General features: G+C 41.1%; 2 protein-coding genes across 2 annotated transcripts; both read left to right on the plus strand.

The window, feature by feature from the left end:
* Window positions 1-4,663: 4,663 nt before the first annotated feature.
* LOC308045453 (protein shisa-1-like) lies at window positions 4,664-40,657 on the plus strand (the record flags this gene model as incomplete). The annotated part of the gene is made up of 4 exons (XM_080352739.1): window positions 4,664-4,934; window positions 5,714-5,952; window positions 38,248-38,303; window positions 40,564-40,657. The coding sequence occupies 4 exons, from the start codon at window positions 4,664-4,666 to the stop codon at window positions 40,655-40,657; spliced, it is 660 nt and encodes a 219-aa protein (XP_080208865.1).
* A 2,385-nt stretch (window positions 40,658-43,042) lies between these two features.
* LOC308045549 (uncharacterized protein C8orf48) lies at window positions 43,043-53,804 on the plus strand. The gene is made up of 4 exons (XM_080352876.1): window positions 43,043-43,151; window positions 49,711-49,943; window positions 52,283-52,435; window positions 53,528-53,804. Exons 1-4 carry the CDS (start codon window positions 43,076-43,078, stop codon window positions 53,624-53,626), a joined length of 561 nt encoding a protein of 186 aa, XP_080209002.1. The 5' UTR covers window positions 43,043-43,075; the 3' UTR covers window positions 53,627-53,804.
* The last annotated feature ends 18,285 nt before the right edge of the window (window positions 53,805-72,089 follow it).

Here is a 72,089-nt window from a genome sequence, read left to right on the forward strand (position 1 = left end):
AACTGTCATGATACTTCTCAGTGACTTCAGATCTGAACACAAAGCCTCTGATAGCAGTCTTTTATGCTTAGCTAGAAAATGCCTACTGCAGAAAAATCCAGCAGAAAATAATAAGAGCCCAAGGGGTCAGATATTCATGCAGTTCAGAGCTGGGTATTTTAAAAGCAGTTTTTCCTGTGAGATTTCCAGCATTTCAGGCTTCTAATCCTTCAAACTCTGAAGCAGACGCATCTCAAAGAAGAAAGAAAAACTTACAACTAACTATATTAAAAAAAAAATCCAGACTTGTTTGAACTCCAAACACGTTGTGATTTGAGCTGGCACGGAAAGTTTGGCTCAGCTCTTGCCATGTTTGATTTTTAGGTTCCATTGTTCAGCACCCTGGGCCTTATCTTGACACAGACGGAGCTCCAGCCGCTCCTGCTCACTCCCAGTGAAGCTACAAGGACTCGTCCCCTCTTGAAAATCAGGCCTATTGTGTATGAACAATCAAGAGCATTCAGGACATTCACAAAGCACACCTCAGTAAATCAGCATCTCAACAGGTTCTGCCATTCTCATATCTGGAACCGCTTCTCAAGAGGTGGTTTGTCTTTTTAGGTTAGGAGGGCTATGGGCTGTCCAGCTTTTTGCTGACATTAAGAGGGTCTCATTCCAGAGGGGACAGCCCAGCAGGGAGCACATGAACACTTCATTTTCTTGCTCAAAAGAGTTGTGGTAGGGAAGTGCAGAAATGAGGCTGGCTCTTCAGGAAGGAGAAAACAGACATGCAGTTGGGAGAAGGAAAATAACCGGGAGTGAAGGGGCTATCAAAGTCTAACTCAAGGAACATTGAGGACCTGAATTTTTACTGAAGTCTGTTGAAAATTGCTGGTTCAGTCAAAAAATAATGCCCCCCAAAAAGGAGTAATGATGTTAAATCCACTGATGGGAGCCACCTCTGTCTCATTCTGTTTGCTGAGGGGGGTGAACTGGTTTTAATATTTCTTGCTTTTGTTCTTAAAGAAATATCAATCTAGAAAATGAGAATGTAAAATACGTTTACATATATTTATCCATTTAGATTTTTGGGACTAGGCAAGTCATTAGGTCACATGGGGTTATATTAGGTATACACAACAACTATTTTAACTGTATGTATAGATCAGGGTGTTATATTTGTACAATCCTAAAATTCCATTCAGCTCTGAAGGGAACAGTGAGGCTGATGTGGCCCCCGGTGAAAACGAGTAGGACACCCCTGATATGGATCAAAACCAGAGGTGTTTTCTTTTCCATGCACCTCTCAAAGCAGAGTGCTAACATGTTTGTTGTATATTTTTGCTCTTTTTTGACACAACTCACATGAGCACACAGCACTATAGCCAACCAACAGGCTTCTCATAGGCACTAATTGTTTCTATATAAAACCTGCAGAGACTGTGTCCCTTTTTAAACTAAGCTTACAGGTCTGCTAGTTTTCCTCTGCCGAGGCAGGGTGTATTTTTAGAGGTATTAATGTTCCTGATTCTCTACTCTGTTTTCACCTAAAGCCTGGACAAAGCATTTACGGAACAGATAAAGTCATGCACGCCTACATTACAGAGCTTTTTCCTCAATAACATGAGGAAACCTTGGTACCATATCACAAATGAAAACTGGACACCAGGCTTAAATCTGTACCTTCAGGAAACAGTTGATACTGCAGCTTTCTCTTCTTCATTGTATTAAACACTCATTATTATTAGCTCATTCTTAAACACTTCTTATTAGTTCATTGTGCTGAACACTCATTATTATAAGCTCATTGTATTAAACACTCATTATTAGCTTCTCCTGTAGTTTCCTCATTCCAGTGGCAGCACGTGGGCTTCGCTAAGTACATATCCCCTGCATGTCCCCTGGTTCAGGGGTGACATCCCTCCACTGATCATCCTCCAGTAAGGACACGCAGAGATAATGTCCATCATCTTGGCACATGGGCCTCCTGGCTCTGTCCTGAATTACTGCCTTCTATTTTCCTGCATTCTCCACTTCCTTTAATTATACCATAATAAAGCAATACTGCCATAATTACTAATAAAGGGACTTTTGCTAAAGGCCAGATCTTCAGTTAGCAAGCAGTCGCTGTAGGGAGCTAACTGTGTGCATTATACAGAGCCAGAATGAGGAGACTGCTCTTTGGGATTCACCGTGCCCAGCACCAGCCTATGTGCCAGGAGCTGCTCCTTGCGGCTGCGTCATCCTGGTGTGAGCAGAGAATCAGGCCTCAACAGCTTCATGAGACCAGACCTGCTCAGCGGTATGACCCAGCATCGCTTCTCCGGTCCATGAGGCTCATGGTTTGGGCTCAGAAATCCCCCAGCAACACTCTCCTGGCACGACTTTGCCTCCAGTCAGCAGGCTCCTTCACCTCATCCCTCTAAATCACAATCATCAATCTTGAGCCTTGGTCCTACAGCGATTCTTCTGCCCTGTCAGCCCCAGCCTCCTCATTCCCTTAAACTCCTCAGCCTTTGTGGGACTAGACCTGCATGGAGAATGCCAGGCAGAAGCACAGAAACCCCTGTTAGCAAGGAGGGGTTAGTTCTTCCCTTGTTTCTTGTCCTGTATTTAATATTCACTTGGTGTTAAGAAATGACAAGAGTGTATGTGAAATCTGGTGGCAGAGTCCAATCATTAATATTATAGAAGACTGTAAAATACCGATATTGAACAACGGTACTGCAGGGAAGGCAAAACACCTGCAAATCGCGAAGGTTCCAGTTCGTGCTTTCTGCTGAGAACAACAGGAATTTTTAATCATCTCACTGTCCACATAAAATTCAGAAGGGGGAATGTGCATTTCCCTAAATAAAAGAAACAACCCTCACCTAGAAAAAAATACTTCTCTCCAAGGGCTATTTCCATAGTAACTTGTAAATTCAAAGCTCAAGCTGTCTTGGCTGCAGGGATACTCAGAAAAGGTAAGAAGACTGTTGTTAATAATGGGAAACCATCATCGCTGTCCTCTCATGCAAAATAGGCTGGATTGTTTTTGTTTAAAACTCCTCCAAAGCTGGCAAAGAACAATCATGAAAAGTTTCACCCTGGCAGGCGAAAGACTAAGAAAGCTGAGAGTGAACCTAGGCAATTAGAAGCCTACTCATGATTTAGCATCATAGTTCACAACAAGCATCCTGATACATCCAGGTATCCCTTTTATCCCGACCAAATTTCAAGTGGGTCACAAGTTATGCAAGCATATACAATTTTAATCCACGATTACATTCAGTGGTTAAGTGGGTATCAGGACAAAGAGCAGCCTGTAACCACATGAAGATGAGATACTTTGAATGGGGAAACAAATGCCTGGAAAACACAAACACACATGCAGATCCTGAGCAGGAACTCGGTATTTAGTTTGCAGGAGTTTATCCCTGCTAAGGAAGGCAGTGTAATCCTATGCAGGACAAAAATAATACATGACCGTGTTGTAAAAGACAGTGGATGTGCAGACAGAGGAAATCATGGAACAGCAGCCATCATTCAAAATGTTAATGCAACCATCAACTTCAGGCACTTTTAGCATTTGAATGCCTGGCTTAGCAGTTATCTTTACCCATTTAAAGTGGAAGATGGGAGGAAATAATTGCATCCCCTTATCTTTACTGAGGTACATTTTATTCTCGTGGAATCTGCAAAGCACTAAGTACATGCTTGAAGCCTGTCTGAGGCTGCTGTCTTCCATAACAACAAATAATAAGTTAGTATTTAGTCTGCCCTAATGGTGCTAGAGGTTAAACGTGTGAATAAACTAGAATTTGCCTTAAGGCAAATACAGCTTTGGGTTTCAAGTATCACATCAGTGCTTTGAGAGCCCAAGCCAAGCCATCTGACTGTCTTTTCAAGGGTGTTGGGGCTGCTCAGTATTTTCTAGATCGTGCCCATGGATTTATAGGATTAGGTGCTACACAGTCAGCCAACCATACACTTGGAGAGCCAAAACAGAGCAGGGCAAATGCCTACTTCAATGCGCTGCGCAGCATTTGGAAAGGCCTCTGAACAGAGATTTCATTTACCATTTCTGAATGCAGGGATCTCCTTAACCATGTTTGCCAAAAAGCCCATTAAAAAATTATTTTTCCCTATGTTTGCAGATTTAAATCTTCTTCTTTGTATTTATGTAATGCATTATCCATGCTAAACAAGGCAAAAATTACCTCGATACTAGTTTCTACAAGTTACACTTTAGAGCCCACTAGAAGCTGGTTATCCTTGTGTTTTCCTTCTGCTCTGGAAATTTCATTTCTCACGTGTTGTCCCCAGCTCAGTCCCCAGGTCCAGTCCAAAAGCCCAAGCACCAGTATGAGATATGTCACCTCCAGCAGGAACCAGCCACTGCTCCCTGGGGGAAGGAAGGAGAGAAATGAGGAAGGTGGAGCTGGAGTAGCTGCAAATGGTTTTCAATTAGTGGGTGTTTCTTTGTTGCTGTAAAGAGAGGGGATTAGGGGCAGGTCAAGAGATAAAAGTTCCTGAAAGAGGAGCTCAGGGAGTGCCTTGGTGGGCAGCTGGTGGGTTGGGAGCATCACCTCTGCAACTGCTGTGATGCTGTGTGCCGTGCCTCTGAAATAAGAAGCAGGGGTGACAAAAAAGGGGCAGTGTGGGCCAAGTTGGTAAGAGGTGAGAGTCTGTGTGACCCACCATGGCACGGGGGGCTCTGTGTGCCCTGGTGCTGCTGCTGGCCGTGCCGGGCAGCGCGGGGCAGGCGGGGGAGTTCTGCCACGGCTGGGCGGGCAGCCCGCAGCGCTGGCATCGCGGCTTCCAGTGCCCTGAGCGCTACGATGGCCCGGAGGCCACCCTGTGCTGTGGGACCTGCAGCTTGCGCTACTGCTGCTCGTCCAGAGAGGCCCGGCTGGACCAGGGCCGGTGCCCTGGTGACCATGAGCAGCCCAGCCCCGGGCCTGCAGCGCCAGGTAAGCGTCCCATGCTTCTAGCAGATGGGGGGCGGGGGGTGTGCATATCAGATGTGCTTTCTTCTTTGCAACCCCTGGAGCAGCCTTCCCTTGGTAGCACCGGCCGGATCCTTCCTCTGTTTCTCTGCCCTTTGGAGCTCCAAGCTGTCACCTTTGCAGCAGGAAGGACACAGTGCTCGGTTTGGTGGTCACATGGGCCAGAGCCACCCAGTTCCCTGAACTGGGAAGAGGGAATTACTTGGGGCCTCACTCAAAAGTCAGTCCTACTCTTAGAAAAACCTCTTGAGTTACTAACAAAGTGATCTGATAACACCTCTGATGTCTATATCCCCGGTGAAACATGTGTTGCTAACATTCCATTAACGCACGTGGATGACTCTTAAGTAATGCATTTAACCTAAGTTCTGCCTTGTAAAAATGCTTGTGGCCCTCAAACCCATAGGCAACCTGACAACAGTTTAGGTACTAACTGTAAAACTTATAAATCTAAATTTCTAGTTAATGCACAAGCTGTGACATTCGAGTACTGATCAGCTCTTGCATGGATATTCATGGCAGATGCTACAGGACTGACTGACCCGACCCTCTGTACTTTTAAAATTGTGCCTGCCATAGCAGTTGCCAGTTTCTAATATTCTTGCTGCAAAAAGAGAGGGTTGAGAATAAAAGGACTCTGGCCTGCTCCCAGGTGCGTGCGTGCCTTAAGGAATGAAGCCCACAATAGAAATTAGAATAACCCATGAATGAACAGTTGGCTAATGTCACTCTTACATTTTCAGTGCCCGTGTACCTGCCGTTTCTTCTTGTTGGGTCTGTATTTGTGACATTTGTTGTCGGTGGTGCCTGCGTTGGAATTTGCTGCTGCAAGTGCTTAAAATCCCAGGATGAGGGGCAGCAAAGTGGACTTGCGCCTGGCCAGACTTGGCTACTAGAACCTGATCTTCCTTCTCGCCTCTCCAGTTCCAGTTCTGCCACAAGAAACTCCCTGAGCAGTGGTCCTCAGACCAGCAACATCTGCGTGACTCTAGCTCCATCTCTTCCTATTATTGGGTTGGCCGATGATGCTCGGTTTTTAGGTCCTCCACCTACCAGCAGGCAACTCTTGCACCCTTCACACACTAACCACAGAATACCAACTGATCATACTGTGATAATGGCTCCAGCATCATTCCTTAAAAGAACAATTTATGAACACAGTGCCAATGCATCTCCTCTTGGGGTAACACAGGGTGACCAAATGCTGTACTCAGGAGCTCATGTTTGAGGAGGTGACACCACATCAGCATACAGCCTGACACTATCAGAAGTTCTGCAGGACTGAAACGGCGACTTTCAAGTGTTTGATGCTATTAGGAACTGCATCAATTTTGGCTTTTACAGCTCTGAAGGTGATGTTTTAGAACTTTTATTTTTTTAACTTGTACTATTTTAATGCTATTGAAAAGACAAGAGATTCTGAGGCCTGTATACCCGTTCAAGGAACAACTGCAACTGTAGAAATGAGTCTCTTTAAGCTGCCAGACCACGTTCATAGGGGACATGTTGGAGGACTTGATTTTTGGCTTCTGTAACTGTGTCACTTCTCAGCAACTTAGGACACGGAGGTACCTTAATGGAGTTATTAGTTGTGGACACTTGACAGCCTGTAAAACACAGGGAGACTGTGCTTAATCTACACACTTCTACCAGCTGACTGATGCATGGTGGTAAAACACTGACCCACCTACCCCTGCTGAACTGTTGGTTTAGTGGTGCTGCTAAAGGAGCAACTTCTAGCCCAAATTTCATTAAAATGTACGTTTAGTACAGATACTAGGGGAAGATAATAAAACAATGTGTTGCTTCCTTTCTTCCAGTGCCTTAGTGGTCTTTTTTCTTTCTTCACGTAACTGGACACTTCCAATAGATGAAGAATTACAGGGTAAGGTTAAGAACAAAATCAGACTCCAATCAGTTTTCTGAGAATATGTTGGAAAAGCTTTCCTAATGTGACTCCTTGTTAAGATGCCTGACTGCAGCCACCCCCCTCCCAGCAGGACACTGATAGGAAGAAGTTGTCTAAATATACTACTCTCTGCTGGAGTGTTTTAACACCTCCTCACAGCACAGAAACCTGAGTTGATTATGCTGTGAAAGCCCGTTAAAAGGACTCCACAGGTGTTAGCAGCAGGGACCAAGGCTTAAAAATCTTATGTGTACAAGAAGTAAATGCTAAAGCATTTTGTATATTAGCACTGCCTATCAAACAGAAAACTGGGACAATAAAGATGCTTGGAGACTTCTCTTGTAAGTTAATGGGACTGATATACTTTGTAAACACACGCATGACCTTCTGCTACTTTGTATATATATTTTACTTCAGAATGTTACACCTTAATTCTGGTGAGCAGTGTGTCCTACACTAATGCTTATACTAAGCACGTAAGTGCCCTAGTTTGTAGGGGCAAGGTAATATATTTGGGTAACTTCTTATACCTTCATGGGCGTGAATCACAAGCTTCACAGAACTTAGCTGATCCAGGGCTGTGACTTCAGTTTGCTTGGCCACTTCCTCTTAAAATTGGAATAAGAATATAAGCATGAAAATAGAATATCCTAAAAGGAAAAGCTTCCTCAAAATACTGAGGCTTGTGTTGTATACTTTTTTTAGTACTGAAAAAAAAGTAAGTTAAGGCTTCCAGAAACATACTGGCTTGAACTGAAAATCATTGTCCTTGTTACAGTCAGTGAAAGGTCACTGGGATTTATTGATAATTATGCCAATACTCTGTATGGCCGCTGGAATACTGGTTTTTAAAGTTAGGTTGCAAACTCGTATTGCTGAAGGCACTTAGAAAATTGCTTCCTTTTTATAAAGTAACTGTTGTTTGCAGTTGGCTTAGGAGAAAACATAGAAAATGGAGTATTTTATCTCCTTAAATGTCCCATTTGATAGTACATCATGACAAAAACTCGAGTCAGCTCAGAGATAAATGAACAAAACCTTCCTGGTGCACTTTGTTCTGGGAAATAGAGAGCAACTCATGTCACATTTATGCTTTTAGGAAGATACATTTTACGCTTAGTAGATTCCAGCATTAGAAATAAAGAAGAGGTGGTTTTATCGGCCAGTCTCTCCTTTATTAAAACATCGTTATTAGCTGCTGTAGCTTTTCTGAACTAGAGAGGTAAAGGAATATGTGACCTGACCGTCAGGTAGTGTATATAGACCTCCTGTCAACCTCAACAGGAATTGAAAGCGCTCCAGGAGGCAGCTTCAAGATAAGGTTTTAAATTAAATGAGAAACTAGAGAAATAGCCTTCTTGATACCATAAAACAGAAGAAGGTCAAGGGGCTCACGTGTAACCCGAAAGAATGACAAGGAAATAAAAGCTGATCAGAAGCAAGGAACAGAAAAGCTAAATGGTTTTGTTAATTGCACTCTGGAGAGGATTAGCAGGCTGCTTGCAGTCAGTGTGCCTTCCTTTCCCCACCTTCCTATGGATGTCCCACAACTGAAAACCACGCAAAACAAAACAGGCAAAGGGGCTTAACTGAGTGGACATTCACCAGCAAAGCTAGGATGGGATCAACAGGATTTTCTGGATCCCTATCACGGTATTTTCTATGCAGTTAAAGGTAACGTTCGCGGCAACAAAGCCAGGCCAAATATTGCAAAGGTTCGATATTTCTTTTCAAAACTGCACGAGAACACCAGAACTAACCCATTTGTTGCGCTCTGAGAGACGTTTTTCAAAGAACCATTTGCTTAATATCTTCCATCAGGCACCATTGTCAGCCCGGATTACCTTGCTCTCCATTAGCATCTGCATTAAAAGCAGATCAACTCATGTGGCGACTAAGGAAAAAGCACAGAGTATTTTCTATGTAAATTCTATCCCTTTACTGATTTGAGGAGCCTTGCTACTGAGTTTAGCACATCTTTAGATAGATGGGATATGTTCATGCTAAATCCTGCTTTTTTTCTCTCCTAAACTGCTTTTTCTGGTTCAAGCTAAAGCAAAAGTACTTAGCAAAGACTAATAGTCTACTTACCACCTATTGTACTGGGTGCTTTGCTTTGTTTGCCTAATGATGCCCCCATCCCATTCCCCTCAACTTCTCATTAAGAAATTATTTACACTCTTCACTCCTTAATCCTCAGTAATGACACAGGTGATCTGAATTGTTCTGGGTGTATTCTTTCTGGATTTAGGAAGAAAGAAGAGCTCAGAACTGAAAAGGTGAAGATGTCAGCTTTAGCCCTCAAAAGCTGCTTACAAGGCTTGCAGAATAATGTCCTTGTGGTATCTTGCAGGCTTGTCTGCACATGGTTTGAACAGGAGGGTTAATATTCTTTAGCTTAAATTTGTTCCTGTTTGGTCTGGGATAAAACAAAACGTGTTTTGTCCAGATTTAACCAAACTAGTTTAAAGCATGCTAGGTGTCTATGTTGCATATAACTGTGTCTCCACAACATTCCTGTTTTATTTTTTTTCACTGAATCAATATATAGCACTGATCAATCCACTCTGTACTAACTAGAAAACAAAACCAAAGCAACTTAAAAGAGCTTTTACTTCTCAGGATATAAAGCCCTGGTTTTTAAAGTACTGAATTAAAAGCAATGCCCCTTTCTGAACAGGGAAGTATCACCAGTCTCCCGTTGGGGTAAACTGAGGTACAGAAAAGTTGCTCAAGATCTTTTGCCTCTTTAGCTCTTCCAAGGCCACAGAGTGTCATCAGTACTGTGAAGAGACTCCAGCGATCCGCCCCCTATAACTTGGAAAAGTCCAGTATTCGTGTTAACAGCATAATGAATTTCTTTAGCTAAGAATAATGATCGATATTTGCTTTGCATTAAGTGACAGAGTTGCCTTTATTCAGCATAGCTGCAGTTTTTCAAATATAAAATCACAGTTGACTGTTATGGGTGATGTATGTTTTTTTCATGTTTACACCAAGAGTTTCACAAAGATCTGCAACAGTTCATTTCAATCAAGGCAATTCAACCCTGAACTGAAACAAGAACCCCTTCTGTTCTTCAAGCAGAGCTACACTGATTTGCTATTCTTCAGTGCCAGGTATTCCAGCAAATGGATCAAAAATTATCAGAATGCAGAAGCCCATCAAACCTACAGATTTCTGTGGAATCTCAAAGCAAGGAGAAGTTTCCTTACACGGAAGTTACACTGTTTCCTTAGGTCTTTCCTACAAGAAAGTGAAGGTAGATACAAAGTAATATCAAAGTTGTCATGGAAAATTTTATATACTTCTAATGCTTTGAAACTGGTTTGATTGTCTTTACAACATCACTTTATGTTGTATTAGATCTTAATATAGTAGAAAGGACAGTGCCTAAACAAAGCCCTACATGCTGGGAAGTGCCTGTTGGAATCCCAGAGTCTCGACAGGGATGGATGAGGGTGAGGGAGGCTCACAGGGCAGAATGAAACGGGATGTTTTTAACACAGCAATTCGGGTTCTGACTGGATGGATGTGCCTGCACAGCCACTGCCACAGTGTGACATGAGAGGGAATGTGCTGCTGCACCAAACCTCACTGCAGAAAAGCCCTTGAGGTGCTGAGTGAGTTGAGAGACGGGAACAGAGCTGGTGAGGGGCTGGAGCACAAGCGTGATGGGAGCAGCTGAGGGACCTGGGGGGTTCAGCTGGAGAACAGGAGCTGAGGGGAGACCTTCTGATCTCTGAACTGCCTGAAAGGAGCTTGGAGCCAGGGGGGGTCGGGCTCTGCTCCCCAGGAACAAGCGCCAGGAGCAGAGGAAATGGCCTCAAGTTGTGCCAGGGGAGGTTAAGGTTGGATGTGGGGAACAATTTCTTCCCCAAAGGGCTGTGGAGCATTGGAACAGGCTGCCCAGGGCAGTGCGGGAGTCACCATCCCTGGAGGGGTTTAAAAGGCACATAGATCAGGGTTTTAGGGAGTTAGGTCATGGTTGGACTCAATGATCTTAAGGGTCTTTTCCAACCAAAATGAGTTTATGATTCTAAGCATGGAAGAGGGGAGAAGGCTGCAATCTTTTGTTGCCAGTGAATCTGTGTATGCCTAGGAAAAAAAAAACAGATCCTTATGTGCTACCCCTTCCCTCTAGGGCCCCTGAGAGACGCAGTACATGAGCACTCTTATCAGCACACTTTCTGCTGGTTTTTTGAACTTAAATAAACTCTCTTGCGCAGGAGCACTGTGGAGGTTTCAGCTGGCACAAAATGCGGCCAGCTTGCTTCATTCCCTTCGGTGCGCAAGGGCAAGCCAGCCCCGCTGCTGACTTCAGATTTCAACCCTGTTGCTGAGAAATCAGGCAGCCGCTGCTTCAGTAGGAATAGAAGAGGATCGCAGCTTGGCAGTCCTGGGTGCAGGTGCAGAATGAAACTGGAAATGTTTTTCCTTTCCTAGGAAATACAGCATGAACAGCATATAGTGCCTGCTTGCTTATATATACGCCTGCACGCTTTCAGGTTGCTTGGCACACGGATTTTGCTGTTTTTTTTTTTTCTTCTCTTAAGCCCTTTACAGCCACTGTTTTACTGACAGAAGATTTTCATGTAGTTCTTGTATAATGGGACTGCCATCTCCTGTTTCCCAGAAACAGGAATGGATTGATGGGGCCCAGGAGAGGTCGATCATGCTAGAGACTTGTTCCCTGATACCGGTTTACGACAAGGATCAAACCCCAGCTCACTGGTGTCTGTGATTATCTTCTCTTTCAACTGCTGGTTATTTCAGTCTCTTCTTGTTCTAAGCATCAAGACTATTGCTTTTACAAATGAATGAGTGAATGACATGACTCAGTATGAGACTTGTGAACGCATATATTAAAATATGGTATGTTTAGCTAGTCCTTTTTTAATTTGCAAGGCAAAATTTGGGGGGAATGAGATGTCAATGAGTTTGTTGGGCACTTGGGATGCTGACATTCGAAATCCGGTCAGTTTTTACAGTTTATTCACATTTACTCTGTCAGAGCCTGAGAAAGTTGGTTGTGGATCCAGGACCTCCCTATAGCTGGCACTGTACAGGACCAGGCCCTGGCCCATATGTGCTCAGGCAATGTCTGTTCCAGCAATGTTTTGCAAATACGAGCACACTGCTACTATGAACTGACAATGTGCTTCTAGTATAGATGCAGTTCTATCAACAAACATACAGTTTGTACCAGTAAGTTACTTCTATGAACAAATCAAGCTCTAGAACAGCTGCACAGGATGTTTTCTTACTCAGACTTCTTAAGGGAATAGAATTGCTTGATAGGACACTCAGCATCATGATTTTGGATAACATAGAAATGCCAGAAAAAGTCTGGCATAAAGCAGAGAGGAAAAGAGATGTATGTCCCTTTATTACTTTCATGGATTGCAGCTGAATTTCTTAATTTCTCTGGGCTCTTTAGTCAAAAGGATAACTGATCCAAATGCATTGTGAGGCTTGGAGAAATTTGGATTCAGTTCTGCGCTTAGCAGAATATATGATGCAGACAACTCGCAGTGTAACCTGCACACTTGAGCTTTTTCTGCATCACGTATTTAAATTCAGAGGATCCCCTTTGCAAAAGCCTGTCTGAGTTCTGCTCATTTAAAAATGGCCACAATGGCCACAAATGTTATTCCCCTTCCAATACGGATATTATTTTAAATTCTTTTGTTTGTTTTGCTTCTTCATGCAAGCCATTAAGGATGCAAGTCATTAAGGATGCAACTCTATGGTATGTGTGAAAAATGTAACAGTTCTTCTCTCAGGATAACAAACCCACCGATAAGCAGTTCTGTCAGCAGCAGAAACTAATGAAGCTTGGCTTGCTCTGGAGTTGTCCCATGTCTATGTGCTCTGATGTCTAATAAGGTGAAAAATGAGTGAAGCTTTCCTTGACTATCCATTGCAGCTCAGTGTCCCGTGGCAGGTCATGCTGGGCGAGTCCTATAAACCACCTCTCTGTGGGAGTATTAACATTTGTCCCTTCCACCTGGCTACCTGTTTTCACAGAGCTTGTTAGGAACTTCACATCTTGGAGGTTTCAGGTCCTGTATCACATATGTTTGATTTGAGCAAAGGATTCAAAAGGTACCTGGGAAGATTAGGAAAGGGCACTTGACCAGCAAACAAGACATGAGGCTTGTTTCCTTGGGATGCCGAACTATAAACTGTGCTGTGCTGGGTAGCAGAGCCCTTCTTCACTCCGTCAGGTCTGCCCAGCAATCAGGCTCACAACTGGAAGGTTGTTTGCTTGCTTGTTTGTTTTCTTCCTGTTCTCTCATCTCCTGCGTTTGAATATCACATTTCAGTAAGGATCTTGAGCTCGCTATTATGTAAAAACTACAGACACATTTCCACTGGGAGAAGGTGAGGCTCTTTGCATAAGCTCTTGACCTAATCATTAGGAAAACTATCCCAAAATCTTTCCATCTCCTGCTGCTGTGATCCTGTCATATCAGAGGCTTAGAGATTAATGAAGATAAATACTGATTTAGAAACTAACTCATGTTATTTCCAGTGAAATCTTCTTGCCTCATAGATATAAAAATTAACTAGCTATATTCATTTCCATGTCTTTAAAAAATAATCTGTAGATAAAAGCAAAACCATGTCTGCTTTGGGGATGGTTTTAGGAATAACTTTCAATGAACTGTGTTATACAATGTTTTTTCAATTTCATTGTGTATTTCATTCACATTCTCTCGCTACGAAGTTAATATTTTACCTGAAGATACATCTTTCATGTCTGCCATGCAATTGCAGTGATGAAGAGGAAGGTGAGAGAGCAAGGAGTGATGTAGGGAAGAATATGCATCACTTCTCCAATAAATACCACAGGCTGCCAAGATTTTCTGTACAGCAAGGTGAGCAGAATTCTTCGTGAGTACCAATAAAGGCAGCCGCCAATATTTAAGATAAGGAAATGTTATAAAAGGAACCCGATGTTCTTGGATGACCAGTTTTCTCTTATGCCAGACCATGAATAAGGGAGTGGAGCATCTCCTGTGTGAGGAAAGGCTGAGGGAGCTGGGGCTCTGGAGCTGGACAAGAGGACACTGAGGGGTGACTCATTCATGGGGATCAATATGGAAAGGGGAAGTGTCAGGAGGATGGAGCCAGGCTCTTCTCGGTGACAACCAATGATAGGACAAGGGGTAACGGGTACAAACTGGAACACAGGAGGTTCCACTTAAATTTGAGAAGAAGCTTCTTCCCGGTGAGGGTGGCAGAGCCTGGCCCAGGCTGCCCAGGGAGGTTGTGGAGTCTCCTTCTGTGCAGATATTCCAACCCGCCTGGACACCTTCCTGTGTAACCTCATCTGGGTGTTCCTGCTCCATGGGGGGATTGCACTGGATGAGCTTTCCAGGTCCCTTCCAACCCCTGACATTCTGGGATTCTGTGAATCACAGCTGCACCTGCTCACCAGCTCCCTTTAATGAGTCCGGGAAAGACCTTAAAGGCTCCTCTTCAATTAAAAGATCTCTGTCCTCTTCCTCGCTCTATGCTCATCTTCTATATACGTAGCCAGGTGGAAGAGACAAATCCTGTATGCGGGGGAAATGGCAGCAACTGCAGTTACAACTGTTCATAGTATTTATATTACTAGTTTAACAGACCGGGAGATCAAAGCAGAAAGATTAAGGCTGAATTCTTCTAGGGTAGTCCATTAATATTTGAGGCTTCTGATTTTGGGGGGATCTGACTTGAAAAACCCACAGTTAGAGCAGGAGCAACTGGGAGCTTCCCAAATCAGATATTGCTTATGGAACTTGGCCCTTACTGGTCGTTCCTGGCAACATTTCCTTTATTCAGGCAAAATTACCCAGTCACAGAGGCTGTGCTTTGACTTTAAAGTCAGACACATGAAGTACTAGGTAATCTGGCAGTATAAATTTGATTGAATTAGGCAGGACAATATGATCACGATTTTTATTAAACTAGCCAGAGCGTACGCTATGGTATTTATACAGCCTTTGTGGTTTCTGTTGCCTTTCTGCTGGCTCTGTAAGATAAATGATACCTGATATGTCATAAAATCTGCTGAGACAAAGTTCTTACACGACATTTTTGTAACAGATTTGAACCAGAGAGTTTGCACTAGTTCAGCACTTTGTTCTGCGTGTCATCAGAGCTTTTGATCTGGTACAAAGTGCCAAAACCGAGACTCACTCCTTTGTAGAACTGCAGGCTTCAGCTATCAAATAAACGTGCGACCTACAAGTGAAACCTTGAATGATTCTTTACAAACTACATTGTTGATTTTAATAAGAACAAATCTGATCATCATGAGAATTTTTGCAAGCACTGTAATCCAAACCAATTGAATTCCCAATTTGGTATGCAGTGACAACAGGCACAGCTGGAATTCATGAAACCTCAGAGCTTCCACCCAAGCTCTTCCAATGGCAAAGAGTTTCTGCAGAGGATTCCCTGAATAAATTGTGTAAGAGACCCATACAGCGAGTAGAACTGGAACTTGTGGGAGTTTATTTTTCTTCTGTGGTCATTAAGGAGCGACGATCAGATTTCTAAAAGCAAAAATGCTGTGGCCCAGCCAGCACAGCAAACTTACACACTAATAGTGCCCTGGGCAGAAGAAGAATAAATGCAAGAGTGCACGTGACCCTGCTTTGTGAGTGGGCTTTTCACCCACGAGACCTTCAGCACAACACCCTGGGGAATTCTCTTGCACAACTTAATACATTTATGCTTCATTTTCACTAAAAGAGCTGTTTCTGCCAAGACCGTAATTTCTGACACTTTCTGTAGACATTTTCACTCCAGATCACACGGCGCTTAGATAATGGATCCAGACCACCCAGTACATCACAACCCACTGCTTATCTGTGGGGAAATCTGATGGAATCCCACTCATATTTTCTATTGGTGAGGTCAGACAGAGAGCAATAATCCTACCAAAGGGCTTCTTTCTAATCAGAGGAATTATTTTTACATTAATAATAAAGTCTTTTGAGGACAGATGGCTGAATTCTTAACAGAGAACAGGTGTGGTAGTTGTGAAGGGCTGTATGGAAACAAGTATAACAGGATCTCTAACATGAGCACGAGTGTTCAGGCCGTTTCAACTGTTTAGAGACATCATCTCACCTATCTCCACATCACGATAATGTGCTGGGAGGCATCGATTCAGCATTAGCAGTCAAGTGAGTCAGAGCTTTAGTAATGTACAGCAGAGCAAACCGGGTCTGCTGAACTCAAACAGTAGAGGATCTTCATGAGGTTCATGCATTAGAAGTGGCCACCTCACAAACTTGCTGGGTCAGTTTGGAAACAGGATCTCTAATGAAATATGAGTTGAATCTCTGCCAGCCAGCAAAGATGGCAAATGATTTAGATAAGACTTCTCAGAAGCTCTGCCTTTTAACAAGCTGTAACTCAGGGACACAGGTACCTAACTTTGAATTTCTACCGATAAAATTCTCAAATCTAATGAACTTGTGCCACCTTGGAGACTATAATTTACATAGGAGAAGTGGAAATAGGGTATAGTTACTTGGAAAAACGTATCCATCTGTATTGAGGACCAGAGAAGGTGCCCTGGAGGTGGCTGCTGAGGGGAAGGGAGGAGCAGGTGTGCAGCATCTCTCCTGTCACACAACAGGCAGGATTTGCTATGCCAACCAGTAGTTTTTTACAGATTACAGCATTCTCTTCTTAAATAATCTCTTTCTCCATCATTCAAATTAAGATATAGTTTTCAAGGTACCCAAATTAGTTTTGAAATGACAGTATGTATATATACTGCTTAGTATAGCTCCTGGAATGCCAGCGGTCTTCAGATCTCATTCTCTGTATCGCTTCATTTACAAAACCAGGCATTCAATATAAAAGCGAATCCAGAAAACAGACTAGAAACTATTACAATAAACAGATGCTTTTGATTCCCTCCAGAAGAGAGCAAGCACAAACATATGCATTCACCCAAATTAATAATAATATTCATTTGAAGTTTATCTCACAGTTCATCTCAAATACATGAATTAAATATTCTATTAATGTTTTATATGCGGTAGGTTGGTGTGCTTTGGCTTTAACACTGACTTCTGCAAGAATAAGTTAACATAGAATTGCATCTTGGCTATTAGACAGCAACTTCAAACAGATCCCATTAATTCGTCCTGTTTTTTACAAAGCTGAATCAAACCAAAATAATCTAACAAAATCAAGACCTGGCAACAAAACAGTTGCCACACAGACTATCATCAGCTTAGAGGAGTACTTCAGAAAGGTGATGGATGGTCAACATCCTTGGGGCTTCTTTAAGAATTACATCTATCAGGATAGTACTTCATGCACAGGCAATTTTTTCTCTGTATGTCCTGGTTTTGTTAAAAACAAGTTTCTCTTTTAGTGAATTTGCCTGTCAGCTAAAGCTTCATATGAGCTGCATTTTCCTGGAGAACCAGATACATGTTTTGGTAAACACAGCAATGGAATGAGAAGTTATTGATAATGAATGGATACAGCTCTTGCGAGAAGGGCAACAAGAAATAGGTGACCCAGAAACTGACCAAGGAAGTATAATATCCCGTTCACGTGAATATAAAAGTGGGAGATCACGAGGATCTTGTCCCTTTTGCTTATGGCGACATTAGGAGAGGACCTTGCAAGTCGTCCCTGCGAACTGAGGCCAGTGACAGACTGAATCCAGCTCCGGTTGGCTGTAGAGTCCAGTCCAGAACTTCGGGTGCCGGCTCTGCAGTTGCTGAGACTTTCAAGATTGGTTTTGTATATTTTGTATTATTTTCTCTATTTTATCAGTAGCATTAGTAAAACATTTTTAATTTTTCCAACTCTCTTCTCTCTGTCCTTCTTTCCCTCCCGATCGCCTGTGCTGAGTGAGAAGGGGGAGAGGGAGGGGCAAAAGGGGGAAGGGGGACAAGGGGGTTAACAATACGTCTGCCATGGTTTTATTGTCACCCCACAACCAAAACCCTCGACACTGTATAAATATGAAACTATGGCAAAGAATCCCTTGTTAAAGGAATGTTGTGCATAAAAACAGATGACTTGGTGAAAATATTATTTCAGGGAAAAGTTATGCTTTTCTGTGCCTGTACGAAGACAGCCTGATGCAGCCAGGGATTGCAAAGCCCATTACCAATTAGTTTCCTGTGTGCAACTCATATTACGATTGTTTTGTTGCTCCTGTGTGTTTTTCAGTGAAGAAAACAGACTCGTTTCTCAGTTCACAGGCCAGCTCTTCAGCTACCCGTGAATGACATATGTATCTCTCACTAAGATAGTTCTGAAATGGCAGGGTAACATGGGCTGCTGTATGCAGAAACTGTTGCAAGAAATTCCTGCAATTCTAAATCTTTGTCACACTAAATAATACCAGAAATATTAAATATATTACTGCGCTGTGATACTAGTCCTATGTCCCTTGGATTTCTTTATCCAACCCAGGGCACTACAGGCCCCGGCTGTCTGACATCTCTGGGGTTCTGCCTCCATCCTCTTGCTTCTCAAACCTGGTTCCCCCCCACTTTACCTGCTCCTCACTGTTGTCTCAGGTTACTGGACTAGGCATCACACCGGTTTCAAAAAGAGTCAATGATGCCACAATTCCAACTTTATACCCAAGTGAAAAGCCTTGGATCACTTAAAAATGCATGCAACCACTTGTTTGGTAGAAATATTCTTGAAAATAAAAGTATTTGAAAATTATTTTCTATTATTGAAACCCAAAGCACTGCTGCCAGGTCCAGCCTGCAGCTGTTGGAGGCCAACAGACATTCAGTGGCTTAACCACCCAACATAAGACAAAATGAAAAACCAGAACATCTAAAACTCCCTTTAAAGAAATCACAGCACTTTCCAGATGAATTTGAATCTCCATGTCACAGGCAAATGTCACCTACAGACAGTCTGCCTCTATACCCACTTGTTCACTATTCTGCATCCATCTCCTTCGTGTCCAAACACTATGTGACATGTTTTTGTTTAAAATTACTTCTTAATGTCACCCGAGTACAACCCTGGAAGGGGTTTAACTGTGATGAGGAATGATGATTCACTTCTGCTCAGATACAATCTTAACGGATGTCATGGTAATACTGAAGACATTATATAGAACCATCCTCTCATTTGAGAAATGATGGGGATGTAGAAAGCAGTAAGATCACATCAGTGTCTGCCTAATAATACAGACTGCTGGTTTTCCATGGCTATATTTACAGAAGCGACCACAGAAGACTGTAGAGCACCTTCTGGCTGATCACAGCTCGTGCGTGGAAATTCCCTCCATGCTCAGTGATCATTTCTACAGGCGCTGCTGCAAATGATTTCATTTAACCATATATTACACTTTTCCTCTACGCTTATTCTGGAGAAAAACATCAATGCGCTGCTAAGCTAACCAGTCACAACAGCTTGTGGTGATGAGTTCTGAAAAGATTTTAAAGGGAAGGGAAAGTTCCAGCAGTACCTGTCCCAGCTGGTGAAAAGCCATCTCACTGCTACAGGATGCACTCATCAATGAGACACTTGGCATCAGTTATTCAGAGATAAATCAGCTGCAATCACAGAAGTATTCAGGAGCAAAGATACCCATCCAGCAACCCTGATACGCACAGAAGTCTCCCTAGGCGATAACAACTGAGCTGGCTATTACAAAGGAAAACACATTTATTTCAGTATCACAATCACAAAAAAATATAAACAGAGGTCCCAGATGTATGAAAAGCATTTTGCCAAACAGGGTATAATATGTCTCCTGGGTTATAAGTAATTTTTTGTCATCAGTTTCCCTGCTTCTTCTGCTGAATAAACAATCCCAACTGATTTCCCTGCTCCAGATGATCTGTCCAAGCAAATAATATTTTCATTTCTTTTCCCCTTGCCTAGGAGAAAATCTTTCTTTTATATTAAAAGTTGGTTGCATGGGAATTTTGGTCAATGGTCTATGAAATGGTCTATGAAAGAATGAGAGTGAAAGTCTTTGTTGATAATTTATATAAAGATGTATCTAGAGCCATTCTTCTGGGTTTATCCTCTCAGTAACTGCCATTTCACAAAACACAGGAGGAACAATGTCATTCTCACTGGAGTGTGTATGTCCATCGCTTCTTTCTACCGGAAAGAATCAAAATTGTTGATCTATGTGTCACAAATCCTAGAATGACATAATCTAATGGAAATGTATCCCCAGTTTATTGGGAAAGTATCACCATTTTAGGAAGAAGGAGACTATTTTTGCATTCTAAGGATCAGTGGGCACACCGCTGACATCCATAAAATGTCCAGAAAGCGACAGATTTATTTCAATATAAGCTGTCGCTTTGGAAAGGAAAACAGAACCGCGTGACACCTGGCGTATCTGGGTAACATCCTACAAAGACACTGAGACATATTCCAGCGTGGTCCCCAAGAGCTGGGCTGGCACAACAAGGGGTAGAGCAGAGCCGGGAAGAGGCAACCAGGCACGACAGAAGTGGAAGTGTTTAAACAGGCAGAGCCAGCTAAGCCTGTGCATCCATTAGTTATCCAGTCTGCTTCAGTTTTCTCTAGAGTCAGCACAAAGACAGAGAAAACTCTAGAAGGTGATCTAAGACATCCAAGTGATGCTTTTGCTGAGTAGCCCTCAGAGATTTGCTTATTCTTTGCCCACCTCAGAACAGCAGCCAGATATTTCACTAAGTTAGGCACTTAGGAGAAGCCTAAAGATAAAGAGAAACCTAATGATGAAACTCTTCCCCCAGATTTTATAGACATGTATTAATAACACTTGTACAGTGCTAAGACTGAAGGGGTCCAGGTTCTCTTTCTCTTCGGTGCTATGGAATAATTAATATATATATGAGAGTAAGAATAATCTATTCTGAGCTCAGACCCATCCCGGATGATGAGCTATATACTTATTGTTTCATAAGAAACACATGTTCAAAGGCATTTAGCTATTTAAGGCACCACGTCTTCACATAATAAAGGAATCTGGGTGTCGGAAAGGGCAAAACAACCACCTCCTGAAATACAAGGTCTCTTTAAAATGTCTCTAGTTAGCAACCTAGAAATACACCCAAAGGCACTGCTGCAAGAGATAGTGCTGCAGCGGCAGAGATCTGCTCCCGATGGCAACGCTTTTGGGATTTCTACCTTACTTGTACACAGGTGATGAATTTATAAGCAGATGCAGGCAACTTGACAGCCCTTCTCTTTTTATCCTACCTATTCTTATTCATATAATTGTCTAATCCTTATTTGAAACTCCCCAAGCTATTTGCCTCAATAATTCAAGTTTTATTCATACTCTGGGGCTTGAAGAAACAGAGCATAGTGTCTCCTGCAAGAAAAATCCAAATGATGTTTCTTTGTGGCTGGAATTTAATCTGTTCTAAGTGGTGTCTCTGTTCCCTGGTGCTTTCCTTACCAGAGGTTAGCTCTGTAGTGCTGAAAATAGAAGATATTTTAGCATTTACGTGCAAGTGTGTGCATGCAGGAATGCAAATCTGTAAAAGCTCCAGAGTTCATCTAAAATGCTAATAGAATTATAGAGCTCCCAACCTGAAGAATACATGGTGCTCTTCGCTTCTTCCCAGACATAAGAAATGCAGCGGGAGGTCTCTCTCTCTGTCCCCACTGGTCAGCAGGGAGGATTTTGCACTCTCGCTGTTGTTATGCAAAGAAAATGGCCTTGAATTTTATTGAAGCTGCGGGTGTTGCTCATTATACATTCTTCATCTCTAGAGGTGCTAATTTCAGATATGGGGACAGTGATTTTCTTCAGGGATTTTTAAACATTTATAATTCTGCTCAGGTGTAACCTAATTGAAGAGTTAGAGCATCCTTCCGCGTACCAAAGGGAAAGAAACAAAACCAATCAGCTCTCTCAGCTTTATTCCAGAAATAACAACAGGCTAAATCTACTACAGCTGCCATGAAAAAAGAATATGGCAGGATGACACGCGGCATGGGGACTGCACTGCAGAGAAGTCGTGAATAACCACATGTGGGCTGCCACATGGCTTGTGCCAGCCAGTGTATCGCAGCCTTGTGTGTGTACACACAGCATTCCTACAATAACTCTGCACCAATAAGTAATGGACTGCTTTCTGTTCAAAGAGCGCTCTAAATTAAATCACTTTTCAGGCAATCTAATTTGACAGATCTCCCTCCTCATCGTATGTAAATGACATGTTCTTTATTTGCATAGCGCAACGGGAGCAAATAACAAAATGAAGTTTGGCAATCTCTTTTCTACTTCTGTCTACCACTAAGTGACTCCAGGCAAGTTATTTTATGCTGCATCTACTCCCCATTCGGGCAAATGGGCACATCACCATCCATGGGTACTGTCAGGCCATTTCACTTATTAACATTTTAAAGTAAAATAATTTTAAATCCCTTGGTAAGAGCTCCTGAAAGTGAAGATTTTGACTAGCTCTGCATTTCTTGGCTCTCTCCACAATAGGATATGAACTTGTTCAGACATCTCAATAAAAACTGCTAGTAGGTCACTCGCAGCATAATGACAAGGCCAAGATATACAGAACCTGATCTTGCCAACTCTATATCTGTAAACAGAAGCCCTGTTCCAACCATTAGGCCATGTGGGTGAGGAAAAAATGAGGAAGCTTGCCTGGAAAAATTTCATCCCAAAGATCAGGTTGCTTCACCTACACTGGTGAGCAGGGCTTGGAAAGGTTACACAGATCCCTCCTCATGTCTGCATAAATCAGCAGCTCCCCTGGGGCCAGCAAAGCACACGAGTTCCTTTAGAAAAGGATCCTGCAAGGGAAGTTAAGAACTGGAAAGCATATTTATCAAATAATAGTCTGAGGTAAAGTTTAGATCTCTCAAGAGGCTCCAGCTACATAATTGCAAATACATATTATTTGATCTGAACCTCATAACTCTAACCTGCAGTGATTAAACTAAAATTCCCATCCCAGATCTGCAGGAAAACAAGTCCTAATAACATCTGCTAGATCTCAATATCACATTCAGCCACCTTAGTAATCTGTTTTAAAAGAGCAAACATCCGCAATCACGTTATCGACCAGGCAAGGGGCTGAAATCTCCCAATGGGATATGCTGAGTTAGAGAGAAATTTTTCTTAAAAAGGAAGCTTATATCATCAAAATGAAAAATCCCAACCAAAGCAAGCAACTATGTGCCATGAAACCTAACCACTGTAATGATTAGCAAGCTTTTTTGTCTCTCCTCAATGCCTGAAGAATTATAAAGCTTACTACAGATTCTTCCCCCCTTAAATCCAGGTCCAGTCTGTTATTTAAAAAGATTGCTTCTGGTTTATCAAAATGAGTGTAGAATTCTTTGTGGCAAGCACAACTAAAACAATAAATACCCTTACATTCTTATGTGTTACTAGTAAACAAATAAAAATAATCCCTATCACTAACACAATCCCCCATATGTCATCACAATAACAATGCTCTGGAGCATCTTATGCCTGTGCACTGTCATCATCCCAACAGCACCAGCCGGCTGCGTGAGCCAGGGCAGGTTTTCTTCTTTAATGAGTCACAGAGAGAAACTGAATGTTGAAGCTGATCCTGCTGAACATTTTCTGGTGGCTGAACAGAACCCTCACAACGTTATGATACATCCATAAAAAAGCAGAGGCAGACTCAGTTTCACATGGCTAACAGCATTGCCGGCGCTTCAATTTCTTCTGTCAAGATAAAGTTTCTTTGGAAGAACTACAGCAAATATCATTCCGTGCAATCAGTTTATAGAGGCAACTGTTGCCAGTGGCAACTTCAGTCAGATGAGGGTAATGTGGTGCTTTAGGGAGAAGTTTGATTTGCAATAGATGACAAACACAAAGACCTCTGACATATAGAAAGGTGGGTGGGAAGAGAAAGGGGCTGTCAGGGCAGAGGACACAGGGGGTACCGTGTCTTCTGTCCCCAGTTCATGTCATTGAACAGTGTCATTGTTCAGTGTTGCTGCTTCAAGAAGGATGCAATTAGGCATGTAACGTAATGCTCCACAGGACGCTCACCTGCTGCAGTTTGCATGTGCGGCCGGTCTCAATGCTTCCCGATTCACAGTTGGCCTGTGCCAGTGGTGGCAGAGTCTCGGCACTCAGATGATTTTAACTGAGGTCTCAACATCTGTGAGGAGAAGCACAGTCCAAATTACAGCAGGCTCTGCAACAGCACCAAGTTTCAGTGGTTCAGCAAGTTGCCACCTTCCAGCTGGGCTAAAGTCACCATCTGGTCTATGTCTGCCTGCCCAAATGGAGGTAATGTGGCTTGAAGTAAACCTACACAGTTTAATGTAAATTACTTCACTGAAGGCACCTGATATTTAACCATTATCTCAACCACTTTTCTGTTTTTGTTGGATGATGTAGTTGCAGTACACACAATGGCCAGCTCAACACCTAATGCTGTGTTATCTTCTTGATAAATTACACTCATTGACTCTATCATTTCTTGTTCTTGAAAGCAGGTTGGATCATGGAGGGTGTTGGTCTCTTCCCCCAATTAACAAGTGACAGGACGAGAGGAAATGGCCTCAAGTTGCACCAGAGGAGGTTCAAGTTCGATATTTGGGAAAATTTCTTCACAGAAAGGGCTGTGGGGCATTGGAACAGGCTGCCCAGGACAGTGGTGGAGTCACCATCCCTGGAGGGGTTTAAAAGACATATAGTCGGGGCTATAGGGTTAGTGCTAGAGTTAGGTTATGGTTGGACTCGATGATCTTAAGAGTCTCTTCCAACCAAAATGATTCTATTTTCCTGCAGTTTGAAAGGATTAAGAAGATTTGGACAATAAGATAGTTAACTAGGACTGCAAAGCACATTTTCAAGGACTAAATTTTACATCTTCAGTTCTCTATTGCTGTTCAGTGACTGTGAAGTACAGAATGAGGGGGCTTTACCTAAAAGAAGCAATTGAAGTCTCCAATGCATACTTGACTGAGTGCAACTACCCACCAACTGTGCTGAACATCCATCCACAGACAGGCAGAGATGAAGCATGGAGAGAAGGGACAACAACAGCTTTTTCCATAACAAACTTGCATGCTCTTGGTTGGGAAGCAGCATGCTTAAGGCTTTGGAAGTGTTCTGATGCCCCTGCTTTCTTTCCAACAAGCAATGCACCAGCAGTAGAAGGAATGCTTAGGATTAAACAATTGTTAATATGTTGTAGTTATTAAAACCACATGGATTCAAGTCTCGGCATTAAAATTTGGATATGATAAAAGATGGGATTGTCTAGAGGGTTTACTTAAACATGCTGAAAAAGACAGATTAGAATTGATTCTGGCTTTTAAAGACCCTCAAACATAGAATTTCTCATGTACACAGAGAGAAATTATGAATGCTGGAGAGATGTCCTGTCAGCAGAGGACAGAATGAGGAGCATAGTGGGCAGCACTGTAAATCATATTCTGTTCCTGACTTTCTTGAAGTTGGAAAATTCTCTTCACCTCCCTATCACGACCCGTAGCTCTGAAAATCAGGTCACTTTGGATGTGCTATTATTCAAGATCTTGCACTACTGTGTTAATCTGCTTATCTTCCCACTGGCCCTAAAACCTAAATCAGCTGCCTTTTTTAGTCTTAAGTCTGGTATAGCCTGACAAGATGTCGTTTCTTCTGCACTTATTTTGCAATCAGTATCCCAAATAGTTTAAAGTTTTACTGGGTGTTTTTACACGAGATCACATCTCTGACTGTAGCACAGGCATACCCAAAGTTCCTGACTCTCCGTCTCATTACAAATCGGATTAATGAGCATTTTACACTCTATATAATGCTCTGCACAGTGTTCATGACCAATGGACAGCCCAGGACAATTCTATGTACCAAGTGACATCAGAGCTGTTCTTGGCTGTGGTCAGGTGAAACCAAAACAGAAGTCTAAATAAGAACACCCCTACATTTCCTAGTCCCTCTGCCACACCATCAAGCCACATCTGTTACACAAGATTTATCATATTAAAAATCAGAAACGGTTGCAAACCCACTTGTTAAAGGGCTGGTCATGGAATATTACAATGATTGCTGTCAAAAACATCATACGCTACAGGTCAGCTACAGCACTGTTTTACCATTAGAAAAGCAAAGAGAGATGGTTGGTATTTTTTAAATGACTTTTTTACCATTAGGGCAGTGTAGTGTATCCCCAATGATAAAGAGATATGGCCCTCAAGACACCTGTAATCCATGTATGTTCTTCATCTTCATAATTCCCTGGCAGTTTAGGCTTAACTGCATAAGAAACAAGCAGGCTGAGCATTTGTTAATGCGTGAGGAGCAGGGAAACAAAGATCTGAATGGCAGCAAAGAAGAGAAAGATAAAGGCACTCTGGGGATGGTTGGTTTTGTTCACCTCTGGGGACCCACCAGGCAACGTACACTCGAATTTTGGTTCACCAAAACCACATTGGCAACTAGTGAAGGAGAAAATACCTCCTTTGTAAGGGAATTGGTAGTTTGATCATCCTTAGTAGAAATATGCAGGCTGAATAATCACTGAATTTGTACTGTCAGCAAGAAGCAGCTGCCTCAGCGTCTTTGCCTTGTCAACCAACAGCAAAACCAGGCACCCCAAGATGTTCATGGCAACAAGCAACGGCCTCTGACCCAGCAAAACGTGGCATCCCTCTGGTGTGCAGAGGAGCAGGGATGAAAGAGGCAAAGGATACCCAGGTACAAAACCTGTATTTTCTTTGGGGAAGCTACTGGTCAAAGTCGCTGATGTGATGCTATAATGACAGTTATCATGGGGCTAATTCTTGTCAGCAGCTGGGTTCCATCTGTTGATATTACTCAGGTCACTAGGTTTTGGTTTGTTTTTTTGATCCTAGATTAAAATCTTGCCTACAGATACTTGGGTGCAAATTACCACCAGTGTGGGAGTCTGCAAAAGTCAAGTATAAATAAGAGCCCTCAGATCCTACGCTGTGTGCGTTTGTGTGCATGATATTTTTTTAAGCAAGCCCTTTCCAGTTCCCTCATGAAAAATATTTAGGAAAGATGTATTCCCTTTTATTCCATCAAACCAGCTGAATCTGTTCATTAAAGATATGCTTTATTCCTTGCACACTGCAAGCTCCTGCTCAGCAGGTGTTGCTGGCAAGCAAGATCAGTATATTCACCTTCCACAGACCCCAGTGTGTTTCAAAGCCTCCTTGTCCTGCAGTACCACAGGTCAGACTTGGTTACAGAATAGCTCCTTAAACATTTTTTGTGATTCTGTGATTAAGTAATGTCTTCAACCTTTCACTTCACAGGAACACAGCACCAGTGAGGCTGGAAAGGGCCCCTGGGGGTCGTGCAGTCCAACCCCTGCTCACAGCACAGACAGAGCTCAGCACTGGGCCCATCCGCGTTTGAAATATTTCCAAGAACAGAGACACCATGACCTCTCTGGGCAACTTATCTGAGTTCATTTAAATTCTAAATTCGCCCTCCACAATTATCTCTACAGCTTTTATCTTTATACTTGGTGACTATGAGCAATGTCAGCATGTAAAGATCACACACAAATACTCCATCCTTGCCTGTCCTGCTGTAAGAATGGTGCCTTTCACCAGAGGATTGTTGTTGCCCCTGTTTAAAGCATCATAATTAATCATAATCATAATTAACTTGTTTTAAAACAATATCCAGATCACATGATAGGACTGAGTCCACAGAAGTTCTACTATTTACTTTGCCTTATCACTGATGTTTGGCATTTTCATTTCAATGCAAACATTAAGACCAGAATATCTCCTGACAGTTTTATCTTCCATTTTTTATCATGCTTTTATTTTGCTATAGGCCTCTTGCTGATACTCATAATTTTAAAATGTTATCTGATCTTCAATGCAGACGAGTTCTAAAAGAAAATGGCAAATTGCTTTAGGAGATAAATAATCCAATCCAAAATAATTACCTCTACACATTTTGGTACTATAACTTTTCCCACTTCCTTTTCCTCCTCTACAGAGCCTAATAACAAGAAACAGTACTGTGGCTTCTATTGACTGAGAAAAGAGATGACTCTGCTAAGAACTGAGAATCATTACTAAAAGAGTGAAAAAGAATATCTGAGACTGGCCAGCGTAAAAATAGTAATTTATTCCAAGTTGACAGATAATTTGACAAAGTAGAAGCAAAGGAACCCAAGACAGAGCTTGCAGAACTCTATCTGCAACTAAGCAAGGTTTTGGATTCTGTCCCGTCATTAAAGTTACTGCCACTGCCTGCTATACAGGTAAAATCTGAGGGAGCTGAAAACTTCAGCCAGGTTATCGAGAAGTTCTAAGAGAACTTAATGGTTAGCATAGAAAGATGCTCCCAAATCCCAAAATACTTGGGATAGTAATCCTTAAGCTTTGTTCACAAACAATAATATTTCACCCCAGCAGTAGCTCATGTTTAGCAATCTGTGGAGGAAATATGGACTTTCCAAACTATGGGGATAATACCTTCCCTCGCTTTTGCAAAATTTGCCACACACTCCCTTGTAGGAGACGGTTCTTGAATGTCAAGCTTGAAGTTTAACATCCTTCCCTATTCAAAATTAATATTTGCAAGGATCTAGTCTGTGCCCAGTCCGTATTGAGAGACTATAGCCAAGATGGTAACCGTAGTTCTGAGGCCCATATGTTACAGCCTTCTTAATGTCTACACAAGTGCCTGAAAACACAGATGTCCAGCAAAACAATTGGGCCCCTCAGTTCCAGCAGGGCAGGGAACTGCTGGAGAGAGTCCAGCGCAGCCACCAAGATGCTGAAGGGAGTGGAGCATCTCCCGTGTGAGGAAAGGCTGAGGGAGCTGGGGCTCTGGAGCTGGACAAGAGGACACTGAGGGGTGACCTCATTAATGTTTACAGATATATAAAGGGTGAGTGTCAGGAGGATGGAGCCAGGCTCTTCTCGGTGACAACCAGTGATAGGACAAGGGGCAGTGGGTGCAAACTGGAACACAGGAGGTTCCACTTAAATATGAGAAGACACTTGTTCCCAGTGAGGGTGGCAGAACCCGGCCCAGGCTGCCCAGGGAGGTTGTGGAGTCTCCTTCTGTGCAGACATTCCAACCCGCCTGGACACCTTCCTGTGTAACCTCATCTGGGTGTTCCTGCTCCATGGGGGGATTGCACTGGATGAGCTTTCCAGGGCCCTTCCAATCCCTGATATTCTGTGAACCTGTGAATCTGTGTAATTGTAAGACACCCATCTATGGTAGTTCTATTAAAAAAAAGAGCAAATAATAGTCAAATAGTCCTCACAAATAATGCAACTACAGTTTTACAGTCAATAGAATTATCCGCTATTCTTCCATGACAATCACTAAGTTATTCTATTCCTTGTCTACTCAGAACCTTAAAATCACAGGTGAGATCAGAGGCAAATGAAGAGGAAATTACCATTCCAGGGATAGATATTATTATCTTCTGCTTCTAACAATAAATATATTATTGGTCATAGAAAAAAACGAAATATTATTGGTCATAGACATAGACAATAGCCAAAGGCAGCCAGGGATACAGGTACAGTTCAGCTGGCACATCACACCAGCCAGCCAAGGAGATTTTGGCAATATTTCACTTATTTGGGGAGAGGAGAGAATAAAGTTGAAATGACAGCCTAGCTTTTAAGTTAATAAAGCCCCTGTAACTCCTGGGATGATATCAGCCTAGATCAAGGTCACCTTACTCAGATGTTTCTTGTTTTAGACACAAGCCTGATCTTGTTTTTAATGTTCTCTAATGCTCCAAAGGACCAAAATAATAGTAAGACCCTGTTATAAGGACAAGCAATTTTATTTCAGGTACGGAACATTTAAACACACATAACAGCTTCTGTTACATGTTAACGGAGCCACAGTTTCACTGTCTCATCTTACTCTGTCAAATTTGTGGCTGAATTATGGTTTTAATATCTTAGTCTTTGCTCTGTGATTTTTCTCTGTTGTTTTCCTGATCTGCACTTCAGAGTAATACATTGTTAGAGACACTTTAGCTGGTTATAACACAGCATTGCAAAGGGAAAATCTCTTACGAATTATGTATATCTATGGCTGTACATGATCTAAACATGTTCAGAATTTGTTAATCTTTCAGAACTTTTGAGTACAAATGAGTACAAATTCCTGATAGAACAGAAATTCATCTTTACACTTCATTTTTAATTAAAACCAGCAGCACATTCTAGCATAACACTCTTGCAAGTTTACATATTTTCACCACAACCTCCATTCAAAAAGCATCTTCCATCCATTCTTTAAAATTATTTTGCTTTAAATATTTAATGATAAACATATTTTATAACTCAAAATACAATATTGGGAGAATGTGGCCCTTATTTCCTAAACAATTCCCAAGGGACTATGGACATGCACACAGCTTAATACATAAATCAGTATGCAGCACAGTCTATATTACTATTCATAACTGAGAGAGGACTATAAATGTACATTACTTTTAAAAATTCAGGAACAACGTAGCAGCAGAGTATTTTAAGTTGAGCTATCACAGGAGTCAGTAGGTGTTCTATGAATGAAGGATCCGAAAGCTCAGGGCCTCCTAGCTGCAAGTGTTCCTTGGTTTGAAGAATTCATAAAGCTAAGTAGGTGCAAGAAATAATAATGGAAAATTCTATTTAATACAGAAGAAAGGAAGGGTGAATGTAGATATATTCCTAACGAAGGGAATAAAGCTTGACAAGGTGTTGACAGCCTAGCCAAAACCTTCAGTTCATCTGGGTAGATAACATTCCCCAGCTGAATCCATCTACAGATTGTGCAAATCACAAGGGGACAAAAAACTGCCTTCCACCAAAGCAAGTGAAACACTTTTTCCACCATACCTGTTCAGACTTGATACTCCCCAACTTCATTTCCATATATCTAACCTGCTCCACAGTCCCACCAGGCAGCCCCATTCCCTTCACGAGCTTTTTGATAATGAAGGGTTACAATGATCATGAGATTCATAGAATACCAGAATACCAGGCTGGAAGGGACCTCAAGCATCATCTGGTCCAACCTTTCTTGGCAAAAGTTGCTAGCAGGATGGGATTTTCAAGCAAAAATTGCCAGGCTCTCAAGTCCACAATTCAAAATGCAAGGCAATGTGAAGATACCTAATCCAATTCTAATTTAGCTGTGGAGAGCTAAACTCCTAGATGTTTAAAGGGAAAATATCCAAGGCTGCAAGTTTTTATAGCTCTCCAGCTTAAATATAATTTTTGAAAGCATATGGAGTTGAGGTAATGGAAACAGAAGGATAGTTTAAAGACACTTTGACGGTTAGGTTATTAAGATCAGTTCATTTGTTTCAGTTGCTTTTAATTATCTTCTGTGGAGTCATTTTGGTTTTATACTGGTGTAAACACATCACATCCCATGCTGGTTAATTTCCTTGTTTGCCTGTTTTTAATTTTATGAGGATTTCAACTTCCAGGTGTTTAAATCAGCAAGGAAAGAAAAAGAAGATCATCTTAGAATGAAATGGAGTCAATTGAAACTATATTTTAACTTTATGAGCGTTCGTTTTCTTACACTGGCAATTCTCAGTTACTAATCTCAGGCAAGATAGCCTGACACTTTTAACCATATAAATACCATAATTTTGAAATAACTACAGGCTTCTGCTTGTTATTGCTTAAGATTCAACAGAGGATACATTGTAAATAGGCCTTTAAGGAAACCAATTCTACTATTGCTGCTAGCTAGGGTAATGCCTGCCATCATGAAAATAAAATGACTGTCGTTAAATCAAGGAACTAATTACAATCAGAGCATGAAGTTCATTTTCTGCTGGAGGCTTGGTCTACTGGCATGAACTAGAATGATTTACCTGAGAGCACATCTCAGGGCTGTGCCAAATCTGTTGGCATAGTATATTTCTGATACTCAAGCTGCCTGAAGGCAGCTCAGCAGTTCAAGAAGGTTCCCAGGCACTTATGGGCCAGCAGGTCTCACCAAAAGGAAAGCTGGGAACACGTACATCTGGAAACTGGGCTCATGCCTACATATGCGATCAAAGGGAATCAGACTTGAATCTTCCTCCACAATCCCAAGAGGACAGGGAGCCTTCAAACTGCATCAAAACCAAAGACACTATTTTCACTTTTCCCTTTTTTATTATCGACAGCCCTCCATCTCCAAACTCTGACAGCAAAGATCAATGTGATATCAAATGGAAAGGATTATGGTGTGTGTATGCTCAGGCTTCTAAAGTAGAGCTAATAAATCTCCTCAGTTCACATAACGAGACGTAACTGCATTTGACAGTATTTGCGAGATACTCTTTACACTGAAAATCCTCCTTATACACCGACCCTGGAAATCCCCTGTGCACGTCATCATTTAATGTGTCTGCCAAACTCAGTGTCAGCTTCTTACTGTCTGCCTTCTCCCTCTGTAGGTGGTTCAGCAACTCAAAAGGCACATAATTATTCCATAAATATCCACCAGTGAACTTATGAAATGTGGGAAAAAGGCACAGGATTTTATAAGTTTTGATCTCATCCATACTTGAGATTGCCATGAAAAGGTGATTCACTCCAAATGATAACATAACCAATTAGACATGTTTTCATTATAAAAAGATAATGTCACAGCAAGAAATGCACAATTAGAATCCAAGAATCTCATTCTGTCTGACCTTAAAGGAGTCAGTTACTCTCTATGCATGTGATTGCCCACCCATAGTGTGGTAGCACTAATACTTATTTTAGGTGTCTTTTTAGAGTAATTAATGTTTTGAATGTTCTTCAAAATTTTATGATGAGTCAGTTGAAAAAGTGTTCCCATATGTATACTTAATTGGTTTTCAAGGATATTTTAGGGGTATGCATGCTTATATGCCTAACATGAACTCTTACCAGCCTGTAATAATTAGAGACCAAAAAAGAAAAATCCCACCAAAATTTACATATATGAGGTCCATCCTACTAATGGGACATCAGAGTTAACAATTTTACAATTGTGTTTTCTTTATAAGCAACACACACTGGAGGGAATGATAAATGTACTTAATAGCTGCAGCATTATTCAACACACAGCCTAGCGGAACGTTCCGAAAAGCACCGAGTGGTTTGTCTGATCGCCTCCAGCTCCCTGTCCCACAGGAGTTGGAAACATCAGCTGTGTTTCAAATAAGATGCTGTTAAGAATATGATCGCTTAACCAGGACGATGAAAATCTCTGTTGAAGATTGTAGAGGCTATATTTGTTGAGACATTCTCCCTTAGGCTATGATACTAAAGTTCTCAAATATCTCCCCATACATACAAACACAGGTAAGTGGCACAAACTGGTTGCCAAACTCCAGACTAGTGTCCATTTTCTGAGTTCTCAGACCCAGAAAATTAAGAGAGAAGTTCTTTCTCCAAAAATACAGTCACTCAAAACAACTCATCTTATGAGTAGGGAAATGCTCAGAGCAACGCTGATGTTCCTTCTTCCAGGACCATGAGATTTCACAGAAATACACGCGCCTTCAGAAGAGATTATAAAGATCTCAAACATTGTCCTCTGAACAAACTATAAAATCACTCCACCTTCTCCAGTAGAAATAATATTCCACCAGTAAAGGATTAGAAGAAGAAAACCAGAAAGATCCTTGCTAATGTGACAGCATGTGCACTTCACTACTGCAATGATTAGTATCACAAAAGCTCGCTGAGGAACAAATAAATACTGTGTTTTTACAACAGATGGATATGTGATGGGTTAAACAGACTGTCAACGTGAAAAGCTGCAATTTCCAAATTAAGGATTTTCTGAAGTGTCAAAACAACTCAGCAGTTTGAAGTAAATTCTGAAAGATTCCCCAAAGAGTCAACCTATTACCAAAGAAAACTGATTAATGAGTCTAATATCGATCTGTTGAACGCGTATGATGACTTTGCCTTTCTCTTTGAAAGCTCCTGCCACAGCAACACACTGGGAATTCGTCAGGATGGTCTGCTGGGAAATCATTAAGCAAAAATAATAAAAGGAGAGAAGAAAATGAGGAAAATCTCAAACATTTACTATATGGGTTTCTGAGGTCTCTTTTTTCACATGAATTAATGTTGTATTCAGGAAAAAAAAAACAAACAGAACAATCTGTCCATCTAAGGGAATGCATTATTCCTCAGAAGCACAATGATACACCACTGGTCTTGAATACCCAACTATTTAAAGCACCTCCTTGAAGGCACCTACAATAACTGCATGAGGAAAAATTAAAATGAACTGATGCAAATGTGTATACAAGGATGCAGACCGAGTTAAAAAACAACACCCTTGTCCCTAAAAGCAAAAGCACCATGCATTGAAACTTCGTTATGCTCAAGCAGCACTGCATCTATTCAGACACAAAAGACCAAAACGATTGGTGAAAGACATGATTTAGAGACTCAGTCCCATCCCATACAATCTTAGGTTTGGGATCAGCAAACAGACAATTACAAGTTAAGTACTTTGAGAGATCAAAAGTGGATCTAACTCTAACTCTTGTCCACTACCAGTTTTACATCCCCTGTGAAAAACTACTGTCACGTGCCTGGTGAGTCTCCTCTCTGCTATTCAAGCAGAGCACTTCCCACAGCTGTGTGTGTTCTTCAACAGGCCTTCAGGTCTCTGGTGAGGGGTTCAGATGTTTTCATATAAATGGAAATACATACGTATGTATATACATGAATAGGTATTTTATAATGCTGGCTGATGGAACTTTATTGCATTTTCAGGTGTTTTCCCATAAGGTTATTGCAATTTCTTGTTATTACAAGGAGAAAGTACTCACAAGGAGATCTGCAATCTGTGTTTGCAGTTTGCATTGAAAACTCCCCCAAACATGAGAAGGTAGATGTTTGCTATTTACCACCTCCTTAGGACACATAGTGAGTAAGAATATTTATCCAGCTGAAAGCACAAAACAAAATCAGGAAGGCAAAGCATGGTTATGCTAACTAGAATCTAGTCTGTGCGCTGAGACTAATACCAAACTTTGGAAATGCAGCCGTGGCTCCTTCACAATCACAAGTGATAATTTCTGTTTTGCATTTCATCCTAAACACAACCTTTCCTCAGGTTATGCCAGGGAGAGCGCACAACGCTCTCCAGCAGCTCACAGAAACAACACATTGTACAAAAGCTTGGCATAAAAAGACACTTGTCACGCTCTTCACGACCAGATAGTTCTCCCCAGGCTGGTTACCAGTTCTGACACAGAAGAAAGTACAACTGCCTGCAGAGATGCTCCTGTGACCAAGGACAAGATCATAATAGACAGTTTATCTTTTTCTCCCAAAAGACTTTTAGTTCTCTTTTCTCCATCAGGAAGCCTAGTAAAAATGCAGCTAATTGTGGTTTCCTATGAGCAACTGAAGTATAATTAACAACAGCTACCTACAAATACAGGTCTACATTTTTCTCTGCCGGAAATTCAGTGGATACTTTTTAACATTTAATTTGTATGCACGCTTTTGATCTGCCATGGACACCAGGCAGTCTCTAGCAACTTTAAGCAAAGATGAGTCCATTTCCTAATTAGAGATGTGAATTAATAGAATCTGAAACAACCATCTAAAATAAAGCAGGCACTAAACAATCATTTCCTGAGATGCTATTATACATTCCCTAGAGTGCTTCCTTTGTAATATTTTCAAACTATCCGCTCTTGTCAATGATTTATGGTGTCTAGGTGCTACTCGGCAGTACTTTCAAGGTCTGTGCTGCTAAAGAAGAAAACCTTTATTTTATCTTGAACTGTCAACAAATGTTTTGAAATTCCATGTGAGTTCTTGCATTTGTCCTTCATATTTCCAGAGCTTAGAAAAACCAGCTACAAACTACCTTCCTTTTCATATAGAATAATGCTTATGAGCATCTCATTTATGAGTCAAATTAACTTTTCCCCCCATCAGAATATGCTTAATTCCATTGGCCTCATACCATAATTCACCAACCAGGCACTGAACCTCGTTGTGACAGCCCAATTAGTTCTGCTGGCAACATTAATGAGATTATGATTATATGAGAAACATACCTAGCAAGTATGAACTGTTATGCAGCCCTCTGGTTAAAAGGGATATTACAACATTAATAGAAGGAGACATCAAAAAGCATTTGCCCACACAAAGGAATTCAACAATTGTGTTTAAATTTAATATAGCATATGATAAAGAGACGAGCTGGAGTAAAAGCCTTTCACTGCTTCTCAGGTAATATTATTTATGGCTCTACATAGGACCAACTCCATGACATTAGCAGATGGAAATCTTAATACCTTCTGACACAACTGGGTTGAGCCATATATTATCACCCACAAATCCTTTAAAAACAAACACTGGTTCAAATATTTATGCCACTCAACATATTAACTTCCTGGACATCAACAAGGGGAACCTCGGTGATAAAATGACCTGTTTTAGGGAAGATCAGTGAAAATAATTATCTGTATCCTGGGCTTCAAATCAAAAGCCTTTAATACTAGGATCACAATCTCCACTGAATAAATGTCAGAGAAATAAACTTGATAGAACAATATATTTTCCATGCTCTAAAGTTATGAATTTTAAAAAGGACTGAGAACATGAAACTACAATGTCTTTAACCTCTTGGGAATACATCCAAATACCAACCAGGTCAGTAATAATCTAATGTCAACTGTTTCCATAAAAAAAGATGACGATAAATACTGAAGTATCAAGCTACCAGGGAGGTATTTAGTGGGAACTGTGAGGATCTGTGTTCTTCTTAGTTATTCTGTGTTATTCTCTCTGTATCTTGACTAGAATTTTAAAGAAAATATAATGATATTTCTCCCAACCCTGTTTCACCATTGTTTATAACCCATAGCATGAAAACTGCCAGCCTACCTCTTAGATCCTTCTGGATACTGATCTTATTCAGCTTGGGTGCTTCCTAAATTGTTTGCAACATTACTTTCCTGAGAAGGAAAATACAACATAGACAATCAATGAAAGGTGACTCTTCGGGTTGGAGAGGTTTAGTACACAATGCAGATTTTGCTGATGTAAATGGCATATACTTTCTTAATTACATTTTCCTCCCCGCGTAGTATTGACAGCCTAAGTCTCATTGGTATTCAGCTGACTCCCCCTCCTGCACTATGGATAATTGCCCCTTCCATTCGCAGCTACACACCTCTCTGATCACTACTATAATTTGTATGGATGGAAAATGTAAAATAAATGTTTATCACATGCGAATTATTTTAATTTCTTGTAGCAAGCTAGATGAAAATGTAAAGGGCCAGTACCAAGCAGTCTACTCTCTGCAGAAAGCAGTGAATGACTGAATCTTAAAACATTTGAACAATTTGTAGGCAGACTTGTTTATTCCACTTCGCTTTACACTTTACACATGCAGTCATCAACGCATTTATTTACTCATCTATCTCATTACAGTGGCCAAACTTTCTTTATATTATGGGTATAGTTGCAGCACGCAGAGCTCTCTCAAGAGAAACAAGAGAACTTGAGATGCACGTTGTGAGCTGCACTGAATCAAAAATGGGAGAAGACAAGATCTCTGTCCTGAAGGTCTCGGCCACGCTGAGGCCTTGGCAAGTCAGTCCAAACACAGCACGAGGTGCTTCAGAGAGTAAAACCTCAGTGACTTACATGTGACAGACAACAGGCTGTGCATCCCAGAACTGAAGAATAAGCTTCTCTTGATAAAAGCAATGACCTCCCTGAAAGGAAAACAAGTGGTATTAGCTAACATGAAATAGCAATATCAGCTGTGGGGGACTACGGTGGGTCTGTGGATTCCCTGACGGAGGGTATGTATGGGAACAGAGACTGACCTTGAAGATATTAAGGTGCACCCGTGAGAAAGAAGGGAGTAAAAGAGTAACATTAACAATAGCAAAATTAGCCACTGATATGTTACTGTTGCAGCCTGTAACCAATAGCAAAAAGACACATGAGCTGGTCAAGACTATATAAAAAAAGCGTTTGTGGCAATAAATGGAGACTGCTGTTTGTACACAAGAAGAACTTCATCTATGTTATTTGTCTGCCTCAACCGCGACAATTAACCCCAAATCCCAGTGCACAGAAGAACTGCTTTTATCACAATGCACCTATTGAAACTGGACCTCAAGCTACAGGTAAATTTCATCCCCTGAAAGACAAACTTCTTGCATCTCATTTCTGTGATGGTGCCACATCCAACCAGCAGGAACAGGGAGGCACCAGCCTGCCCACCAAGGCCCTGGTGTTCCAAGCCACAGGCCCGGACAAAAAAACCGCACAACTGTATAAAAGCAAAACCTATTTCAATGGAAGGTTAGTCCTACCCCGGCTGCCCAAGGTACCGTATGACCCGAGGCCGCTGAGGCCACCGCCCCCTCAGCGCGGACAGGGCGGAGCTTTCCCGCCTTCCCGCCTCAGGCGCTGCGCGATGGCGCCGCGTTCTCCCCGCCCCGCTCCTCTCGGCTGCAGCCGCGGTGAGTCCCGGGGAGCCTTGAGGCGCTGGGCCCGCCCTGAGAGTGTGGTGTCCGCGGCCCCGGTCCCATCAGCGGCCTCTCCGTAGCGCAAGGCCCTGGGGCACCGCTCCGTGCGGCAGGCTCTCGGTGTGCCGGGGTAAGGAGCCGGGTGTGAGCAGAGGAGGGTGCCTTGTGGGAGCCCGTGTGTTCCTGGAAGAAAAGGGCGCCCAGAGGGGAAGGTGCCGGCGGGGCTCAGGGGAGCAGGGAGCCTGAGGAGGCCAGGCACGGGCCTGGGGCGCTTCTGTGGGGTGTTACCAGCCTTGCGAGCAAAATTTTCCCTCACAGAACTTTTGGTCACAGCGGAGCAGGTTACTGCGCTGGAGGGGGCCCGTGTCAGGGGAAACAGTGCAGGAAAACAGCCTGAGCATCTGGTTCATGTGAGGCCAAAAGGGAATTCATCAGTTAAAATGTATGTTAAATAGTTTTTAAAAGTCACGTTTTCATCATGGAGTTGCAGGATGGTGAAATGAAAAAGAGAACCAAAAACAACCAAAAGCAAAAGAACACTGCACTCTGTGGCCTTCTTACCTAGAAAGTGTGTGGAGAAGAGTTTCTTAATGGGCTGTTACTTGGTGGAAATGTAGGTTTTTTTCATGAGTGGTGTGTTGCAATTGCATTTTTGCCTCTAAAGAGGATAGAATTTCTTTCCCTCAGGTTTTCTTTTAAGGTGCTTCGAATTTTTAGTGACATTCAATCATGGCAACATCTTCTCAGCAGTGAGTGAAGGTTTTGTCAGCATGTCTGTAAGAAAAGGTGACTCTTAGAAAAGGAATTCAAACAGTTCTGTGGCTTCTCTTTTTCAGAACCCTTAATGAAACGCTAAGCTTGCTTTCTGCCAGTCTCCTAAGGTAGATATCATTATACCTCGGCCTTTTGAGTAATAGAAGCTGTGTAATAGCAGATGCAACTTTAAAGTTGTTTGCAAACATATTTTATTTGCTACTTGTAAGTATACTTATGGCTTCTAAGTTGATCTGCTGATGTTGTGAAAAATACCTGTTTTTTACTGTGAAAATTAGCTAATATCAGTCCTATGTGATATATGAAGCGTTTCTTGTTCAACTGGTCACTTTACTTACTGAAATTAATCTTCTCACTCTTTAATTGTCCATGTGCAGCTTGTGTATCTGCAACTTCTTAGCTCAGCTGTGGGCTGGGGAACTAATTGATTTTCTGTTTGCATTTCCTATTGTTTTTCTCCAGTGAAACTGGTCTTTATAACTAATCTCTAGCCTGAATCAGTGGTGATGTAATGAACAGAAGTATTACTTAGTGTTTATTTAAAGTTTAGATCAGAACAATTCTTTAATTTTTGAGACCAGAGTAAAACAAAAAGAAAACCTTCAGACCTAGAAATTGGGCACTACAGATTAGTTGTGGAAGTCTCACCTTGGGAAGTAAGTCCTGAATTTGTTTTAGGGACACAGTGTCATTATATAGCGCACAGATGAAGGAGCCGTGGCTGACTGCTGCAAACATCTTTCTGGAGGGATGTTGCCTGTACATTTACTCTCATTACATTACAAGACTTTGTAGGAAATTGGAGCAAAATTATTCAGAACAAAGTTATTTAGGTCCTTAAGCTCAAAGGAAGAGGGGTATTGCATAATTCTAATTAAAAAGGTTGAAAAAAGTAATAAGAAAGCTTTAAAATAAATTTGTTACATGATAGGTAACTGACTGAGGTCTGTTTTGTTACTTGAGCTTGAATCTGGAGAACTTTATTTCTGTTTTTCACAGTGGGAGCATGACTTCTTATTTGAGAACATCAGCTAGTTGGTGCTTGTTATTTTTTCCTTTTAATTTTTCTAGACAAAAATCTAAGAACAAGGAGGTTTTGTATTTCTGAGTGGTGAGAGGCTTAATAATAAATTCAAAGCAAAAACCACACAATTTTAAAATTTTTTGTTTGTTTTCGTGAGTGTTTTTATCCATGTGTTACTGTAATTCACTACAAATTTGAAAGGAATGCTGCGCAGAAGTCATTGCTGATATTTGGTGATGACTGTTCCTGTGTGCTTACCCAGTAGATCTTAGTGATCATCAGGAGTGCTTTGAAGGGTATTGCCTTGATCAAGTGCACTGATTAAGTAATTATTTTGACCACCTTTTGTAGCTAAATTGGGTGTGAGCTGAGCTGTAATAGTCCTCCATGTGTCCTCCATTGCTGTAAGTAATCCACTCATTCTTCTTGGATAACTGAACCTGTTTTTGTTTACAGTGCTGCAGATATAGTACTGGTTACCATGAAAAGTGGTGGACAGAATGGAGCCAGAGTTACAGGAGCTCTGGTGTGGACTATGGTGACGATATGAGCCCTTTGGTGGGGAGGAAGAATCCTGCTGGCAGCGAGTGAGCGAACCGTCTGAATTGTGTTGTTCCACAGAGGATTTAGAAGGGTCTTGCTGTGTCAGATGATGTTGGAAGGCATGTCACAGTTGGCAGGCCGAAATCATGCAGGTATGCAGAGTTTCCGGTGCTTGAGACTTGCTTTTCACAGCTTTAAATCAGTGCAGTGAAGACTTGAATCATCAAAAACCAAAAATGTAAAAATTGCATACTGCATTCTTGCTGTGCAAAGCAACAGAATGCTCAATATGCTGACTAGATTGGTGTTTTGTACTCTCAGGATTTGCTGACAGCTACGTGCAGAAGGGTGTAATTTGGTCATGGAAACCCTTCCTTGGTAATCTTGTGATGCTGAAGTTTTGTTGGCACATTAAGAAAAAATTCTGCAAGATAATGTTGACTGAGTTACCATGTATAAAGATAGTTGGCCATAAAATAATTTTTCCAAGTACACGGGGAAAGTTCCAGGACTTCAGATTTTTTAGAGGCTTAGATAGTACCATAAAACTGCATCAGATGAATGATAAGAAGCAGGCAGCAGGTCATAAGCTAACTGCTATAATACCTTGTTGGGTTTCTTCTGTCTCTGTGGGGTTCGCTGTCATTCTTCTACATTCTCCTTTTCTCCAAGGTTGATGTGGTAAGTATTTTGAGTTCTTGAAGAGGTGATTTTTTTTTTTTTTTTTAAATCTCTCTTTTACTCAGGAGCTTGTCAGTGTATATAATCACTTTAGCTTTAAAATTTAGCTACAACACTGCAAATATATTTTTTAAAGTAGCAGAGACTTAAGATTTATTTTAACTCTTGTAATCTGCTTCTACTCGGGCCAATTTGATCAACTGGCATGTACCAACGTATAATTAACCTTGTCTATACTTCAAAATTGCTGGTAGAGATGTTCTGCCTTTCCATCATCCATTCAACGTGTTAGTGTTGTGTTTGTGGTTTTTTTGTTTTGTTTTTTCTTCATTCTGCAGTATTACCCAGCACTGTTATAATTAGGAATCCCTTTAAAATACTGTTTAGGCATGATATCCCAACAATGCAGGACAAAATTTGCTGTTGGATATATATACATAAACATAAACCCTGTTTATCATAGCTTAGAATATAGAATTAGGTATCAGTGCTTCAAAATGTGAATAAAGAGATGATTATTGCTGTAGTGTTAGTTCAAGTTACATCGGTATAAATGAGCAGTATCTAATAGATTTAACAGTTTGGCTTAAATATTTTACTTTTTACAAATGATAGGTTTTAATAACTTTTTTTTTTTTTTCCTGGAGATAAAACAAGGAGTTTTAAAAATATTCCATGTCTAACCACTGAAATTCTTATTTCTGGTATCAAGGAGTACATGCTGGGAGGAGTCCTTGCTGTGTGCACAGATGTGTTTTTAATAAGCGTTACTACTTTTTATCTTTACAAGGTTAATGTTTCATAAAATTACGGAGTCTTCTGAATACTATCAGTTAACTGAGAAACTAGGGAGTAATTAATAGAAAAATATTTTGGGAAACAGATACGCTGTGGTGCATATCTTACTGAGAGCAGCATATATAACTAATAAAAACCATAGAAAACCTGTCATGCTGGTGTCCCCATAGGGACATGTATTTTCTTTGTATTATATAAGCACACTGAATTTGCTATTAGTACCCTGAAAAAAAGAGAAGTTAGCTGCATCCTGAGTGTTCTCAGTATTTTGAACCGGGACTACGCCACACGCATCTTGTTCTTGATGGCAGTGACCTTTCTGCCCTCTAAAGTCTTTTGCCTTTTCCCAGCTATTCCCTTTAGCTTCTTTGCTCTTTCCTCAGTTTCTGCAGAGGTGGAGTTGTGCTGCAGCAGCCTGGAGAATGGGGAGTTGATACAGGTTTTTTAATTTCCCCTGCCTCATCATTATTTTTCCTTGGAGTACCTTGAGACAGTTCACCTGAGCTCCCGGTGGTACCTGAAGAGCCTGTGTATGGCTGAAAATAAGTGATGGGGTTGAATGAGGGAGCAGGTAGACTGCATTTAAATTAGCATTACAGATTAAATTGGATGTGTCAACAAACTCTAAGCAGTAGTCACTGTTTTTCTCAAGGTATCCTGTATTGTCTTTCGGTGGAGTGATTAGAAACGAGCACTGCAAGATACTTTGTGGGACAGAAGCTTGCTCAGAATTTTACCTGGAAATCACAGATATTTGTATAGTCCTATGGCTTGGGGTTTTTCTTCCATCTACAGAGAAAACTCTCGTTCAAGTGGAGGATCATTTGCCTCCCGCTTTGTTTTTCTGCACTCCTGCTTTCTTTACCATGTGTGTTCTGAGATGCCTTTTTTCCATGTAGATGAGCAGCTGGAAGTAGCGGTTTCTGCAGCCATAGAAAAGGATGTCATGGGAAAAGGGATTGATCCAAAAAATCCAGCAGCTGACATTAAGCGAGAAAAATCTCTCATCAAAACTCATGCTGGTGAGTTTGGTAACTCTAGTAGACATTATAATTCTGGCTTCTTTGGAAAGGTGATGTAAACATTTAACTAGGCTTAAATTTTATATACAGCTTAAGACAGATAATTAGCCTTACTTAATTAGCCAGGTAATTAAGTATGAAGCTCCTCTTTTATGCTTTCTTGGAAAGCAGCTTGTTTCCCATAACACACGTGGCTTTGTTTTTTTTTGACATAGTGACATTATCCTAGTGATGCATTATCACAAGATCTGTATAAATACATTAAAAATATATCCACATCATAAATTTAGCTGAACTGTTTAGTTTTTCTCTTGTTTTCTCCAGCTGGACACGTACTAGGAGTGTGGTGGAGGTTTTTTGGTTTTTGTTTTTCCCCCTCTCCAAAGTAAATATGACTTCAGAATTTGTCTAAAATGTTTTTTCCCTTGTTAATCAGTTGTATTAATTACTGAATTACTTATTTGCCATGTTTTAGTTCCTGAGGGAGGCAGCAGGGCGCAGATTTTGGCAAGAACAATGAAGCAGCTTTAACCAAGGCAATGATGTGTAGGGAGGAGGAAGGAGGAAGGAAGGATCCTGTTTGCATGTGCTGGTTATGCAAGCAACTGTTGAGAGCAGATGGTGGGATGCAAGTCCTACTTGAGTCTTTCAAAAAAGTGGGTCAGAGATACTATTTTTAATTAAAAAAGAGCAAGAAAACTGTAGTTGAGCAAAAAATAATTGAAGCAGAAGGGGCATCTTCCTCAGTCTGTATGCACATGAAAAGTGAACAAACTCTGGAGTTTTGCAGCTTACCTGTAAGACTGGTTATCCAGGGAGATCCTCCTGCCTAGGTACTTCATGACATTGCATTTGCATACAAGCATTCTCAAACTGTCCATATATTGTAGGAAAACATGACCCGAGATAATTTTTTAGGCTATTCTTAATTGCATAGCTCATTCACGGCAGTGATGAGTCAATGTTATGAGTTCCTGACTCATCTTCAGCATTTATCTTTCTATTACTGGTTTTCCAAGACTGCCATGTAGTCAAGTGAGAAGACAGTCAATGTAGATCATCTCATCTATAGTAGAGGCTTCTCCTGGCAAGCTCCTCCGAGATAGTCTGCCTAAAATACATGAGAATCTTGTGACCATTTGATTCATAGAGAAATTGGAAAAAAACTGATGAGTTCAGATTCATTGAATGAATTATAAACACCAGTAGAACATTGAGGAGGTTTTCCATCACTGCAGAGATTTCCCTGGAATGTTACACTTGGTAAGGTTTTATCCTCTTAATTTCCCTGCGCAAAGGAAAATTCTGCCTTTGGTTTATGGACTTGGAGTAACTAGTTCTGTTTCATGAGCTTGTGCTGGTTTATGCAGTGATGTGTTGTATTCTGTCTGCTGTCCTAGAACTTGTCATGGTAGCAGCAAAGCACTTCTCAGGGACATTGGTAGCAGTTGGAAAAGCTCTAACAATGTGAAGAGCACAAAATAAGGTTCAGGCTTTTGCTGCTTTCATGCAAACACAGTACAATGTCATGGCATTGACAAGTTCTCCCTGAATTCATCAGTGTCAATCATACTTAGCTATGTACTACATTTTTTTATTGCAGAATATTAACATATAAACAAAATAAACACAGCAGCTGTTGTATGCTGACATCTGTAAATGTCTGCTTTTCTTTGACTTAATAATTCAGGACTTGGTAGCCCCCAAACCTCTTACTTTATCAACTGGGGGCTTTTTTTCTTTTTTAAATACAATAGAAGATGAGCTCACCTAGAACTAGATTGCTGCACAGTTAGGCCTCTCAGTAAATTCAGCAGAATGAATGATGTATGCACTGAGCATGCATGGTACTTTTGATTTTTGTCTTCAGGTAATAAACCAAATTATTTTTATTATCTTGCTACTGATAGGGTTAAATGTGGATGGGGAGAGCGGTGTGTGGAAATCCTGGTTGGCATATGGTAATGTCCTGGAATGCGATGCTTATTTTTTATATTTTTGTTTGTGGGCTGAAAGAAGACAAGCCTAGATGTTGGCCTCAAGAGAAGTGAGGAGTTTGTGTCATAGTTGTCCTTCAGTCCTCCTCTTCTCTGACCTTCTACCCAACTGTTGTAGCAACTAGCTAGACAAGTGCAACACAAAATGACTAAGTCCTCAATTCTGTATGTTAATAATATATAATAGGTTATTCCAAAGACTATTAGCTTTAAAATTTACTACAAGAAACTGCAGTTCTTCAACTTGGATGTATCTGAAAATTGAAGTGCGACTGTTTACCACTTCTGAGTTGTACTGGGTGCAGAAGTTTACTCTCACCTTTGTTTGTGGTTGTGTCTACATTAAATGCTTTGCTCATTTATTTTTCTGCAGTGTGTCCACTGCGCTACAGCTGGCAAAAGTGAGAGAGCTGTTACTCCTAATGTGTATTATCTAGAGGCATAGGAATGTTTGAGCAGCATCAGGCAGGTTTGTGGCTGAAATACAGTTCAGTCAATATTACCGATTTAACCATTATTGTTGTTATGATAGTGGTGTCAACCATGGGAAATCTAAAAGTAAAAAAGGCCAGTATAGATACAGGCAAACAAATACTTGTGGTTTGTGGTGTTAAGGTGAAAGGCTCTAGCAAATATGTGTGTTTAGATATGTGTGCCCTGAGGGAAGTAAAAGTGCTTATTTTTCTGTATCAGATTTTTTCCCAGCTTGTCCAGAGTATTTTTGAGTAGATCTAGTTTATATTCATTTTGTTCACAAATTTTGTTATGTCCAAGCATTTAATTATTGACTTACCAAACAGTAGTAGTAATAGTCTATTTATAAGAATTGAGAAAACATCCCCGTTATGTTTGGAGAAGGAAGCAGGTATTCAGTAGTCTATACTGCGTCTCTTTCGTATTTCTGAGCTTTTCAACACCAAAGTTTATTGCTTGATAAATGTGCACATTGTGGGATTCCTGCAGACCTAGTTAGGCCCTGAGATTCCAGACTTCGCTTCTGATTCTGCAGTAAAATAAAGTAGGGATAATGTGCACTAGATGGGGAAATCTCAACCAGCAACATCTAAATGGAAACCCCTGCTTGTAAAGAAAGTTCAAGTTCATTAATGCCTTTATGGAACTGGGAAAGAATTAGTTTCTTCCAGAAGACGTGGATTCTGCAAGATTCTTACTATTGTCCCATCTCACTAATGTTGGCGGAAACTGCGGGTATCCTTCAGCATCCTGGAGGAACTTTAGTTGCTTTAAATTCCTATTTGTTAAAAAAAACCCAACAAACTTGATATTTCAGACCGTTTGTATCAGTTCTGTGTTACGTGCATGAATCTGGCTGTCAGCGTGTTACTCTGAGCTGCCGAACTCAGTTGTACAAATGCTATTTAGATAATTATGAAAATGTTATCTTGAGATGCAAAGTTAAAATCTTTCTGAGGAGTAGTTATCAGTTACTGCCTTTCACAGTTATGTCACCTTTGACTGGTTTACGTATTTTTCTTCTTAAAATAGAGTATTTGTAGAGCGTAGTAAAAACAAAATGCCTGCCTGATTTCCTTTCAAATCAAAGTTGGACATCAAAGGAAAAGGAACCTCAATAAAGATTTTCCTTTATTCTTCTCCCTGCACTCATGTAGATTTAAAATGTCATACTTAAAGATACGGTTGCATACAGAAAGCAAAATCTATGTAGGTCACTTAGTTATAAACCACACAGCAGGGTTTAGAATGTAGACACAGAGATTAGCTAATCTCTGTTGGTACACACTGAGTGCTTCTGTCATCCGAGCAGCTTCTTGGTGCAGTTTGTTGTGCTTTACTTTGCAAATATTCTGTGCTGTGACCTTACTGCTCTGACTTGGTGTCTGTTCTGGTGTCTGGTTTTGCTCTTCTTGTCACCTGTTCCTGCCTCAATCCTCTCCAGCGAAGAGGGGGTGGGAATGCGGGATTCGGGGCAACCAAGCGTCAGCAAAAATGTACTTCTGGAACGGTAATTGGCACTGGCAGGGACTCTCTGCAGACAGACATGCGGTGACATTTAAGTCTGTCACCACAAACGGAGACAGAGCATTCGAGCATGTCTAGTTCAAAGATGGAAAGGAGGGAATAGATAAAAGACACAAGAAATAAAACCAACTACCAAAGCAAGTGCATAGATCTCTTGTGTGCATCTTTTTTCTTCCAGCTGAAGGACAAGTGAACCTCATATACCTAGAAGAAAAAGTGAAAGTGTAAATAGTTAACGGGCAGTTAAAATACTAGATTTTTCAGAATTTAACTGCATGCTGACTTACCATTTTTTTGTTCTTGTTTCAGTAAAATGATAGTCCTCGATAATTTTATTCTGTCTGAGCTTATTTACTGCTAAACATGAATTAATATTAAATTAGTAACTTTTTGAAATGGGTTGTGCAGTCAGGTTTAAAAACTGCTGTTGTCTTCAGCGTTTCTTCTGATGTCTGTAGGTGCAAATGGGTGGGCATATGGCAGCACACAATTCATGCGCTATTAGAAACCAATTTTTAATTAAAATGCTCTTCTGTATTTCAGGAGAAACTTCCGTGAATTAATTAGACTGGTATTAAATTGTCACTAAATGTTCAACAGACCCCATGTGTTTTACTTAAGCATTTGAATACTCAACTTAGGATATGTAAATGCTTTGTTCTAGGATTTTTTTCCTCCCTCAATAGTAACTTTTAAATCTTTTTACTCATTCTATGTGCAGCATAGATGAAAATGCCACTATTTTATTAGTGTGATTAAACCCAGTAGTGACACATGATTGACACTGTTTTACAGGGATTCTACATTGCAATTGTAAGGAAAAATGGCCTGATGACTGGGTCATGATCCTACCCAAGAGAAATCTTTTGTTAAATTGGATTCTAAAATATTGTTAATTGTTATTCCTCTGTCTATAAAGCATCACTATGTCTTTATTCAGTTTAATACGTCGTCTTCTAAGGAGGAATAAATTGCTTTGATAACTGATTCTGAACAATGGTGGTTGCACTTAAATCACGTACTTTCCTTGTTGTCCATAAAGCAAAGCTCATTGATTCCTGCTTGGCTTAGTCTTAATTGTAGATCCACTCATCTGTTACGCAGATCAGCTGCATTTCTGAAGAGATACTTGGTTCCCTTGCAAAATTCCACAGCTCTATCTTGTGTACTTGAGACTAAACTCACTGCAGCATATTTAGGCAAAGTTTCACATTCATATTGTTCGGTGTTTTGGGGATTTGTGTGGTGGTTATGGCAGGGTACCCCACAGGACTGGAATGCCAGTGTCAGACACCCTGGAATATGCAGTGCCTGTCTAGAAAATGTAGAACTGAATTTAATCACTGAAAACAAGTGAAACAGACAATATGGAGGGACTATTTGGATGATATAATCCTACTTTCTAGATAAATGGGCAGTATAATTTGTTTCTGAATGCTTTGGGTTAAAACAAAGTGACCATACCTTACCTGTGCAGTCATTATTAGATCTCTGACCTTTTTTGACTGTGGAAGCAGAACCTGGAGGAGGGAACTGCGGTAACGTTAGCGGAGTGCAAAGGTATTCCTGAGTCTTCCAGTAATGCTTACTTGAATGTTTTGTCTCCTCTTCATTTCTTCTTTAATTACACACATTAAAGTGTTTAGTTTGGCTTCAGTAGTAACAGAGAAGAGAAATCTGTGCAATAAAAGTAGAGAGGTACTCTCCCCTCTTTATGTAGTTGAAAACAGCAGGGTGCCTTAAGGTCATGTAGTACTATACAGCATCATTATAAGCTGATGCTAGTGAAATACTGAAATTGTAACACAGTGACTCATGTTAGCTAGTCCATATTGATTGGTTGTGTTTAAGCCTGTGGAAAATCTCCCACTAAGTGTTGAATGAAGTTGCAAATCCATCCTTACCTGCCCATCTGAAGTATAATCTCTCAGTTTTTATTTATTATTTCTTGCCGCTGGGAAGGATAAGAGAGGATAAAAGAATGAAAGATATTGTTTAAACAAGCTCGTATACAGTATTTAGGTAATTATAATTGAAGCTCTGTAGGTTGTAGAATATATTTGAGGTGTTCTCCAGAGTTAGAAATAGACTCTGCCTCTAATTGTTCAGTGTCTTACGAATTGCTCCTTAGAGGTACTAAATGAGTAGCTCTCTTTAAATGTTAATTCATTTTGTTTTAGCAAGTTGCAGTTTCAGGCAGGAAGAAGCTAAATCTGTACCAGACAGTCATTGAAACTCAGTTTATTTAATGTCATAGTATTTAAGTACTTGCTTTACTAACATATTTGTGCTGTATCATTAAGTAGCCTCATTCTTTAGGGTTCTTATCCTCTTCGCTCTTTGGAGACTATTTGTAGAGACGTTAATTGTGCGAGTTGCTACAGTTATCATCCATATTTTAAAAAAATTCTGCACTGCTCTTATTACAATCATTGCCTCTAGGCTTGACATTTGGTTTGTTTTTCTGCTAAATATATTATGAGGTCACACAGATATAGTATTTCTTCTCTTTCCCTGATATAGTAATTGACACTTTTGTTATCTTGATTTATGCCTGACAGAAACTACTGAATTATTAGATGGAGAACTGGATGCTCTTCGGTCTTTTTGCACCATTAAGATAAGCAAGATGCGTCAGCAGCTGCGCTCTAAGCAGGCAGACGGTGGCAAGTCAGGAAAGCTGCAGCCTGGATTCACAGCAAAGAAACGGGAGACAAGTGATTTGAACTGCATCGTTCCTGATCAGCTGACGAATAGAATCCGCCTGAAAAATATCAGAGAGACTGTTAAACAGGTACTGCAAGGAAGGAAAAAGTGTAGATTTTGCCTATGCTTTTTGGAGAACCACTAGAAGCAAAAAAAACCACCAAACCCTGTAATATAAGGATCAAATCAGACAGACCTTAATGACGCTGCTCTCAGGCATCTCTGAAAGAGATATTTCGCTTGGTATCTCCAGATTTACCTTTTTCATGTTCTTGTTAGACACTACTGCAGAACTGTTGCTGGCAAATAATCAAATCATTATTTTATCACCACACAATATTTTATAAAGATTTATGTTTGCACCTGTTATTTATAGAAGTATTCAGCATTTTATTTTATTATGGAGGCTTTGTGACTACAGTATTAAAAGTATTCCAAAAGCAGAACCTTTCCCCCTGCTCCCAGCTGTCTTAGACATTAGGTAAAATTAAGAACTAAAGCATGTCCTGTAGTATCTTGTTTACATCCGTTCCTTTATTAAGAAGCCTCTGGATCATCTTTATGCAATTCCCAGTGCTTTTCTTATGCATCAGCCTAGTGTTCTTTCCTACCACAGCTCTTCCCTTCGGCTCTGCTTCTAAGTCTCTAGACTGGTATTTTTTTGGGTGGTGATTCTTGCTTTGTGCTTGCAGATGGATATGTGCTTGCATATGGGGTTATGTAGATTTGAGCACTGACCATTGCCTACAGATGCCTTTACCCATAAATCTGGGCCTTGGCGAATGTCTGTGCTTTGTTTGAAATTGGTACAGAATGTCTGCAGCTGGGGAGGTATTTCTGATTAAACAAAAAATGAGCTTTAAATAGTAGTTAGTCATTTATTTTGTTTTATCTCTATCATGTTTGCTGGCTTTAATTTATTGCCATATAGCATAGTAATAGTGATAACATTTTCTTCTGCAAAGCCTCTGCCAGGTGAGCAGGGAGTAATACTTTTAAAGTTGGTTCTGACATGATGATTATTTCAGGCTTCCTGTTTGATTAAATTGTTTTGAAATTTCAGCAGTCTGCAACTGCATTCTTCTATTGTATAAATGTTAACCCACCCACCATCCAAATCTTGTAGAATTTTTACTGCCTCTTTATTTGTCTTACAAGTATGGTAATACATTTTCTAAGAAGAGTAACTGTGACTGCTGTGCCTATTTGCTTCTGTCTTTACCTCCACATAATAACATTTTCATGCAGAGGAGAAGAAATCAAGGAAGATGACAGACTTTAGATGTGACTTTCTAGGATTGATTCCACTGTTTTTGTAGCAACTTATTGTGTTTGTGTAGCCAGGTGGAATCTCTGTAAATTAAATGAGATAAAATTATTGATATCGAGATTTGTGTAATGATATTAAATATGCTTCAGATTTCATGGTGGATAAACTAATGTATGAATTAATAAGTGTATTGTTTACTTTACAGAGAAAACTGTAGAATTTTGTTTGTATTCTGACTCAGAGCTGCATGTAGATATTTGAACTCATTGCTTCAGAGTTTATTTACCTCTTAGAATTTGTAGAGATAATTATAACCTCTTATAATTTGGTATTTAAGGCCTTTTGTATACTGTCAGCACAGGAACACTGCTGTTGCTATAGTCTCATTACAGACAAGCAGTTATCTGATTAACAATTGCCATTACTGAGTTGTGATGATCAGGTATTTGAAATGCGGGGTAAAATGTGTTAATTTAACTTAATTGAGCCTTCAGGAATTAGAGTATTTGCTGTTGTGTAAGACTGGGTAGCATGCACAGGCTGGCTTCTGGAGCATCAGGTACTCATTAAGCCAGAGTAACTAACAGCTGATGGTGCTCTAAATGTATTTAGCACTAGCGAAATATGTATAGATTTACATTGGCAAAAATAGTAATTTCTACTGAGCATCCACCCAGGGTCAAATGAGTTATGCTTATTAAAACTTTTTTTTACCAGTATTATTGTATCCTCACAGTTGGTTTTGGCTGGTCACTGATGTGTTGCTTGGCAATAACATGACTTCATTTTTTTTGACTCTTATAGTATCTGGAAGAAGTTGGAAATGTCTATGCAACCTCAAGCATCAGGGAAACTTTGCTTCTTATGAGAAGAATTAGCATGTTACACATCAGTGCTGTGGTTCTGAAATACAAGGACTAAGTTATCAGTGCTGGAAGGGACAATACCTGGGGAAAAGCAAATATATTTAGTGTGAAAACATTCAGACAGGCTCATGAAGATGATACTGTGCTGAAGATTATGAAATAATTTAAAACTGCCAACAAAAGCAAATCTTTGTCTGCAGACAGTATCTGTATTCTTATTGCTTGTTCTTAATGGAGTGGCCCTCTTGCTGGGACAGACATTGCTCATTGCAGTGAAGTCTCATCTTTCAGGTGACAGAAGCTCAGCTCCATGAACCTTCAGTGTGCCCTGACTGTCAGAAGAAGCAAGCAGAGCTAGCCAAGATTGCCTTTCTCAGACGGAAGAAGATGCTAATGGAAAGTGCTCTAGTCCAAGAGAAATTGGAAGAACATATTTACTCCAGAGTAAGCAAATGTTGTTTATAAACAAAATTGTGGTACCTTTTATACATACTGTAACTGAAGGATCTGTGAGATTTCCCCTGATTTATGGCAAGGAGATGAGATTGACCTGAATGCAGTGCAAGTCAAAATAGAATTTGGCTCCATATCTTTAACAAAATGCTTGAGACTAACATACTAATCAGATTATTTGAGCTTGCCTGGTTTATGTAAGATGAAGGTCTTTACCAGGATGTCCTAGAATTGTTTTGCGGTACATCTTGATTATTTTTCCACAGTTTGTTTTCTGTTGGGCTGTCCAAGACAAAATGGTAAATAACAAAATGATGTGGTAGTAGGTAACTATGGCCATACTAGTCCTCCTTACTCATCCTTTGGTGTAGGGGTTTCAGAATAGGATGCTGCAGCACGTTGTGGAGGCTGAGGCCTCTCAGATACATGGAGATGCCTTGGAAGAACTGTCTGCGTCTCCTGTCAAAAAGATGCAAGCTTTATTGTTAGGAAATACTTCTGGAATAGACAGTAGGCACTGTGAGCTGAAACTTAGGGAACTCCTTGGGTCTTCTGTGGCTGTTCCTCAGGATGATCTTCCTGAAGGAAGAACTATCTTCTTTTTGGAAGGGAGTCAGATTGAAAGCAGGTTGTTTCTGAGCAGTGAATAATCGTTCTCTTGGAAGCCCCAAGATCTTGCTATGTTTGTGAGCAGGGTGAGAATTTGTGCATTCTACCACCTATTCTTTTTTTTAACCTAATAATGCCAGTCTCCTGATTTTTGACTCCCATTTACTCGGTACCTAAGATGTGAGAACTTCGGTCTCAAGTGAGGCTTCACTTCTTTTCTCCCAGCTTCCTCGAAATGGCCAACTGCTTTTTCCTTCCCCTCCTTAGGGAATAAACCTACTTTATGGGGCAGATAACTGACTGCACTGTTTGACAAAGTTTTTAAGCAGGATACTTTAAAAGTCCAGCAAAACTGCCTGCCTATTTGCTTTTTAGAGACTGGATATAGCTGCCAATGGTAGGCCTGCAATACAGGACACGAGAAATGTCAGGGATACAAAACCAGGTAATTTTCATGTTCCTTTTTTATTTCAGGATGTGCTTACACGTATAGGAGAAGCACTTGAAAGCTTTCCCAGACCTTCAGAGGATCCCAGGAACTTATGGCAAAGGCTGAAAGGTCAGAAAATGTAAAGCCTGAAGGCAGTAAGCGTAACTCAAGGACATAAAGAACTGGGAGAGTCGTCTGCGGGCAGTCACATACTGAATGCCAACGATTGTGGATGTAACCTGTGTTGTCAGTGATGAATTGGGTGGTGGTTTAATATTCTTGCAGGTAGAAGCAGATATGCCCAGCATGTGGGTGTCTGGGTTATGGTTCAACCCTTCATTTTCCCTAAACACAAATGTTGCAATATATTGTAATCCAGCTCAATACGTTTTTCAAATTACGGAAACCAATGCTTTCTATTATTAATCTGACAAGTAAAAAGTATTGTTTTTTTGTGGGATTGCTTGTGGAATTTCAGAGCAGCTCACAGCTGCTTCCATCCATAAGAAAAATAAATGATTCTGTTTTTCAGGGCAGGGAGGTATAATTACTGAATTTCAGCTCAATCTTTGCCCACTGTGTCATGGTAAATTGGAAGCGAGAGCCCCAGGTGGAGGAGAAAAAGAAGGTTGCGAAGTAACTATAGAAAGGAGTAAAATGAAATCGGGTTATTTATAGAACTGAAATAATGAGACTATAAGAGAAATTAATCAGCAAGACTGAGAATGCCAACAAGACAAGAAATGATGATAAATTAATCATAGAACTTTTATAGGATAGGTTTCTGGGAATAGAAAAAACAACATAGATTAAAATTGGAGTAAGATGCCAAATAATATTTTTGACCATTTTTTGAATGTACTTTGGAATTTGTTGTAATTTTCTGTGATATTTTCCTAGATGGCCAAGTCACTGTATGTCAGAGTGGGTGAAAGATTGGTATTCAGTACATATCTAAATAAAATGGCTTTATTCTGGGGATCTCGGTGGGTTAGACAATGAAATCATCTTCATTGCAGCCTCAAAAGATGTGCTGATCAGTGGGCACAAATGCAGCCACCTTGCTGATCAGTGCAGATGGCGAGAGCTCGTGTCCCTCTTGCAGCAACTGTGGGCCGTTGGACTTGAGTGAGTCATGAAGTTACCGACTCTCACCAGTCTCCAGTTTCCTGACTTGTGTGCACTTAGATGTCTGAAGGCTGCAGAAATCTTGAAGGAATATCCTTATCTATGATCTTTTCCTGATTTTTTCTTACAGAGAAAGTAGAATTAAATGTTACTGTTGCATTTTGTTTTCCCATTTTGGGACAAGAATATGTATTCTTGAAGTTGGTTTTGTGTTGTATATCCATGTAGTTATTTTCTTTTATATGCTATATCTTGTTTTAAGAGTGTTTGAAGGTGGTTGAGCCTCTTGTTTTCACTTCCCACAAATCAGTGGAAAACCTGATAGAGAGGTAGAGAGCTCCTCCTCTTGTAGCCAATATCTGCCTTTTGGTGCTTAAAACCTACCTTGGGTGATCTCACTGGGAGTTGATCCTGAGTGCATCAAGCCCCAAGTGAAAATATAATGCAGGCCGGAGTTGTTCAAAGCTAGTTGTTCTCCCTGCCTTGGCACAATTTATTCTGGTTTCTTGTAAACAGCAGGTTTAATAGTCCATCAAAAATATTCCCCTAAGCTTGGCTTTCACTTTAGAATTGTCACTGCAGATTATGTAGCTACCTATATAATGAATGCAGCTTTTTGCTTCCTATTACTATATAATCCTTAGAAATGTTTAAATCCCTTAAATCTCCTACCTTCCAATCTTATAAACCTTTTCTTTTTAGATAGTGCGTCTCTGTTTCTTATTTGCTTCGGACTATGTTCCTTGTTTCTTGAGTCTCTCCAAGTCTCTCACAACCTGCCCAACACCAGGCAGAGGTGCCTGTTACTCCATGTGAAGTCTCACAAGAGCAGTCGGATACAGAAGTGGTGATCAGGAATGGAACCCTTTGAAAATGTAATTTTGCTGTTCTTGCCAATGAACACAGTTTTCAGCCCTTACAAAACCACAGAAAGTGAGTTCCAGGACTCTAAATGTAAACTGATTATTTTTATAAGTAAAAGATGACATTTTGATATTTTTGCTTTCAGTACTTAGGTGCTTTCTAGAAACACTGAAATATTTCTTTGCAACTCTTGTCAAGCCTTTACGCAGATACGTTGAACTATGAGCTATTTGGGTTAAGCATCTGACAATATTTCTCTGTAAAATAGTATTCATACTCATGCAGCACAGTGTCTGTATAGTGCTTGTTTGTTCGCATAAATGTTCCTAAGACAGTTCAGATATCTTCTCCGAAACATCAAAGCATATTTTGCTAGTGTCTGCATGCGTTTCTCTACTGCTCACTACAGTTTTTTCATTTTTTATCAAGAATGACTCTCAGATCTGAGTGTTTGTCTTTTGCTTTCTTGTAGCAGCTATTAGGAGTGTACAATGGAATGAATGATCTGAGTCTCTAAATAATTTATGTTATAATCCTGCAGTGTTTGAGACTAGAGATCTAAAAATTCTGACATGGAGGATGTAGGTAAAAAGAGTGGATCACGTCTCTTCCTCTTTCCCCTCACAGGAGCTCCCCCATCCACCTTCCTCAGCAGCAGATGTTTTCTTTTGATCCAAAGAAACACCCTAAAACTATGATCAAGAAATATTTATTCCTCTGCTCCCTTGTTTGTGCTTGCTCGGCTATAAAAGGAGCGAGATAGATCGAGGGTGATTCATCTGGTGGGCAGCTGTAGTACTGAAACAAATCAATCTGCCTATTAAAAGTACTTGGGAGCTTTTACTTTCTAGTTTCCATGATACACATAGTGGTGTTATTTAGTCTTCTGAATGATTTGTTGTGTAGCAGAGTTTATTGCACTTAACTTTGTACAAATACAGATGGGTCTTCCATATATGCATTGGTTTATTATGTGTATGTTGATAACTGGTTTCATGATGTTAGACTTCATAACTGACTCTTGGGATAAAATGATATTCTTCCTATGGAATGCAGCAATGTAATTTCCACTTTATTTTGTGCTTTCTCTGTATGAAAATGAACCTGGCTTCCAGGCTCAGTCATTCCTTAATCTTGTTTCTAACCATCTGTTGGGTCATGGGACTTTATTTGTTTCTCCTCTAGGATAAACTTCCACCTCATTCACAATAGGCTACTAGCATGCGTTGAAAGGGGAATGAAGTTTTAGTGCAATTAACTTGCCTGGATATGAGCTGGGAACAAAGATGAATGTGTTTGAACACTGACTTCCAGGCACTTGTGAAATGTGTCGTGGTGGAGGCTGGAAGGGACTTCTGGAGCTCATCTGATCCAACCCCCTACTCGAGTGAGGTCAACTAGAGCCAGGTAGGACCTGGTCCCACTGGTACCCCCTTATGTTAATCTAGAGGTTTTTCTCTGAAGCTACATTAAAATCTCAAAAGCTTCAGGCTCCCTTGGGGCCACTGTCCTTTTATAAATCCCTCTCCCAGTCTTGGTTTTGTTGTGTGCGAGAGTCAGTTGTTCGCATGTGTTGGTGTTTCTACTGCAGCCAGTGTGATCAGCTTCCAAGAGGAGCTGAACCCATTTATTCAGATTGGGAGCTTGACAAAAACTTTAAACTGGCAGCACTGAGGACAGGGGTTTGTGGCTGGTAGGGATCATGTTCCCCTGCGAAATTGTTACCTGACACAGCGCCCAGATTCCTCAGTAAAAACCTGAATTGTAGCTTTCAGTGCAGTTATTCCGAATCAAACATACGCCAGCAAGACCTGGTGTGCTGCCAGCTCTGTATTTTTAAGGCATTTTGAAATATGCCTGCATTCTTCAAATTGTAATTTTATTGCCATTCAGTATGATTTTCAGAGAATGACTTTTTATTGTCTCCACTCAGAGCTCACCTAGACACCGTGCAAATTGTTACTGCCTGCAACAGAGCTGGTATTCTAAATGCCGCTGTGTTTAAAAAATGTTTTTTAATTTTGTGAATACCCATATTAGTCTTACAAGCACTGCATTTGCATTGTTTGTATACAACTAGCTAGCTGTTCCTTTTTCCTCCACAACTGATTTTGAGAGTCTTTGCCTGCACCGACAGCTGTGTGATCTATGTGTGCAGAGTCACAGAACCCCAGAATGTCAGGGGTTGGAAGGGACCTGGAAAGCTCATCCAGTGCAATCCCCCCATGGAGCAGGAACACCCAGATGAGGTTACACAGGAAGGTGTCCAGGCGGGTTGGAATGTCTGCACAGAAGGAGACTCCACAACCTCCCTGGGCAGCCTGGGCCAGGCTCTGCCACCCTCACTGGGAACAAGTTTAAGTGGAACCTTTTGTGTTCCAGTTTGTACTCATTAACCCTTGTCCTGTCATTGATTGTCACCGAGAAGATCCTGGCTCCATCCTCCTGACACTCCTCCTTTCCATAGTGATCCCCATGAATGAGTCACCCCTCAGTCTCCTCCAGCTCCAGAGCCCCAGCTCCCTCAGCCTTTCCTCACACGGGAGATGCTCCACTCCCTTCAGCATCTTGGTGGCTGCGCTGGACTCTCTCCAGCAGTTCCCTGTCCTGCTGGAACTGAGGGGCCACAACTGGACACAAGATTCCAGGTGTGGTCTCCCCAGGGCAGAGCAGAGGGGCAGGAGAACCTCTCTGACCTACTGACCACCCCCTTCTAACCCACCCCAGGTACCATTGGTCTTCCTGGCCACAAGGGCCCAGTGCTGGCTCATGCTCATCCTGCTGTCCCCAGGACTCCCAGGTCCCTTTCCCCTACGCTGCTCTCTAATAGGTCATTCACCAACTTATACTGGAACCTGGGGTTGTTCCTGCCCAGGTGCAATACTCTACACTTTCCCTTGTTATGGGAAGTATGTGCCTTCTGTCTATAAAGCACTAGGTCCTCTTTCAAATTACCTATAGAATTGGTCAGAGCACCTTAAAGAAACTTCCAGCTTCTGGGCATGGATATTCACTGCTTATTTATTCATTTAATTATTTTGTAATAAAATAGTACTGTTTGCTGTCACATAGACTAGTGTGTATGACCCATAAATACGTTTGTAAAATATATCCGTAGCATGTAACAGAATCCTTCTGAATATTCTGTGCAAATTCATATTTCGTAAAGAACATTTACATCCTTCTTCTTGACATTTTTAAATAGAACATTTTTTGCCTACAGAAGTAAGTTTACAACATCATCACAGTATTATAGCTTGTTTAAAAATACATACAGCATTCATGGTAATTGCAAGCAAGCTATATACTTGAACAGAGGTTTTGGTTGTAATTGTACATGTTTTCTACTTTTTAAAACAGTTACATATGTTAATATTACATCCATCACTTTGTTAGAAAATATTACTTATATGCTACTCACAAGAGATCTGTCACTTTTCTGTGATTATAATATTACAAGCTATGAAAATAGAAACACACCATTGTATGGTTGGTTTAAAAATAATTACAAGCCCGGTTTAAAAAGCGTCTTAGGCTTGCTCTTTCCTTGTAAGTTAGGTTCCACTGCCGTTGGAAGTCCTTAATCCATATATGGTTGGAATGCCACTAGCACCTCTCAGCACTGAACCTTACAGGAAAGAAATGTGACTTTCTGCCTGCTGACAACTTCAGGGTTTGGTCCCCCACACTTTCTGCGTGGAACTTTGGCCAAAGACGTGAAGAGTTCTCCAGCTACCGGCTGCCAGGGCCAGGCGGCTACTGCTGGGGATCCAGGGATCCCATTTACTTAATACTCTAGATTTCAAAATCTTAAGGCAGATGATTAGGTCAGTGCAAGACAACACAACTCCACTTTTTTTTTTAAATTTTATTTTATTTTTCCCCAGCTGTGTTGGTTTGCATTAACCAAAATCTGCCCCTTTGCCTGTATTAACCAAAGTCTGACCTTTTGCTTTCCACAGGCCAGTGGGTTTTAGAAAGAGCGTGAGCAGCAGATTTAAATTGACTGGTTTGGTTATACAACAGAGATTAAAAATACGTGATTGCATTGATTTTACTCTGCACAAATGAGACTAAATATATAAATATATATATATTTATAGTAAAGCTGTAGGAAATCTCCAAACTGCTAACAACTCTTATAAATAAAACAAAGATATATTTGCTTGGAAATTTCATAGTTGCTCTTCTTTTATTATTTTCAGGTAATGCGAGAGTATTTTTTGATGGACCCTTTTTTATGAAACTAGTCCAGGCGTGCTTTGACAAATGCTCTTTTCGTGGTCTTTCTGATACTCCTCTTGTGCTCTTTGCAGTTTTTTACCTCTCAGTTTCCACTTGTGAAAACAGTAGGTTACTAGAGATGTCATTACCAAAGAGAAAATAATAATCAGCACTATAATCAGTGCAATAGTGGATGAGAGGGACCCTTCTAGCTGCTTAGTTTCAGTGTCTCTTGTTGTATTCAGTTCAGCAAAGTTTTCATAGTCTGTTGAGGTCAAAAGCGCAGGTACAGGAACTTCTTTGAACTTGGGCCTCATTGGGATTCAGTGGTTGTTCTCGCACGGTTAAAATTTCTGAAGAAGCCAGAACTACGAGTCCCTTGTCACCGGTGTCATTCGTAAAACTGTTTTCTCCTCAGGTTCTCCAAGCATAGATGAGGCTCAGCAACTTGGTTTATTTATGAAGCCAGGGAGCATAGGAATAACTGCACGTGGCACAAAGTCTGCAGCACAGATCATCTATATCCGCAGTTGTGTAAGTCAGAAGCGCGTATGCACCATTGTCTTCTTTCTCAAGGGGTATTTCTAACATTATAGGCATTAACAAAATCTGCTACAAACCAGGAGCTCTCATGTTAATGGAAGGTTTTGCTTTTCCCCTCTTCTTTAATATTTTCTCTCAGACTTGGCTTGTCTGGAGAGGATTGTGATTTGTGGTTTTTGTCCTCGTTCTACTGGAGTTTAGATGTCCTCACTGATTGCAAGTCTGGCATCTGGAAAAATGACCTGGGTGAAAAATGGTACAGGATTACTTCAGAGGTGAGTTCCTCTAAAGGCAGTGAGCTGTAATCTGGAATTTAAAAACCTTACACTTTAATTCGGATAGAGTTTCAAATACATTTAAGTCATTTGGCTTTGATACGTGCTGTGTGTGACAAATCCTAAAGAATTTCCTCATCTGAGCAGTTCTGAAGTTAAGAGCTGGACTACCCTCTCCCTCCCCTCTTCCAAATCTCCAGGTTAAATGCTGCGGAACAAGGCTGATCTGCTCTCACTGGTTTCTGCTTCCACTCAGGACAGTAGGATTTGGCTGCAGGATGTTTTGCTTTGAGGAGCTGTAAGCACTTTCAGAGCTATTTATTTCAAATAACAGATTGCTCCAATCCCTCTCCACCCTACTCCCAAATGCTTTGAGGCCAAAATTAGGTTTCAGAGGTCTTACAGCACAGCTATTTGTTCAGAAGTGCTCAGTTCGATGGGATGCAGTTGTAATTCATCTGCTTTAGAGAAATCTGTGGTTCATCCCACTCAGGCTAGCAGAGAACTGAGGGTCTCTGTTACTAATTAACAGCACGTTCTTATTTGTAATAAAGACTGTTTACTATAGATTAGCATTCTGTTTATGTTAAAAGATGTAAATGAGCAGTTCTTGCCAATTTGGAACAATATGTTCACATAATCAAAAATAAATGTTGATTTTTTTTTTTTAAGTTTAAAAGCCAGATTTTACTGTATTTTAGGACCAAAAAAAAGTGTTTGTAAAGCTGATTGAAAGTTCATTTTGCATAAGGGAACCAGTGCGACATCGTACATCTTTGATGAATGTCTACATGTTGCACTACTGGCAAGCCATATATCAGGAGGTTATGACAACAGAAAATTTTAGTGCTACTTGGCTATGTATTCAACATCTTTCTCAAGTTGCCTTAGGAAAGGAACTGCAATAAAAGAACGTAAGAAACTGAGGGATGCCTTTCTGATTTATGGACTAGCTAAGTGTCCACCACCCACATGAAAGTCCAGGAGGGCAGAATGTCTCAGCACTAATGAAAATCAGATTTTTGCCATACTTACCTGAACCTGTATCTCATCTCATCTGTATCCACAGCTATCAAATTCCTATGGGGAAGATATAAAATCATTAGGCATCTGGTACTGTATGGTACCATTCCCAGAAGGTGAGTGGATGTTACTTGTAACTCCATTTCACCGTCAGGTCAGGTATGTCTATTTTCAAAAACAAACCAGGAATGCTTTTAAAAATCTTAAGCCTGCAAACTGCTGCTTGTGCTTCAGCCATAATTCGGGAGAAAGGAGACTGCTTTTATGGACAAATACCTCCTTTTCACAAGTGTCTGAGGATTCTGCTCGTGCCTCTGCTGCAGACTCTTGAGCAACTGTGACCAAACCATTCAGTGTCTGTGGGTAATACAGCAATGCTACCACTGATTTCTGGCCTGCTTTGCGTTTACATTTATTAAGGGCAAAGTATGGTTCTTGCTCTTGCTTGCGGATGAATTGGTGAACCAGGTTGGCAGGCAAAGGGTGCAGCGTGATGTGCATGAGAGAAACTTCAAAAATTGCAAACCATGGCTGACGGAGGCCCACCTTAGTGTCTGCACAGCAATAAGCAAGTGCCAAGAAGACGGCTTAACAGAAGAAGCTCTTGCTTTTTCCTGGGGATATCAATCTGAAGTGCCTGTATGCTAATGCACACAGTGTGGAGCAGAAACAAGAGGAAGAGTGAGAAGACTTCATGAAGTTGCAAGGTAGTGATCTCACTGGGAGCACAGATGTGGCTCACACAACCGAGGTGCTGCTATGGAAGCTGAGGAGAGCAGACCTTGGCTTTTTCAGGGGCCTGCTTGGAAGACTCTTATGTAAGACACTCTTGGAGAGAAGAGGGCTCCAGGAGATCTGGTTGCTTGCCAAGGATCACCTCCAAACTCAGGAACGGTTCATCCCAATATGCAGGAAATCAAATGATGGTGGCAGAAGGTGTGTGTGGCTGAACGAGGAGCTCCTGCCAAAACTCCAACATAAAAAGGAAGCATGCGGGAGGTAGATGCAGGGACAGGTGATCCAGGAGGAATAGAGCAACACTGAGCATGCAGGGATGGGGTTAGGAAAGCCAAAGCCTCTTGGGAGGTGAGTCTTGCAAAGAACATAAATGCAGCAAGGAAGGGCTTATATAGATATATCTGCAGCAAAAGAAAGGCTGGGGCAGATGTGGACCTGAACGGTACAGGGGACAGGATGACCAAGGACGTAGAAAAGACCAGAACTGGTCGGATTTGTCCTCAGCAATTTCAGCCCCCTGACACCAGTGCAGAAGTGTGGCACAGAAAGGACTTACCCTTGATATGAGAATATCAAGTTAGGGAATGCTCAAAGAAACTACTCAATGTTGACAAACCCATGGGACCTGAAGTGCTGAGGAAACTCAACGGTGTCATTGCAAGGATGTTCTCAGTAAGTTTTTAAAGGTTCTGGTGACCTGTGGGGCTTTCAGAGGACTAGAAGTGAATTTCATTGCTATCTTCAAGGAGGACAAGGAGGAGGATCTGGGGAAGTACAGGCTGGTCATCCCCACTTCTGTCCCTTGGGAAGGTGACATAACAAATCTTCTTGGAAACCATTTCCAAACACATTAAGGACAAGAAGGTAATTGGGTGTAGTCAGCATGGATATAGGAGGGGGAAAATAACCTTGACCAAGCTGGTAGCCCACTGTGATGAAATGATTAGCCTGGTGGCTGAAGGAGAACAGTGAGTGTTGTTTATCATTACACTGTCTCCAAGACCATTGAATAGACAAACTGATGAAATATGGACTGGGTAAGTGTAGAGTGAGGCGTATTTAGAACTGGCTGAGCTGCTGGTCTCAAAAGGTTAAGATTGCAGCACAGAGTCCACTTGGAGGTGTCAGTAGTGGCGTACCTTAAGGGTTGAAACTGGGGTCAGTGCTGCTCAATGTCATCACTGATGACTTGGATGATAGAGTGTCCACCCAGCAGGTTTGTAGATGATACAACACTAGGAGAATTGGCTGGTGAACCAGCTAGTTGTGCTACCATTCAGAGGGCTCTCAACAGGCTGGAGAAGTGGACAGAGAACATCATCATGAGGTTCACCAAGGAGAAATGCGGAGACCCGTGCCTGGAGAGGAACAACCTCATGTACAAGTATGTTCTGGGGGCCAACTGGTTGGAAAGCAGTTTTGCGGAAAAAGACCTGGGGGTTCTGGTGGACAACAAGCTGAACATGAGCCAGCATTGTGCTCCTGGTGTAAAGTCCTGTGACATCCTTGTCTACATTAGCGTTGTCAGCAAGTTGAGGGAAGTGATTGTTCACCTCTACTCAGTGCTGGTGAGACCACAGGAGTGGTAGAGGTTAATGTATTGGCATCGGCTTATGTTGGAATGTGCTACTGAGATTTCAGCTGTTGAGGAGGATTTGGGCCCCTAGTGCTCTGCTTAAATTTCGAGAAAACTGTTCATGTTATTTGTAATCATTGGATTAGGCAGACAACACACAAAGCACACATTTCAAGTTGAGTCAGGTTCCATCTACTGAACTTTCAATGTCAACCCTTTCTCGTGAGGAAACTTTCTATTAAAAAAAATCCCAGAACATTCTTCATTGTCCATGCTCCAATTTAGTTCAAACAGTAGAGAATAAATTATTACATTGGTTGGTTTTGTGTGAGTCATAAGTCTTCAGTGTATTTTGAGCATTATGAACATGCAAACTAAGTATCTCAGTACTGCTCACATTTAATTCCCATTAGCATTGAGTGAAATATATTTAAAAGGTTCAGGTATTTATAAAAATAATTTGAGTGATATTTTGATCCCTGTCCTCACCTAGAGATGGACTTTGGTACCATGGATCATGTTTTCATATCTTTTTGGTTTAGAAAGTTCATGTTTAAAGTAAATAGAACTCTATGAATGGGGAGGCCAAAAATCTGCTCCTTTTTTTTTGTGATATTCTTGGGACAGGCATTATCTTTCATTTTTCAAGCTCAACCTCTGTGCCTCTGAGTACCTCAACAAAGTAGATACAAATATATTTTTGAGGTTTTGTGTAGCTTTTGAGGGTGGAAAGTAAGAGCAGGTTGGATGCAATTTATATGAGAAGAACAAAGGAAACTACAGTAACAAAAATCAGTGTCTTATATGTTAATTCAGGTTATTGGCATCTGTCAAATACTGAATTACTGCAAAGAGGTAAGAATGTTGGTCAACAGCTTTTTGGTTTCATTGAGACTCTGCCCTTTTTATAAAGGCAAAACTTGTCTCTTATTTGCTGGTGCATTAGTCATAATGACATTATCAGTGTTATATTAAAAAGAGTAATGATGATTTGCATTGAATCCTTTAAAAAAAACAAAAAGCCAATTGGAAGACTAGACTTCTATGAAGTTTTACTTGGCTGTGGGTTGATTTTGGTTTTGTAATTGTTAGGATAACTCTGTTTTCCGATTCTGTGTTTCGGTTAAAGAAAGGACCGAGTTTGGTGAATGTCTGAAATCTTCAGCTTCATCGGAAGGATCGAGGCCAGAAATTATACGTGAGTTATTGCAGTTTTGTTGTTTTAATAGGAAGCTGGTTGTACATGCGTGACCTTTAGGCCAACTCAAACTTCCTTGCTTTGCCTTCCTGATTATATTGGTCTGAGTAAGAATGGTTGATAAGGACACGTAAACCAGCAGCAAGTGAGAAATGTGTATCATACTGTTCTCAAATGAACACACAAACATCTTTTGAAGGAAAAGAAAACTCACCTGTAAATATAAATCTGCTCTTTGTGAATTAACATTTAAAAAATCTCTTTGATTTCAATAGTAGGAGAATCTTTGCTTTCTACCTTTGTGAGCTGCTTTTGTGTGCTTATCCATATATATGCTGTGCTTTTTCAAATGTTGAGTTACTTCTAGTGTTCCTATCATCTTAAATATGTATTGGCTTTTTAATATAGCTTCAAGCTTGCTTGCTTGCTTGCTTGCTTTCTGCCTTCAGCTTGCTTGCGTATTTCCCTGCTGCCTTTCAAATTCTCTTCCATTTTTATTATATTACAGAAATGTAATATGCCTCCTTTCTCTAAATTTGCATATTTTGGATATAAAAACATTTGTGTTAAATGCATCCATCATGTTGTAAACCTGATATGTAAAAGCTTCTTTTCTCCTTTCCCAGAGCTAGAGTAGCAAGACATCTACTAATACACTTGTGTGCAAAATTGCAGCTGAAAGCCAGGGTGGGAGTGAGTAAATGAAACTGAGGGAAGGGATGGGAGGAGGAGGAGGCGGCAGGAAAGACTTAAAAAGCAGGTAGTGAGATGTTTTAGCCTTGCTGCTTATTTTTCACCACATCTTCTGTAACCTCACTTGTAAGAACAAAAGGCCAGGTTTTATGAGTGTTTTAAGTATGTACATGAGACCACCCTTGCCGTTTTCAAACCCCATGCATGCACTAGTATGGATCTGTCTCTATCTCTAGATACTTAAAGTACTTTTGGAATCCTTAAGGTTTCAAGTCTCAGCTTCCAGCTGAGAGCTTCTCAGCCTTTGTACTTCCAGGTAGGTTTTGTGTGCTTTGAGGGGATGGGCTTAAATAATAAATATGAAGTTGTTATAGAAGGACATTTGAGGTATGTTTGTAGTGTCACTGGGTTTGTAGGTGTTAAACACTGTAGATTTAGCTGAGAAGTCCTCAAATCAAACCACGTCTTTATGACTTTGTCGTCCCTAATATTAATCTTGGAACAAAATAGAAAACAATTATCTAGATCAGATTTTTTACACCTTGTTATCTTTAGAAACTTAATCTGCATAAAACCTGTGTGATTATGTCCAGCGATATAACTGGCAACTTAGATAAAGATCTAAGCAAGTCAGTCTTTTAATTAAGTGTATAAAATTCTAGCCCTAGTCTCTTGGAATGCTTTACAGTGTTTTTATCCTAGTGAGCAAGAAAACTCTGCTTTTAGCAGTTGTTGAGCCTGTTCTGTCTTCGTTATACCTGACTTTTTCTCCCTTATGCATGAAGAAAAAAAACCTGCAAGTTTTGGAAGCACTTGTAATAACTCATTCCAGCATTGGTCACATCCATGAGCCAACAGAAAGTTCAATCTTGTTCCTAATAAAGGACCAATATTCCTGTTCTCCTTAGAGCTGCAATGGGACAATCTGTGTATGACAAAAGCAAATGATTTTAGAGTAGAACCTGATACCATCTTACCTCTGCATGGAAAGATGCTGAGCAGAAGAGCTTCCCTGGGTTGGGGTGGAAGCTGCCAGCTGTGTGGGCACTCAGGACATCTGCTTTTGTTCCAGAACAACTGCCATGGGCAGGTGTCTGTGCTTAGCGCAGCCCATCAATTGGAACCTGCAATTTTCCTGGGCATTTGGTTTACAGAGAACCCATATGGAGCTAATTCTGCTTTTTAAGGTTATAATTAAAATCAAGTGGTCCCTGAAGCCAGAGCAATTGAAGCAGCAGACCTGTTGTGTTGTAGATTTAGACTCTCTGAAATGGATATTCATCCCACTGATTTTATTGGTGACTTCTCATGATAGTATAACTTGTTAATTTAGTATAACTGATTTGATAAACACCAGCAGCTTTTTAGGTGTGATTACAGCCTCCTCGTACCTGTGTGTTTTGACAAATCCTGTCTTTCGTCTGTACAAGGTCTAAATCCTCATGGAAGTTGCTGGTGCCTGTTGCAGCAACAACCTGCACATAAGTCATAATGTAGACTGAACACTTGACGAATTCTCTCCTTAACCCAGTGTCACTAAAATATACCTGTAATACGTATTTTAGCCTTGTCTGTGCAGTGGTGTGAGGAAAGTTGATCATCCTGATCAGCGAAGTCCTTGCGTAACGTTTCTAGGTTTGCTTTGAAACTGTATATTAAGTGCTGCCCACAGCTGTGCTGGCTGAGGCTTGGGCAGGCTGTAATAGAACATGTTAGGAGGAAACGGCAAGTCTTAGTCCTTCCACATGCTTAGATTTGGGGAAAGGTTTGGGATTTTTTCTCTTTTGAACTCAGTAAACAGTGCTGTATTGAAGTGCTTTTCTCTAAACAGTAGAACAAATCTGTTCATGATGTCCACTTCAAAAGAGACTTGAATACATTTAAAAAACTATGTTGAGATTTTTTTTCTCGAAACAGCACAAGAAATTCCTCTTTTTGGAGAGTGGATTTCCTTGATAAGTCATTCTTTGTTTTTCCTACTTACATCATCAGCTAAAAAATGTACCCTATAAAATGTGGATTTTTTTATCCCTTTAAAATGGTCTTTCCTGGTTAACTTTTGACTAATTTGGTTCATATTTATTCCTCTTGCACAACATTCTATCCTATTCTTCCCACACATGTTTCAAAATCAGGGGCAATTACATTCTGTGATTACAGAGGCAGCCTTGGAATTTTTTTCGTTAGTCTATATTTTAAATGGTATTCTGTAAAAATACGAATCCTGGAGTGATAAGCATCAGTGTAGACTAGGGAATGGTTACACTTGCTCAGTGAATTCTTTTTTCCGTTTGCCTGTTTCTCGGATGAGTTTGTCCTAATGCCCTGTATTACATGGATTTTGGAGTCAGAACAAGTACTTACCAGCCCAGATACAAGTGGATGTTTAATTGTTCCCTTTGGTTATACAGGATAAACTGAAAGCTGTTTAGATCTGAATTCAAATGAACAAAACCAAAACCTAAGCAGCTTCATAAAATACAATCTTAAGACCATCAGTAGCCTTTTAATTAAATTCTCATATTCTTTGCAGGTGCAGGAGAGTTCTGATTCTGGGCTCACTGCTTGTAAAAGGGAGATGAACAAATGCCATTTGCTTTTGTATCCCCCTCTTTTAATCTCTCATCTCCTTTTCTTTCCTTCCCTACTGCTACCAAGGAATGTAATTATGGATGGGACACTTTGCAGCCTTTCTCTTGGGTCTAAAATCTGCCAAGATTGAAACTCCTGCAGGAATAACATATATATTTTTTTAAATGTGCAAAGGAATTTTTGAACATTCAAGTATTCATTGAACTAACTTAAAAAGAAAACTCTTTCCAGCCAGCGTGCCTGTTCTTGATTAACAGTTACAGCGCAGGACTACAACGTATTCAATACTCAAGGAGTCTCACCTTTAAAATTGTGCAAGAAAAAGATAAAGGGTGGGAGGGAGCAGGGGGCTGAGAGGGGGCGTGATGAATGTCATTTTAGATTCAGCTACTTTGTCTGTACATTTCTGGAAGAACAACACACTTTTTGTTCCCCCGCAGCATGGGCTGGGAACGCTCTCTGTAATTGGAGAGTTGTAGGTAGGTACCAAGCGCCCTTCCTTCCTCCTCTCCCAGTCTTAAAGCTCAAAGAACTTGTCTCTGGGGTGGCTGGAACTGGTGTTGGGTGAGCTGGTCCCAGCACAGAGGCTAAAGCAGGAGGTGGTGGTGAAGGGAATAGGGACTTTGTTTAAGCATTCAGTGGTTACTCGTGAGCGTGGGTTTTTCTTCTAGATCCAAATCACATTCCAAATGGGAAAAGTTATGTGAAATGCATTTGAGATCAGTTAATCGGGGGTTCCATGGGAGGTGCCTGTGCGCTGCTTTAGCTGGGGATGGGAGGGGATGAGGGACATGTCACCTTCCCCCCGTTGTGGGCTGAGGGGTTCAGCTTTCAAACACAGGTAGCGAGGCATACTGAGCAGGTGTGTGTGTGGAGGGGCAGGGGCGGGGGTGCTGCTTCTGTGGGTGAGCAACAGGGACAAGTAACAGGGATAACTGGGCGGGGGAGGCTTAGCATGGGCATGTGGATGGGAAAGGGTAAGGGATCCATGGGGCTCCAGTAGGGATGGAGAGGAAGATGAACATGGTGTGAGAGGAGGAGGGGGTGTTCATAGGGGTGTTTGTTGCCTCTCTGTGCTGTGAGGAAGGATGTTATTTAGTCTTTGTGAAGGGTGTGTGTGGAAAGCTGCTGGTACTGGAGGGAGGAGGGTCATGCCTCTGCTAGAGCTGGACAGCCCTGCTGGGGACACGGGTGTCCCTGGGCCGGGCTGAGGGAAGCAGAGTGAGCAGCACAGCCCTGGGTGCTGCTCTGCTGCAGGCTGGGCCACCCCATGTGCCGGTACTGTGCCATCCTGTGTGCCGGTACTGTGCTGCCTGGTGCTGTACCGTGCCATCCCATGTGCCGGTATGTGCCATCCTGTGTGCTGGTACCACAGTGCCCAGTGCTGTACCACCCATGCCAGCTCCCCACGCTGGGTATGGCGATGCCGTGCCGTGCCAGCCCCACATGCTGGGTGCCAGCCGTGCCGTGCCAGCCCCGCACGCCGGGTACTGCACCGGGCCGTGCCCCGGTGGGGAGGCTGCAGAGGGCTGGAGCAGGTGCCCAGCCAGCCAAACGGCAGATCTGCAGCAAGCACTTGCTGATGCTTGGGCTTTTTGCTGCTGCGCTTTGCGCTTCATGCCAGGAAAATGAGCTTTGTTGGGAAATCAGCTCATTAGGTAGATCCCCTTTGAAAGGAGCATACATACCCTTCACATAATGGGGAAGGAAAGGAGGCTTTTGACTGTGTCCATTTAAATAAAAAGTTGTGACCGCTGCACCCTCCCTCTACTTTCTAATGAGGCTCCGGTTCCGCACAAAGGATTTATCGTAGCCATGCAGTACTCACCTTCTCCAGCCACATCTTCCCCGGCTCGCTGGGCTACTTTCGGAAGGGGAGAGCGCTGAGGGCTGGCAAGGCTGGGAGCCCCTGCCGAAGCCTGACCATGGAGGTAGCCAGAGAGCTCGCAAACTGGCCCGTCTCGTTCCTCCTTGGTCTGTAAAACCGAGCGGCGGATCGTGCTGAACCGGCGCCTTCTTTGTGCTGCAGCTGCGGGGAGGGTGGAATAGCTCCGCACACCCGCTGCCTCAGCAGCGCTCGCTGATCCCAGCCAAATTTTTCAACTTTATTTAGGGGGAAGAATAGATCACATGGGGAGCTTCACCAAACTGGGAGGAGCGTGTTAGTGCAGAATCAGGTCACTAACATAAAAACCCAGGAGTTAGTCACCGCCACAAAGATTGATAGTGTTAGCATAATCCAGGCATGAAAAGCAGGCTGAGACAAAGACGAGAGATGCTTCTGTTTTCCTCCCTTATCTGTCTCATTAAGCAGGGTAATTTTGTGCTGCTTTTATTGAGTGAGTTTTCCTAATTGAATAAGAAATAGAATAGAATGTGGAAGAAATATTTTCAGCTTCCAGGTGCTTTTGAGCATATTTTTCTTGGCTGTCAATCTAGCATTTCTGAAATGCCTCCTGTCGTGCTCTATTGATCCAGTCCCAGAGAAATACATGCTACAGACCTGTTCCAAAACATTACATATGCCCACATGCAATAGTCTAGGTTGACTAATTGTTTCTGACTCCGATCTTTAATTTGCATCTTGTGCTCAGACAAAGGCTGATCCATTGTTGTCCCACTGGCTGAGAAATCTTTGCAGAATTAAGTTTCTACAGTGCCTTTTTCTAATCTCTTTCATTCATTAATAGATGGCAAAGCTGCCAACAATAGCAAGATAATGTCAAACTGTCCCCGAGTGCCGAAGAGCTGATCGCTGCCAGGACCGCAGCGTGATTCCTATGACTTTTAATATCTTTGTTTATTTCATCAACTGCACGTTCCAAGCCCGTGATGGATTTAGGTTATTTAGAGGCCAAAACTCAAGTACAGATGCCTAAAAATGGGAGCCTAAATAATATATATCTTGTGAAGAAGTGGGCCTGACTTTTTTAGGTGCTAAGCAACTGTTCTTCTGCATTTCCATCTGCTTTTAAGTCACATCCCACCCTCTGCCACCTTCCTCATGTCCACACTTTTTAAAAGAAATTAGCGTTGGAAAGTAGGCTGTTTTGTTCCTTTGCTTACAGAAGCATCCTGCCCAAAAGCTCCTGCTCCGTTCTAGGAACATGACACCAGATGAAGGAGAAATCAGGAACCAAATGGATTGCTGCAACAGAGCCAAGAGGCCTGATGTGTCCAGTTAGCATAAAGCTGCAGGAAAGCCTGGCTGCTGTGCACCTGAAAATGGCTCAGACAGTTAATGAATAAGTTGCACGCACCTAGGGAATGGCTATCCTTCCTGCAGTTTGCAGAAAGATTAACCAGCTTTGGCAGTGAAAGGTTTAAACAGTCAAAATGATGATTCTTGGCAACTTCTTAATGAAGCGCCTCTGGCTTTGAGATGGTATCAATCAGGATATCACGTCAGGAGAAACAGCATTCATGGCAAGGGAGAAGAATTGCGGTTGCAGTTGGTTCTTTTTATAGGGCACATCAATGAAGTGGAGAAAAAGCGCGTCGCATCTTTACTACAATACAGACATGCTGGAAATACAGCGAGAAGCTGTGCTTTAAACTTGAAATGGTGTATTTGTCTTGAAGAGAACCTGAGTTTTATTATCTGGAGGCTGACATTGATGTCCAACTTCCATTTCAAGTGTGCAAAGGCCTGATTTTCAACAGAGATGCCATCTCTTCTGTATGTATAGTTTGAGATATTTTCTTTAGTTTGTTTTTTTAATAATTCCCCTGTATTGCCAGCTACCAACAGA

The sequence above is a fragment of the Nesoenas mayeri genome, assembly GCF_963082525.1.
Source record: "Nesoenas mayeri genome assembly, chromosome: 13".
Taxonomy (NCBI): domain Eukaryota; kingdom Metazoa; phylum Chordata; class Aves; order Columbiformes; family Columbidae; genus Nesoenas; species Nesoenas mayeri.

Excerpts from the sequence above, each read along its gene's own strand:
- LOC308045549 (XM_080352876.1), top strand. The coding sequence starts at position 43,076 with ATGGGAAAAGGGATTGATCCAAAAAATCCAGCAGCTGACATTAAGCGA. Across the intron at positions 49,944-52,282 it reads TCAGAGAGACTGTTAAACAG|GTGACAGAAGCTCAGCTCCA; the intron begins GTACTGCAAGGA and ends CTCATCTTTCAG. Across the intron at positions 52,436-53,527 it reads AAGAACATATTTACTCCAGA|GATGTGCTTACACGTATAGG; the intron begins GTAAGCAAATGT and ends TTTTTATTTCAG.